Source organism: Microtus pennsylvanicus, chromosome 16, assembly GCF_037038515.1.
Source record: "Microtus pennsylvanicus isolate mMicPen1 chromosome 16, mMicPen1.hap1, whole genome shotgun sequence".
Classification (NCBI taxonomy): Eukaryota; Metazoa; Chordata; class Mammalia; order Rodentia; family Cricetidae; genus Microtus; species Microtus pennsylvanicus.
In genome coordinates, this window is record NC_134594.1 from 7,319,378 (window position 1) to 7,391,112 (window position 71,735).

Below are 71,735 nucleotides of genomic sequence, written 5' to 3' on the forward strand. Positions count from 1 at the left end.
AATCAGTGAATAGACCTGAAACACTGCAGAAATAGAGAGGCAATTTACTGATGACATAATTAGAAACTACTTCCAGGCAGAGTAAATATTTAAAACATTACTCAGTGTTGGAGTATGATTCCTCAATAAATCCTATTTCAGGGGGAAGAGGCAACTGGATAGGGCTGCCTTTTTCTAGATCTTGCACTATTTTTTTTTTTTGCTACTTAAGTTTGTTTTTTACTTTTGTGCTTTTTGTTGGTGATTTTAAAACGATCACCAAAGGTAGTGTTAAAATGCCATCTCATGTTCCTGAAGGGCAAAAATACAACCATGTGAGTTATGGAGAAAATATGTTAGGGCAGAAATTAATGTTCTATTGGTCAGGAGTTCAATGTTAAGGAGTCACTAACATATATTAACATGTCTTCTAAACAGAGACAGCTAAAACAAGTTTCCTGTTGATGAAACAGTATTAACAAAAACCTGTAGAAACCCCATACTTCTCTTACACATGGGGGTCAGGATTTGCTAATCCTGAATTCCAGACTTCATAAAATATAACCATGAAAAACAACTGTACACATGGTTTTCTAATTCCTCAAAGTCTTAAAAAAGAAAATTTATAAATGACATTTTTCTAGCCAGAAGCAATAAAAAACCAGAAAGAGGGAGAAAACACCAAAATCCACCACTACTGCATATTTCAATGTAATATATTAAAATTTATTACTTTCTGAGTAGTAGTCATTGAGATATTTAACATTCTCTAGAAGGCCTTATAATTTAAAAATTAAAGAATTCAATAGGAGGGAAAGGTAAAGCACCCTAGATAATAATACCTTAATTCTGAGAACATTCACATATGCACCATTCTTCCATCTGGACGCAGGCCCTTGCTGCTCCATCCTGCTTAGGCCAGTGTACACACTCCACAATACATCCCACATTACTCAAAAGCTTTGTGCTTCTACTTACAGCAGCATATGAAATCACTGTTTAAAACCACCACTCCATTGGCTATTGTAAACAATTCTCCATGCTTGGACACAAGGATATTTATATTTAGTTAGCCAACCAAGACTTCTGAAGGCTACAACAGAGGAAGCATTTTGATTTTTATATTTGTTTAAACTGTTCAACCTTGAGGCATACAATAAGCTGAAGTTTCTAGCTCATATTTAACTACAGTAAGACTATCCCCCCAAAGGTCATCAAATGTTTATAAACCCTGTAGAAACTCACACACATCAATGGGTGGACTCTACGTTATAGCATTCCTCACTATAATTTAGACTAGACACAAGACAAATGTTATCAAGAACTCGCACATAAATATTGAGTGCCTGGGTACCATAGGAGTAGAGGTTAACAAAGCAGCTTTATTGTTATAAAACATTCTAGCTCCATTTTCATAGCCCCCAACAGGTACCAATCTACTGAAACTAGTATGCCCAGAAGCTGTAGCTACCCTTTTCTTTATTGTAGAAGTGAAGCAGAAGGGCTCTGCAAAGGTAGATGAAAAATACCCAGGCACTGCAACCACTGCACAGTGCTTTGAGGAACCTCTTGAAGGACTACATTCACAATTCCATTCATACAGGGAAGACAGAGGAAATGATCAAGCCAATCAGTTCCTAAGATTCCAATATACAGAGTGCACTTTCTCACAATTAAAGGTCATCTTTAGTCAAAACACTCAGGGGGAAAACAGCCTAAAGAAAGATGAAGACCTCACATATTCCACCACTTACTAACTATAACAGTCACCGTGACTGAAGGAAAGTATTTAGTGCTCACTCTCAGTGTGTAAGATTGTAGCTCCAAGGAATGAATGCTTGTAAGTAAACAAATGTTTTAAAAGGTCTGTAACTAAAGTGTGTAAAAAAAAATGAAATGGCAGAACTAGTTTGAAGCAATTAGAGTCCAATGGTTTTCTATGTTTTCTTTTATATCCTTTATTTTTAATTGGTATTTTAGAACAGCAAATTGTCTTTCCCAGCAGTGCCTCCTGGTCTGGTAACACATAAATCAAAATGAACATTCAGGCGTACAAACAGCTACTTTAAGTCTGTCCTCATTTAAAATAAGGATCATTTTTACTCGCACTAAACGCATGGAGTGTTGGCACACGACTGAAGCTGCTGTGGAAAGAGCGGATGTCCTGTGGGTTACTGAAACCCTAAAAACAGACCTTCCATGGTTGTTGTCTTACAAATTTAAGTGTTGAGAAATGTCTAAATAATAAGTAACAATTAAAATAAAATGTTTTATTTGTAAATTATGTACAGAATACATTTTATGACAAAGAGATGGGAGGAAGGAAGAGCCCTCGTCTTCTAATCAGTGCTCTTCACTGTGTTGGAGATGACCACCTTTCTCTGGATTGAATGCACAATTCAGTTTGGATTTCCTAAGTTGGAAAAGGAGAATTTGTAGCAAAATTAAAAGTATTGCTGCACTGTTACTAGCTGGTTTGTTTCCCCAAAATGTTCTTGATCCCTGCTAACTCAAAATATTAAAAAGGAATTTTCTGGTATAATTTATGAAGAAAAACAAAAGCATAGCTACCAAGAACAATGAGTTTATGCATTTCATTGTAAAGAAACTGCAAAATGGCTATATATTATGCATAATTTGAAATGCTGCAGTTTCTTTAGTGATTTCCATTAGTCTAACAGTAAAAAGCCATACAACTATCAAAAATGCCCTTAATCTAAATGTCACTGTGGACAATATTTCTTTGATAACTATCAAAATGAGGCCTACTTACTGTAAAATTATCAGATGGATAAAATTAGTAATGGCTTTGGACTGTGCCAATAGTACCAACGCTCTACGAAACAAAAGGCTGACTCTAACTGAATGTCAAATACATTTCAGAAAATGGATTTAAAGAATGCTACAAATGCCATGTGTACATTATGATCACCAAACATAGAAAACCCAACTTGCTGCACTTATTCAGTCCCCAAATTCGTCAGATTATAATTTTTCATGTGCAGATTTGTGCATTTCTCCATCTTTGTCATCATCTTCTTCATCACAATCTCCATCTGTCTGCTGTTCCAGTTCCTCTTTCGTGATCATCTCAAAATCATTCCCGTTCCCACTACTGTGCTGGGACCGGTCATCCTCTCTCCTGTCACTGTCCGTGTCTGAGTGCCGCTCTCCGCCCGAACCTTCTGTTCCATGATTCCCTGGTGCTACTTTCCCGTCTTCATCTTCCTTTTTCTCACTGTCTGACTTTTCCTCACTGTCGGACTTCTGTTGCTTTTTGGTTTCTGATCTCTCCTCTTTCTTTAAGTCTGCTTTTGGTCCTTTGTATTCATGTGTGTACAGAGGCCTGAAGGAGTCAATGAAGCCCACATCAGCAGTCAGGTTTGGCAAGAACCAAAAGTGGTGCCTTCCTCCAGTTATCAGCCAAATGATGAGGAACAGAATACAGCGAGCTGTGGGGAGAAAAGTTTCTCCTGAATAAATTAAGCACCAAATCAACGACAGTAAAAATTTGTGAATAAGAAACTGGGACAATAATTAGCTTTATTTGCACATTTATGCACCATATAGATGAAAATTTAAAATCTGACTAGCTTAGCAGATGAGAATATTATATTCTGCTCTCAACTTAGGGAACAAATCTTGTAATGACACACTTAAAAAATTCTATTTTTTTTTTCAAATATGGATGCTGTTTCATGGACACACACTGAGGATTTATGCATTTTGTGATCTACTCCAGGAAACACAGTAGTCAGTTGAAGTTGAAGCATAGTGAGTGTAAAGAAAGAGTAAGAGTCATGAATAATCTGTTAAACCAACTGGTGAAAAGGAAAATGCCTTCCTTCCTAGTGCTTATGTATTTATCTTGATTAAAAAATTTAACTACATTCAACATACAATATGTTAGAAAAGCAAATATAATGCTGAACAAGTCCATATACAGAAATTTGTCTACAAGATAGCTTAGCCTTGGAAGAAGAATTTAGGCATTAGAAAATTTCTATCACTGAATTCTTGTTTTATTAATTAGGCCAATTATGTTTAAGCACCACCTCCCTCAATATTAAGAAAAAATTCTATATACCTAAAATATAAGCTAGGAATAGGGCGCAGGCATGGAATCCTAGCATTTGGAGGCCAGGTCTGGGATATACATCATGACTCTATCTCAAATCTACAAGAAACAACCAAAGAAACACAGCAAGACTGCTCAAACGCACGCTGTATGAACAAACTCTTTTTTTTTTGTTGTTGTTATTTTGGTTGGTACTTGGGCTTAAATCCAGGGCAGTTTAAAAAGTTTTATCGGCAAAGCAACATAAAACTTTATCTTCGTCGGGTGGTGGTGGCACATGCCTTTAATCCCAGCACTCGGGAGGCAGAGGCAGGTGGATCTCTGTGAGTTCGAGGCCAGCCTGGTCTACAAGAGCTAGTTCCAGGATAGGAACCAAAAAGCTACAGAGAAACCCTGTCTCGAAAATCCAACAAAACAAAACAAAACAAAACAAAAAACACAAAAAAAAAACCAAAAACAAACAACAACAACAACAAAAACAAAAAAACCCACAACTTTATCTTCAACCCTTTTAAATTGTCCAGAGCCTGTGATTTGCTATGTAATCCAAGATGGCCCTGATCTCCTGCCTCAGCCTTCCAAGTAGCTGGGATCACAGTGTTTTTTAATCATGCTTGGCTGAGATTATCAGGTGTATTATTATTAGACACTTCAATATTTCAAATGGTTTTCTATTATTTATCAATGATGTACAGATTAGTGATTTTTTTCTCTCTTTTTTTTCTTTTATTACCCCAAAAAGGCTTTCTCTCTGTAGCCTGGCTGTCCTGGAACTTGCTCTGTAGATCAAGCTGGCCTCAAACTCAGGCCTGCCTCTTGTCTTGAGTGTGAGGACGAAAGCTGTGTGCCACCATACCTGGCTTCTTTCTTTTTTTAAAAGGTCACAAAGATTATACAAATGTACTAGGGTAAACAGTTTTGTATTGTTCCATTCTCTTTAAAATTAAAAATAACTATTTCAAAGAAAGCTTACAAAATAGTTGATCCAGGTTTTTTCATTATTGTGCTTTGGAAAAATCAAAGGACAATGGTTTTTATATACGTCTTAATTTATAAGGCAGTATTTATAAATAATTTTTCTTATAAAGTAGTATTTTTATTTTCATGAGAATAAAAACATATCAAATAATATTGCAGATCAGAATTACTTATGACACAAAGAAGGTAAGTATATTTGAAGCTGTAATGACAGTGATGCACGCCTTTAGTCCCACTACTTGCGAGGCAGGGGCAGGCAGATCTCCGTGAACTTGAGACTGGCCTGGCCTACAGAGCGAGTGCTAGGACAGGCTCCACAGCTCCACTGAGAAACACTGTCTCGAAAAACCAAAGGGGGGGGGGGGAATAACGTGCAACTTTTAAAGAGGCAACACATTCTTTCCTTCAAATGCAACTGCGATGTTTTAGTTCATTCACAGAGTTACAAGACAGGTAAAATGTTTTATCAAATCAAAGAAAAAGCATTATAGAAAGGTTATAAATAAAACTGAACTTCTTATGACATGTAAACTACACACAGAAGAATTCTAACATTCCAGTTTTATATGGCAATAGATAAAAGAATGAACCACAGAAAAAGTAAAACATATACCATCCTACCATTTCTTGTAGTAAAAGCTCTACATTTTAGAAAAATGTCACAGTCTTACTTAAGTGGTGATTTAACCATGCAAACTGAAAAACACCAAAAGACTTTTGAACAATCAAAATCTATACCACTGGATTTGTTAAGTGGGCCATAGATTAAAACTATTTCAAATTCAGAGGGTGGAATTAGCTCAGTTGATGGAATGCTTGCCTAACAAGCAGGAAGAGCCCCTGGGTTTATTTCCCAGTACCACATAAAACCAGGCACGGTGATGCGTGCCCATAGTGGCAGCACCTGGGACGTAGAAACAGGGTAATACATTCAAGGTCACTCTCTGCTATAGAGCAATTTTGATGATAGCTTGGCCTCAAGATACAAGACCTTGTCTTAACATTTGTAATTACATGTATAACGGTTTGTTTCTAACTTTAACTTGCAAGCCTATCTGATCCAAACTACGTATTTATACATACAGGAACTTGGAAAAATATTTTCCAAATTCAAGAAACATTTTAAAGGTCAAAACAACCTAACATAAATTATAGTGACTATGGCTTAATTAAAATATAGCAACTAGAATAAATCTAGTCAGTAGAGCTAACCCTTTGCTGAAAAACTGCAAGGAATTTCTGTAAATTTCACTGGTTTGACAGTTAGGTCAAATAGTAAGACTGATTTATTGTATCTAAATGTGAGTTCAAAGTTTGTGGCTTTTCTCCTTGATATAGGCATCACACTGACACTAGTTACCTGTTTAATACGATTAGTTATTATTTCGTGGCCTACAATTGTGCTGTGCTTTCTGCAGAAGCAGCAAGCGATTTTTCTCAAGATGACTATGCTAGAAGAAGGAAAAAAAAATGAGTTAGGTGGGAAGGGACTCATTTAGTCAGGGAACACAGATGAAATGTGTGTGGGGGGAGGGTCCTGTCACCATGGTTGACAAAAATTAGTAGAGGAAACCCTGGGTTCATGTGGGTACCCTGGTGACCAGGGGAAAGTGTGAACAGAGAAAGCTGTTTAGGGCTATAGTAATGATGCTTCACAGAAATGAAAATGAACTATCTATAAGAAATATGCATCCAGTTTAGTGTTGCAGCTTTCAACAACAGGAACGACATCAATACTGTGGGTGATTTATTTTTCTATAAAAGAATACTACTCTCGGCTGGGAGAGGTGGCACATACTTTTAATTCTAGCACTTGGAAAGGCAGAGACAGGTAAATTTCTGTGAGTTTGAGGCTGGCCTGGTCTATATAGTGAGTTTAGGCCAGCCAGGGCTACATAATGAGATCCTGTCTTTTAAAAAAGGTATGAAAGATCTCAATAATTTTGAATTTAAAAAACCATTCACTTTTATTTCCTATTTGGTTTTTAGTAACTTAGTTCCTTAATTTGTCTAGAATTAATTTTGGTACCCATGTGAAAAGCTGTAATTGTCCCTAAAGTGGCAAACAAATTGTTCAGAACCACTTAACTGAATACATGAATTGAACTTAAATATTTAATACAAACTCCATTTACCTTACCTCAAATATCTACTAATAATTCAATCACTGCAAAAATAAATCTTCATTATAGCTAATTGAAGACATAACTACATGCAGATTAAACTATATAGTAATATATTTCAAAATAACTAAGAGTAAATTTCAAATGTCTCAGCATAAAAATGACAGCTAAACAAGGCAATGGATATTTTAACTTGATTTAATCATTCCCTAAATCCATACACACACATATATAAATATATATATATATATGAGTTGTACTTTACAGAATTATGTTCATTAATCAAATGCAGTATTAATAGAAGATTAAATTTTGAAAAGATAGAGCAGATCCCAGATCAGAGTCAATGCAATCATGTTTGAGCTCTGAGATCTGACCTAGAAAGGAGGGTCACACTTCTGGACTTAATCTGTGTTAATTTTGCTATTTGCTATTAAACTTCATTGGAGCTCCACTCCAGGTTAAAGTCTAAGAGCTCAACACCTACCTATAACCAAATCAGCATTATTAAACACTTACCAATAGCAAGGAGAAGAATGCTGGCCACAAAACAGCCTGCACCCACACTGAGGTAATAGACACCTACTCTCATTTCTGCTGGCCAGAGAGGGAAAAGGGTGGCTGCTATTACTGCAATAACTGGAATAAGAAATGACAAAGTTACATACAAAAAAGTTAAAAGTTTTAGAACAAATATCTTAATGGCTTGGTTACAATTAACAATGAACACATTCTTTTCTTAGGGGGAAAACTGAAGAATACTTGAAGCAAAAAAGTACCATTTGCATAAAAATGAATTATCAGCAATTTCACTTTATATTGTTCTTAAACTATGTTAATATGGACCAAAGTACATTACATTGATTATAAAAATTACTGCATATAAATTAAAACTATTGTCACTTTGAAGCTTTTTTAAATATTAAGAGTAAGGAAGCTTAAAAAAAAACAGCTAGACGGTGGGGTGGTGGTGCAAACCTTTAATCTCAGTCCTCAGGAGGCAGATGCAGGCAGATCTCTGTGAATTCGAGGTCAGCCTGGCCTACACAGCAAGTTCCAGAACAGCCAAGGCTATGTAGAGAGACCCTTTCTTGAAAAACAAAACAAAAACCCCACAACAACAAAACAATACCCGACTCTCAAAATTCTTAAGATTCTTTCCCAGGGGAATCAGATTCACAGACTATCAAAAAAAGGAGGGGGGTGGGCAGAGTGGCTAGGGACACTATATACAAGAACCTCTAGTTTTATTTATTTTTTTGAAATGGGAAAACTGTTAGGAAATGAGTAGCCTGGTTATTAGGTCTTGACCATTAAGAAGAGAATTCCAATTCTTGCTCTATCATGTGTAAGTAGGTAACCCTCTCAAAGCTATTTTACCTTGTATTTGGCAAGTATCTGTTCTTATGGGGCTGGAGAGATGGCTCAGGGGGTTAAGAGCATTGCCTGCTCTTCCAAAGGTCCTGAGTTCAATTCCCAGCAACCACATGATGGCTCACAACCATCTGTAAGGAGGTCTGGTGCCCTCTTCTGGCCTGCAGGCATACACGCAGACAGAATATTGTATACATAATAAATAAATATTTAAAAATATATCTGTTCCTATTAGAATGAGACATCAGAGGGAATTAATGACAAAGTGATTGCACATTGCAAGCAATCAACAGGACTATCTTTTAGAGTTTAATTAAGTTTCAGTTCTTACAGGAAATTCCTCTAAATGGGATCCCATAGCATTCTATTGACCAATCATATTTTAACTATCTGTTAAGTATCTGTTTTTGCTATTTAATTATTTTTTTCCAACCCAATCTTGCCCCTAAACTATAAAAAATATATGTACAAGTTTAACACCCATATAAAAACTGAGTTAAAGGCTATGGTAAAGATTAAATCATTCAGTTTTTGTTCCACCTTCCAGCGGTAAACACTACCAAGCTTATTTTCTATTTCCAGAGACTGCTTATGTACAATAAAAATTAGTTACAAATAACCTTTTCTAAAATAATGAACTTAGGTAATTCTCTCTTTGGTGGTTTTCTGTTTTCAATCTTTGAAAGCTTCATGAAACTCTATTACAGGACCATTATTTCATTCTTCTACCGAGAAACTTAAACTACTTTCAGTTTTACATGCTAAGAGACAATACTGCAAATATATTTGCACATGTATACTGCATGATTGGGATTACTAACAGAATGAGTTCTAGGCTGGGGAATGTAGCTCAACGGTGAAGTGCTGGCCTAGCATGTATAAAAAGCCCTGGGTTTGATGCCAGGCACTGCAACAAAACCAAAACCCAACAACACTGAAAAGCACAACAGTGAATTCCTTTCAATGTAACTGGTAGGCCAAAAGATACAGACATTTAAAATTTGAACGTTATTTGCTAGACTGAAGTATGTGGATTAAAATAGTAAACAAGGGCACACACTGTGCTTAACTGTGGGCACAAAATGGGTGAATACAGGATAAATTCCTGCAAGACGCACAGGGTCTTGAAAAGTATTGTCAAAGTGCCTGATATATATGCCATCGATTGTTGGAAGTGTGTGTTCTCCCTCCCTTCCCCTCCCCTCGTACTTTCACTGATACCTTTTGCAACCTTAGTCCTTGCTACTTCACTGTTAAAATTAAGTCTTATTCACAAAGACTGGCCCTGTTTCCTCCTATGTGTGGCTACAGCTGTCTCTATTTAACCAGGCTGCTCTACCATGTTAATCTCTTAAACATATTTGTTTTAGTTGTTGCAAACAATTTTAGTTTATTACTTATATTCTGATTTTATGTAAAGTATCTTCTTAAACAGTTCTTACTTTGTATTACATTTAGAAATATTTACCTTTGGGGTGCTTCACTTTGCCCTCTAAACTCTAGATTACACTGAAAAGCTACTTATATCCGCCTACTTACCAAGAATTAATCCCATGACAAATGTTTTAATGTGAACTGGGTCATAGATCCACACATAAACCTAGAAGAATCAAGAAACCTCAGTGCTTAAAAGTTCTACAGTCATATTGTAGTCAAGTTTACTCCACACTGTAGCTCCTCGAAGGCATCCCAACCTCCTAACACCCGAAGAACTTTTTCCTTTCAGATCAGAACTATACTCAATCATTAAAAGGCTCTTAGTTTGAGCTCTCAGTTTCTGTAAAGTACAGCATTCTTCCATTTCCGAGTTCTATTTTGAACAAACTTTTTATTGTTTTTATTCTGATCTATTTATATTTCCAACACTCGAGATTTCAAACCAACCTTTATTATACTGTTTACATATTCCCTGGGAATTAGATTCACAAACATTAGTTTTGCTACTACCATTAAATAAAACCCTAAACCGCTATATTTTAACATTAACATTAAATATTTAACATTTTCCAATTTTAAAAGTCCAGAGACATGGTGTTTCTTGAGTGTGTAGGTATGTGTGTAAACACTAACCTTTTCAAGATGACAAGCGTTCACCTTTTGTTCAGCCTGCTTCCTCCCGGACAGACCTATAATTCCTTCCTGGTACAATGGGCAATCGGCCAGTGGGTTCTGAAGACTTACATCAGGTGTCTACCGTCTCCTACCTAACTGGTAACCAGCAATGCTTACTACATTATACTGAATACAGAAAGATGTGTAGGTGCCTATGTCTTTAGCGGACTCTAAAATTCTTTACAGAGAATTGCACTGTATTTACTACACCATTCCCAGCATCTGTGAAGCATCTGGCACATGCTGATGTACTCGACACTTAACTCAGGATATCTAAGCTCTTCCCATTGCAGAATTTCAAACAGAGAGCCCTAGGAGCCACTGCTTTTTACATACTTGATAATCGGTATCAGTGAATTACGAAAGAATATGTCTTGAAATTCACATCAGTTTAGCTAAGACTATTTTTGTATTTTTGTAGTAGTCAAGTGACTACCGTAACAGCCTTCATGCAAGGCCATCACCACATAAATCTCACTACAAAACATAGAATGGAACTATGTCCTTGAAAAAAGCATTAGCAATGTTGAAAATTTCAGACCTCTTAGGAGCTGTGTCTGATGAAACACCGTTGAAGAGCCAGAAACAGCAGGTGATTCCCATGAACCATTCTGATGCTTCTCTCTATGATAATAGAAACTCTGCATTTTGACTGGGCAAATTAAACTCTCAGTATAAAAAGTGCATTTTTAAGACTTTATTTCAGGTAATCAGTAAATCCAAGTGTGCGTCCGTAAGATGGTTTGCTGAAAAGGAACAAAGGTGCCTCTCATTCCTTTTCTCTGTGGATGTAGTTTTAAGGTTAATGGTCATCATGGATCATGAAGCACCTTGGCCAGAAGATTTTAACACAGGGAAAAAGAAAGGAGGATCTCAGGCCCAACATGGAGCTCCATGCCTGTGCTGCTCACCCCTAGACTCCATTAATGAGAGAGAGACCAGCATCTGTTCTATACTAAGAGATCGTAATTTCAGGTTTCACATCACTCATAGCGAGTCAAATCTGATTCTAACTTCTTATAAAACTAGATCAGAAAAGTGAATTTTTTGGAAGTTACTTTCATGTACTTAAATTTAGTATTAGATTTTTCTAAATTATTTCTTTTCATAGTGATGGCATCAAATATATTTCTAAGATTTTCTATGAAAAACTGGTGTTCTATCATACACAAATCCAATATTCTAATCTCACCTCATTTCCATCCAGAAAAATTTGATCATCATGTGGCTCAAGTTTGAATTTTTTCTTAGTTTCCTTCTTTTTTGGAGTTCCTGGAGTTTCCTCCTATGAACAGACAGGTGAATAGAATAAACACTGTAACAGTAATGAAGAGAGAAATCTGACGATTTCAACACTAATAAAAACCCTTAAGATCAGTGTTTACAGACAGCCCTACAGTTACCTCAGGTGGCCATAAAAGCTTTATGATCATAGGCCAATTAAAGATCACATGTACAAATGATTTTTACTTTTTAAATTTGTGTATGGATGTTTTCCCTGCATTTTGTCTACAACATGTGCATGCAGAACTTTTAAGAGAGCCAGAAGACATCCCCGGAACTGGAGTTAACAGAGGTTATGACCCTCCACGTGGGTGTTGGAAACTGACTGTGGGTCCCCTGAAGAACGGCCTCTCCAGCCTCCACAATGATTTTTAAAGTTTTAATTTAACTTCAGGAAGCTTACCTTTTTAGACTCTTCCTTTTCACCATCTTTCTTTTTCTCTTTTTCCTTTTTTGTCTTTTCTTCTTTTATATTTTCTTTCTTGCTCTTTTTATCTTCTTCTTTCCCACTTTCAGATTTTCCTTTATCTTTTTCTTTTTTTATGTCTTTATCATACTTCATTTTCATTACTTTCAGGGCCCGATGAAAAAACTGTTTCTTTAAAAGCCTGTGGGAAAAGTGACAGTTCTAGTATTACAATTCCCATGAATTACAAAGACACAAACTTTTTAAAAAAGCAAAAATATCAAGACCCAAATAAAATGAGCAAAGGAAAATATGAACTGGCAACTTGTACCGGCACAGAATAAAGGCAATGCAGATATCAAAGAATATTTACCAGTTTATTGTTAAACTTACTGAACCAAAGTTCCAGCGTAGCACAGGTAGCGAGGAACAAAAGGGCCGAGCCGCCTCTCCGCGCACTCTTTATTGGCAGGGATTTGCCTGAGGCAAACCCCGCCCTCTAAAGGGAGCTGATTTAACCCCTTTAGCAACTCATAAAAGAAATTATCATCAGTAAGATTATGGAAAAAATACAGTGAAATAGAGCAAGCATACAAAAGAGTATGAGGAATTCCACAAAGGAAAAATCCAATCAGACTCTGAAAAGCTATCAAAACTGCCACTTGAGCTAACATAAGGGACGTTACTGCTTTGAGACTTACCCGCATAGTCTCTATGACAGTCTCAGTGACATTAATTAAGAGTCATTCTCTATGTTATGTCGCTAATAAAATAGTCAAAGGGAAAATAGTTTATTGAAGAAATGTCAACATGGGAATCTGTGTTCACGACTGCTTCGTACTACTCATATCTTCCCAGCTGTACTTCATCATTAAATCTACTGCTGTGATAAAGTATCTTAATTACATATACTAAGATGACATTCCTGCACGTTGACAAGGATTCTCACACCAAGAATCTAGTGGTGAGGGAGAATTGTCTATATTTTGTCAGTCATGTTTTAAATAAACGCTGATTGGCCAGGCAGGAAGTACAGGCAGGTCAACCAGACAGGAAGTAGAGGCAGGGTAATGAGAACAGGAAAATTCTGGGAAGTTGGAAGCCCATTCCTCACAGTCCTTCCCAGACCACGGAAGAAGCAACATGTGACCTACCCCGCTGAGAAAGGTACTGAGCCATGTGGCTAACATAGAATAAGGATAATGGGTTAATATAAGTTACAAGAGCTAATAAAAAGTCTGAGCTAATGGGCTAATCAGTTAGTAATCTTATGGAAACCTCTGTGATATTTTTTGGGGGGCTTGCCAGATGTGGGGTACCGGGCGGGACAGAAACCCCAACAAGCCAGCCATCATGTTACAGAATGGCGCCTAACATATTCCCAAATATTGTTTATAAATGTTCTTTTCCATTTAAAGGGGGATACAATATACATATAGATAATTTGCATTGGTATGGATTTTGCTTTAGTGATATAAATTTAAGGTTAATTTTGTTATATGTATATGTATTTCTGATCTTGATTAAGGTATTGTGATTGGGTAGTTCATTTAAAAAATGTAATATATAATTAGGAAATATAGGTTGTTAATGGATAATCATCGATAATAGGCAAGCTTGTGGTCATGTTGGTTAGATTTTCTAGATATATAGAGATATATTTCAATTAGATAGGCATTCTTCATATCTTTCAAAGACTACAGCAAATGGCATTTAAAATGTTTTAATAACTTAGGGTTTTTCATGACAATAAGACACGTCTGCTCCTGGCAGCACCAGCTACTTCAAGAGGAAGATGGGCATCAAAGAGGCTCCTTATGGAGTTGGTTAGCCATATTTGGGCAAGAAACTGCTTTTGCCTGGACTGTTACATAAACTGGACATGAAAAACCCGTAGAGAGAAGACTGCCGAACTTGCCTAAAGGTGAGATGATCCTTTGGGGTTCCTGATTCATGAAAGAGTCTATGAGATATTCTACAGAACACACAGAAAAAGTGACTAAACTGTCTTTAAATTTTCTGCTTCATGAAAAAGTCTGCTGGATACTATGGGCCTGTAGGCTGAAGATTGATGCCCCAACAGTACAACAAAAACTTTGGGTGACTGTCCAGGCAGCGAGATGTCTCTGTCATTTCTAGAGTTTTGGAAGCTGCTTACAATATACTTCCTGTTTACTTAGGTAATATTATATCCTCTGGAGTCTTTGATGGAGTTAAAGAATATAGTTATAGTTTTCCTTAATTATGATAAAAGATAAAATAGATATAAATATTGTAACTATAATTCTTGCTTGATAACTGTTTTGTTATATGTAATTTTACTATGTTAAAGCCTTCCTTGTTGTTTAAACAGAAAAAGGGAAAATGGTATAGGAGGTTCTTCTTTCTATGTGTTGATTTCATTGGTTGAATAAAGAAACTGCCTTGGCCTTTTGATAGGGGAGTACTTAGGTGGGCGAAATAGACAGAACAGAATGCTGGGAGGAAAAAGGCAGATGGTAAAGGCCATGCTTCTCCTGCCCAAGATGGACATTGGTTAGACTCATGCCGGTAAGCCACGACCTCGTGATAACACACAGATTAATAAAAATGGGTTAGTCAATAAGAGGCTAGAGCTAATGGGCCAGGCAGTGTTTAAATAAATATAGTTTCTGTGTAATTATTTCAGGCATAAGTTAGCCAGGTGGCTGGGACGACAAGCAGCCTACTGGCCTTGGGTGTAGCCAGTCGGTCGGCAGGATGCAGCCCGCTCTTTCTCCTACTACAAAGAATCTAAACACTGTGCAGTGTGAGGCAAACACCGCATTCCCAGGCCAGCCATTTCAAAGACTATTCCCACCATGTGGAATATCCTTCCTCCAAAAGGCATGAGCTCTGTTTTCACCTGGACTCCTTTCAAGGTTTCCCTGAATTACAACCTAACTGACTTAAAATACATATGCCCATTTTATCCCCTTTCTGCAGTGATATTTTGTTTGTAATCTAACAAATAAAGCTTGCCTGAATATCAGAATATAGAGCTAAGCCACTAGTTAGCCACACAGAGGCCAGGGAGTGGTGGCACACACCTTTAACCTCAGCACTCAGGAGACAGAGGCAGATGGATTTCTTTGAGTTCAAGGCCAGCCTTGTCTAGTGAGACTGAATCTGTCTGAAGAGAAACAGAGCTCACATGAAGGTGATCCTTTAATTCCAGCACTAGGGAGGTAGAGATAGGAGTGACAATGGCTGGGCTGAGACATGAATATAATGCAGGAGACAGGAGCTCAGATGCAGTCTGAGGATTCAGTCTGAGCTCACAGTTAGAGGATTCCCACAGACAGGACGGATAGCCCCTTCTATCTGAGCACTGATAGGGGTAACTCTAGCGGCTGGCCTCTCTGCTTAAAGATCTTTCAGCTTTTCCCCTGATAGCTGAGTCCAAGTTTTCATCATTAAGACCAATTAGAATTCATGTTATACCTTTCATTTCCTGCTATCTTATCAATAGCACTTATCTACTAATTTACTGGATTATTTATAAGTTTGCTTTTTCCTTAGACTTAAACTACAAAAAATTAGATCTCATTCAATTATCTAACGATTTCAGAAGCTTAGCTGATCCCATACTAAGCCAATCTTTTTGTTTTTATTTTTCTTCCTACCATTATTATCCTACCCAAGAACCATCTGGTTTTTCCCATTGTTAGTTATACACCATCTTTTTAAAGTTCATGCTCTGATTTCATAGTTCCTGATATTATTCTTCATTCTTGCCTTGGAAATATGGTATACAATGGCCACAGCACAATCTAGAAGCTGTATTATTAGCCAAGCATGTAACCACAGCCTAATAAAGGCACTTCCCAGCAAGCCCTCAGCCAACATTAGCTCAAATGGAGAGCAACTAAGAGCAATTCCACTAAAACCAGGACCAAGACAAGGCCGTGCGTTCTCTCAACACTTACTCGATATAGTACTTGAAGTTTCAGCTGAAGAAATAAAACAACTGAAGGAGACCAAGGGGATGAAAACAGGAAAGGAAAAAGTCAAAGGATCTTTATTTGCAGATGATTAACAGTATAAGTAAGTGATCCTAAAAAGTCCACCAGGGAACTCCTACTGCTGATAAGCACATTTAGCAAAGTGGTGGGTATAAAATTAACTCATAAGAATCAGCAATATTCAAATAACAAATGAACTGAGAAAGAGGTTGGGGAAACAACACCTTTCACAATAGTCATAAATAATACAAAGTATCTTGGGGTAACTCGAACCAAACAAATGAAAGACTTATACGATAAAAAAAATTTAAGATGATAAAAAAGATATCAGAAGATACAAAGTTCACCCATGCTCATGGATCAGTAGGATTAAATAGTAAAAATGGCCATCCTACCAAAGCAATCTACAGATTCAATGCAATCCTCATCAAAACTCTAACACAATTCTTCACAGATATTGAAAGGAAAATTTTCAGCTTCATACGGAAACACAAAAAACCAGGATAGGCAAAACAATCCTGACTAGTATAGAACTTCTGGAGGTCTCATCATCCCTGACCTCAGATTGTACTGTAAACTATAGGAATGAAAACAGCTTGGCATTGGCATAGAAACAGACATGTCTGTTAATAAACTCAAATCGAAGACCCAGACATAAATCCATACAGCTATGGACATCTAATTTTTGATATATAACTCAGAAATACACACTGGAAAAAAGAAAGCATCTTGAATAGATGGTTCTGGTCAAATTGGACGGTAGCACGTACAAGAACCCAAACAGACCCATACTTATCACCCTACGTAAAAATCAAGTCCAAATGGATCAAAGACTTCAACTGAAGGCCAGATACACTGAATCAGATAAAGTGGGATTAGCCTTGAACCCGCTGGCTCGGGAGACTACTTTCTGAACATAGCACTGGCACTAAAATCAACAATTAATAATGGGACCTCATGAAACTGAGAAGCTTCTGCACAGCAAAAGATAATGTCATCTGGACAAAGCAGCAAGCTTCAGAATGGAGAAAAGATTTTTTTAGCAACTATACATCCCACAGAGGGCTAATAACCAAATATATGAAGAACTCAAGAAACTAAACATCAAGAAAACAAATAACCCAGTTAAAAAAAATGGGGTACAGATCTACACAAATTTCTCAAAACAAGAAACCCAAATGGCTAAGAAGCACTTAAGGAGAAGTTCAACACCGTTAGTCACCAGGGAAATAAATGCAAATCAAAACTACTTGGAAATTTCATCTGACACCAAACATAATGGCCAAGATTAATGACACAATTGACAGTTCATGCTGGCAAGGGTGTGGAGCAAGGGAACACAGTTTCATTGCTGGTACGAATGCAGACTTGCACAGCCACTAAGGAAAGAAATCAGTGTGGCCATTCCTCAGGAAGATGGGAATCAATCTACCTCAAGATTCAGCTACAGCACTCTTGGACATAAACCTAAAGGAGGTTTCATTCCTCTACAGAGACACTTGCTCAATCATGTTTATTGCTGCTCTACAACCAGAAATTGTAAATAATCTTGATGTTCAGTGATGAATGAATGGAAAAAGAAAATGTGGTACATTTACACAATGGAATGTTACTCAGTCATTAAAAACACTGAGATCACCAGGGGATGGTGGCTCAGGCCTTTAATCCCAGCACTCGGGAGGCAGAAGCAGGAGGATCTCTTGTGAGTTTGGAGCCAGAGAACCACAGATAACAAAGGTTAATGTGGGTTAGGGGACCTGAGCGAAAAGAGAATCAAGCAGAGAAAGAGGCAAGTTAGCACCACACCAAGACCAGATTAGAGAAGAAATGTGGCAAACAAACAAGAGCAAAGAGAATATTTTTTTTGAATGGTAGCATTTTATTAATAGCAAATGAAGAAAGAGTGCGTATAATATGTAAACATCCCTTCAGAAACCCATAGCTATAATGATCATTTCTATCATAACACGTTATGTTCAGGCCATTGAAAAGTGAAATACTAAATTAATATCCTTTAAAATGTGTATGACTGGAGACTAAATTAGAAAAGTGCATTGGAGTCAGCTAGAAAGAAGCATCGGGGAATTCCAATCAGATTCAAATTACCAAGACATTGGTCAAATTATTTAACACTTTACCTGCGCAAAGGTTTATGTTGTACTTTAATATTTCTATGGCCTGAAATCTAAAACTCATATTTACCAAAAGTAAAAAAAGAATAAAAGAACACTGTGATCCTTCTACTCTTTCTAAAGTAATAGTTTTTACTGTCCAAGAATCTGCCCATCAATACTAGTTATTTATCAAATCTGGTATCACTATTTTTTTTCTAGAGGAAGTTTTATTATGAAGAAATTATAACCAGAATAAGGGAAATTTAAAGTAATTTAAAAATCCTTTACATCTCCTCAGTTATAAGATGAAAGCTTGTCTTAATGCTACAGTCTGAATTTGAGGTTTTGCATCGATAGAATCACAAACCCAATTTCATAGTCATCTTTTGTTTTGTATTGGTATTATATGCTAAGTACAATTGTTATTTATTGGCATTTTACTGACTATGCTACTCTATGGGTTTAAGAGTAAAGAAAATATTAAGATACTAGATTGTGAGTTGGTGATACAACGTCTCACTGAAATTAAAGACTTTATGCATAAAATATATACTAAAAAATACGCCATAGGGACTGGAGATGACAGAGCAGTTTAGAGTACTTGCTACTCTTGTAGAGGATTAGGGTTTAGTTCTAAGCAACTACATGTCAGCTGAAAACCATCTGTAACTCTAGTCCCAGAGGAATCTGATATCCTTTTCTAAATTCCACAGGTACCAGGTACACACAGAACATAATCACCCATACATGTAAAATAAGACAATATACCTAAAATGTTAGCACAGAATTTCTCAATCTGGCATTTCCCCTCAGACTTTACTTAGTTGCTTTAGAAATGAAACTGGACATGTCTTACTGTGGTTTACTCTACAGCCGAGCAGAAACCCATGAGAACTGGTCATAAGGAGGACTTTATGGTTATATCGGAGGTGGCTGATACCATCTTAGGTCCAGCCCTTTACTTTAGTGCAGAAGGAACACAAACAACTGGACATAAATAGAAGGAACTAGCAATTCAAAGAGAGTTCGTCTCTAGGTCATTCTCCCAAGTTCCAGATCTCTGTGTTTTTAAAGATTTTTTCTGTGCATGTCGAGTGTCCTGCACCGTGTAAGTGCACTGTACATGCACACGTGGTGTCCTCACAGGTCAGAAAAGGGAACCAGATCCTCTGGAACTGGAGTATCAGAGGATCATAATCTGTCACGTGGGTGCTGGGAAACAAACTGGGCTCCTGACCAAGAGCAGCAAGGTAACCCCAAAGCCATCTCTTCAGCTTCAGTATCTTTTAGAACTTTTCATATAACAATGTATTAAGGTTCCTAAATGGCCACAATATGTGAATTAATACTAGCTGCTCTCCTGATGAGATATTTAGGCTCACAGATTTAATATCCTTAGTAGTAATACTGGCAGGTGACACAGATTAACTTCTGCTCCAATAAATGCATCATGAACTTGCTGGAGGAGATACGCTGCAAGGGTGGAGAGTAAGGGACCTGAAGGCTCCATTTCGAGCTTTAGCCTGTACTGCTGTTTTCTGACCTCAGGTAGGCTTTTCACTTTGCTAGTTCCTGCAGCTCTTAACTTTTTAAAGTGCTCATGCACACTCGTGCATGCGTGTACACATACACACAACTTGAAGCAGAGAAGGAAGTTTGGATTTTGGAATTCTCATCATGATGTGGGAGTGTCATATATCAATCTGTTGATTTCATTGTTTAAGCAATAAAGAAACTGCTAGGCCCATTGGATAGGCCCACCCTTAGGTGGGTGGAGTAAACAGAACAGAAGGCCGGGAGGAAGAGGAAGTGAGGTCAGACTCCACAGCTCTGCTCTCCGGAGCAGATGCAAGAGAGACGCCATGCTACCTGCTCCAGGGAAGACGCACACCATGCCCCAGCTCCGACCCAGGATGGACTTAGGCTAGAATCTTCCCGGTAAGCGCACCTAGGGGCGCTACATAGATTATTAGAAATGGGCCAGAGCAGTGTTTAAAAGAATACAGTGTCCGTGTAATTATTTCGGGGCATAAGCTAGCCGAGCCGGGCAGGCGGCTGGGGATTTGGGGACGCAACCCTGCCGCTGCCCCTATTACTACATCATCAGATAATTCACTGCACGAGACAGTAAATACAAACTGCGTCACTGTTAGATCCGTCCTGCTCCCCAAATAAAACTCATTTCTGAAATACGCATCACTCATCTCCAGTCATTCAGTAACTAAGAAATTTAAGAAGTATTTGATAATTATTAACTTTAACAGTTTTTAAAGAGGGTTCTCAGATTGGTGTGGGACAATTGTCTATATTCTGTCAATTCTATTTTAAATAAACGCTGACTGACCAGTAGCCTGGTAGGAAGTATAGGCAGGACAACCAGACAGGAAGTACAGGCGGGTCAATGAGAACAGGAAAATTTTGGGAAGGAGGAAGCCCATTCCTTCTCAGTCCTGCCCAGACAGGGAAGAATGAAGATGTGACCTGCCACAATGAAAAAGGTACCGAGCCATGTAGTTAACAAATACTAGAATAATGGGCTAATATAAGAGTTAATAAGAAGCCTGAGCTAATGGGCCAATCAATTTATAACTAATACACTCTCCGTGTGATTTTTTTGGGCGTAAACGGCTGTGGGAACTGGGCAGGACAGAAACCCTAACAAGCAGGCCCTCATGTTACAAATAATCTTTCTTTCCTTTTTTTTTTTGTAAGAAAGATTTCAAGTAGTCCAGGTTGGCCTCCAACTCACTTTGTAGGCAAGAATATCCTTGAATTCCTGTATTTCTGCTCCCAGCTCTCCAATGGGGGATTATAAGCATGCACCACTACACCTTGGATGGTGGATACTTAAGGGTTATTAAGCACTGCTATCATTAAGTGCTGTATGCACCTCCCATGCAAACATATAATCTAAAATCTCAGATACTCAGATGTTAAACTTTGGTACCATAAAGCAAAATTTAGCTAATACAGATTAGTAAGTATACTCTTTAAATATTAAACAGAAAGAGGAAGGTAATTTGGTTTGCTTTTTTAGGTATAAATTCTTTACCACAAGTTTCTTTACGAATAAAATTAACTAAATGAAAAATGTGTGCGTCACCAAGGGGTGCACACTTCATCCTGAATCTTCCAGAAGAGCCTGCGAGGACAGTGCAGCTGTTTGATTATTAAAGGGAACACTGGAAACAGCAAGGAAGCCTGGCTTATTCCAGATAAAGTCACTAAAACCTAAGGATGACAGAGTTAATAGCCAACCCTGGAAAAGATCCAGGAAAAACCCTCTCTGACCATTTTCTATACAGAACTTGTTGAATGTAGACATGTTTAAGCTTTTTTCTTGATTTTTTCATTTAGAAGCCCTGGCAAATATGCAACAGCAAAAGAACATAACTACAAATTACATACATTTTAAAATATTGTCGGTCTAAGAACAAATATTTTTCCACCGATAAAATCCAGGTCACATATAAAGCTCATTATGGTTAGTAACAAAAGGAGTTGAGAGGCTTCAGCACTATGGAAACAGCTGACTATTAACTGTCATGCTTTATCGAGAAACATTACCTGTTGCAGTAGTCAACCACAGACTCCCTGGTTGTAAATAAAGCCTCCTCTCCTTTCTTGGCCTTTGTCCACTTTGAATCCAAGAGGCAATCCACTGCTTTCGAAGCTACAGAAGAAATTTTTTATTTAAAATTCAGTATACACAAATATGTCTAATGAAATCATTTTATAAACACAACATTCTGACAACAAAAATAAAACAGAATAGAATATTAAGTCTAATGACTACCATTAGTGTTTTTTATAAGGCCAACCCATGAAATATATTAATAAGCATCTCCACAGCAATGTTGACAAATAAATAAGATTACTCAAAGCAAAATAAATTAATGGGAAAATGTTTGTAACAAAGAAGGAATTCCTTCTGTATAAAGAAATTCAAGACAGGTGGTGATGGTGCACGCCGTTAATCCCAGCACTTGGGAGAGGCAGGCAGGTCTCTGTGAGTTTGAGGCCAGCGTGGGCTACAAGAGCTAGTTCCAGGACAGACTGCAAAGCTACAGAGAAACCCTGTCTTGAAAAACATAAAAACAAAACAAAACAAAAACAAAACAAAAAAGAAAAGAAAACCGCAAGTGTAACTGAGAACACAGAAAAATACAATCACTATTTATGAGGTATTGGGCTATATTATAGATGATATCACCTTATGAGGCTGAATGAATATATATGAACAAGGTACTAGCTAGTTCTATGAAATCATACTATCTGAACAAAAGGTAGTATTTCATACAAACACTGAAAATAAATCTTATTTTTTAAAATTTCCAACAAAACTAATTATTAAGCACTTTATCTTTTTTTCTTTTCAATCCTAAAGGAAAAACGAAGATTATCAACTGCCACATGCCCATCGCCCAGCTTTAATAATCACACATGCAAGCTCTTTCATAACTTTACATATCCTAATTCAGGGAACTTCATAGCATTCGTATAGTAGTGAGACTTTAGAGATGGAATCCTACCAATAAAATAATCAACTCGATGACCCATCATATTGGTGGACTTTGTTGGACAGTTGAATCGAAGATACTTGGCTATGGCCTTCTCTTCTTTTGACGGCTCACCAACTTCCTGCAACACAGGAATAATAATTTAGCGCGCTTATGTACTTGAGAAATTCAAGCTCTACAGAGTAATTTGCACATCTGTGGAGCAGATCTGATAACATTCAAAAGAAAAACTGAACACTCTTCACAACATTTTCTAAATACAAACCGCCCTATATGTTTGCCTCAATTACAGATCATTAGGCCATTTTTCCAGTATAGTAACTACTTTATATAGTTTTCTTCAATTTTGTATGGCTTCTTCTAATACTCACAAAGCAATAATGTAAAAGATAAGATGCTGCCAATCATTACAGCCTACATGGCACAGTAAGTAGAAGCAGGTGCCATAAATAAATGTTAAAACACAGTCAAAGATATGTCTTGATCAATGGGTGAGTTTGTAAAAATTCTCAAGGCAGTGACCAGAAGAACTGAAGTGCTGACGACTGGCTGAGTCCCTTCCTTTCCCCAGGACACAGATGATGTCTGGACTTTCTCTTCACAGTAAGACAGGCAAAAAGAGAAATGTAGAAAGGGATATTGCTATTAACGGTAGTGCAGTAACAGAGCAGTTTGGAGAAACTGCTGTATCCTTTCCTCTGTATCTATTCCCAAATATTTATACAAACTCAGCTACCACCATATAATTAATCATGGCAATAAAAATTAAAAGTTCAACCAATTCTATTTTATAACACCAACAACATCTACTAAATGTTTTTCCTTATTCATTGCACCTGCTGTTAACTTAAAAGCTACCATTTAACTGGTAACTTGTTACCAGGATGAACTTGATTTGAAATCAAAGGAAGGAAACCCGATTAAATAACTAGGTCTCAATAAATGCAAGGCATTCATTCAATCAAATACACACTTCCTGAGTGTTTATCCTATAATCTTGGGATGCTACACTATATATTAGGACAGCAGGATATCTGTGCTTTGTTACATAAATGCCCCGAACAGCACTTGCTGTTTTCGCAAAGGAATGATAATAAAAATGTTTTGGATATACAAAGTAGAAATGAAATCATCAGTGCACAGGGTCTTACAGAGAACTTGATTTTGAAAGACAAGCCCTGAGCACACTGAATGAACAGCATAAACAATGAAGCTGAAAATGAGCAAAGACTTGACTTTAATGAGACCAGTTATAAATGTACCAGGAAGCTAAATTTGTACAGAGAGAATAGAGAGTCCTTAAGGCAAGCTGAGAAATTTTACCTTTATACCATATGGAGCAGAAGGTCACAATGTTTTTCAACAGAACACAAATAGGAAAGTAACAAATATGATTTTTTATGATTGCAGGCAAAAGGAATAGGGGAAAAAATGAAAAGTAGTTAGGACACTGTGGTAACAGTCAAATAAATGTGACGTGATACTAGTCTAAGAATCAGAAGGAGATATACCTATTTGAAATATTTCAAATGTAGAGTACACAGGATTAATGGTAAAGGGTAAATGAAATGAGTAGATACTAAATATCAGATTTCTATGTTAATCAGTAAAACAGAAACACAAAGTTGGGTGGGTAGGGCGGTAGAAAGGGATCTGGGAGGACTGGGGTAAATATGCTCAAAGTATTTTTTAAGTTTTCAAAAACAGAAAATGCGTAAAAAAAAGGTGATTCTAGAGAACAATCAAGACTTTGGGCATTGTATACGAACCTTTAATTAGCACAGATAATTTGTGTTATTTTCCTGACTGGTTAAATATCAAGACATAAAAACCCAGGAAAGTTGATTATGTAATAGCAAGTCAGACACTGTTAAGTATCTGCAAAAATTCTTTAAATTTCACTTTAACAATGAAGTTAATCGACTTCCCCCCAACTCTGTATTTTCCTTGGTAAAGTCACTACTAAACAACAATGGACAGAAAGAATCAGAAAAAGTAACAACTGAAGAACTTTTTCAAGTGGAAACAGAATTCAATTGTCTACTAGCACTCTCCTCAACTATCAGTAACTCATAATAGCTACTGCAGACAGCTCTTCATGAAAATGTATCATTTGGAGCACCTGCTGGGGTTTCAGTATCAGAAAGACTGCCTTAAGACAGTAGTATCAGCAATTTGCATTATAGAAAATGCAAACAGGTTAATAGAAGATATTCTGAAAACTAAAGGGGATCTTAAATTATTTGCTTAAAGTCATAGAGCTCTGTAAGCTAACAAGAGTAGTACCCTCTCCAATTTGCTTCTTTTATAGTTCCTGTGGCAACAGGTTTGCTATATACTGCAAAATTCTTTATTAACCCTGTATGTTGTAGTGGGGAGAGGATGAAGTTTCAGACTGAGGACTGGATTTAGAGGTTCTTTCCTTTCCTTCAGAAGGTCCTAAGAAGTCAGACCTGGAGTCTGGCTGAACAGTTCCAAACATTTTTCTTCTCTTTCCTGAAATGAGGCGTATAAACCCATGGTAAGTCAGGATTTTACTGCCAGGGAAACAGATGGGCAGAACAAAAATGATTTACGGAGGTTGTACAAGTTCTAAGACACAAAAGTCATCTGAAGATTTCAGAGTTGAGCTAGTTTCTATAGACAAGCGGAATACTAGATGGAATGATTCTCTGAGCAGGAATAAGTGACACTAAATCTTTGCTAAAGTATTTTATATTTAGAATTGGGGGGACTGGAGAGAGAGCCCCGTGGTTAAGACACACACTAGCATTCTTCCCAGCACCTGTCCTGGGTGGCCACCTCTGCCTGTAACTCCAGTTCCAGATCTGATGCCCTTTTCTGTCCTCAGGTGCACAAAGGTGCACAGATATCCACAAAGATACACAGGCATATACAAAATTAAGCATATATATGTAAAATAGTTTGGGATTAAAGTATTTCAAAACTTATTTTTTAATCACTGATAAGATGTGAATTAGATGATTACTCTAAATCTAATTTTACTAACTTAAAAGGCAATCCTAGTCCAAGTCAAACAACCTCACTGGACATCAGTTCGTCAGAAAAATGAGGGTGAGATCAGTAAGCTCCAAGCCTACTACGGACTGAATGTATTCATTCTCTCTCTCTCTCTCTCTCTCTCTCTCTCTCTCTCTCTCTCTGTCTCTGTGTGTGTGTGTGTGTGAGAGAGAGAGAGAGAGCGCATGTGCAAGTAGAAGTCAGGACAGTTCTAGAGATCAGTTTTCTCTTGCCACCTTGTGGGATCAAACTCAAGCCATCAGGCACATGCCTCTGCCCCGAGCCATCTCATCTCCTGAGACTAAATTGAAGACAGAGAATTCCGAATAAGTTCTATCAGATCCTTTTCCATTTTTAAACCTCATGATACTCGAATTCTAAATCAATGCTTCTAGTGCCTTGTTTATCTATAAAGTCACTGTATTTCCTAAAAATAATTATTTTTTGTTGTGTTTTAAATATTTCATTAGTTTGGCTTGACATCACTTTCATTAGAGAATCTTAGTTGTTCAAATTCTGCAACACAATGTCAATTAACACATAAGCTCACTTCACAGTTTAAGTGACCTGATGTGAGTCCGAGAAAGAAATGTGAATACAGTTCCCGTGCTTCCAACTCTGCTGGGGAACCAGATTCCAAAGTTGTTCTGTCTTGAAAAAGGAATGAATTGGCTACAAATATAAACAAAACAAAACTCTCAACCTAAGTGTTTGTATCAAACATCCTTCCCCTCCCAACAAAGTCGCTGTAATTCAAAATCAATAGAATCTATTTAAAAATCATTTCTAAACAAAACCATCAAGTAACAACAGGAAACTCTACAGTTAGTGTACAAATGCTTTTTCCTGTAACAAACTCTGAATTTAGTCATTACACTCGATCTTTTAATCTCAAGTAATGTCAATATGAGAGCTTTTGATTCTTGACGAGAATAAAAGAACTGAGGAATGCCCTCCTTGGACAGCTGGAAGAGGCTGAAGCAATGTCTCAGTGGTTAGGCACATACTGCTTTTCCAGAAGACGTCAGCTTGGATGCTAGCACCCACTGTCAGGAGGCCTGTAACTCTAGCTCCACAGGAGCTGACACCCCTTTCTGGCCTCCACAGGCACCTGGACTCTAGTGCACATAACCACACATAAGCAAAAGATAAGCATTAAAAATTATTGGGCTGTTAACAATGGTACTGTCAGATCTCCCACAAACATTCTATACTGCCATACAGAAATTAATGTAGAGAATAAGAAAAAATTTTAATTTCATAATACCAAGCTGACTTTTAATAGAGTCTCAAACAAACTAAATAGCCATATTTCATATAATTTACAGCCTAATGGTTAATTTACCAAATAGGTGGCTGTTAATTATTTTTTTAAGTTTATTAAGGAGTGCTTAACAAAAATCAATATAACCTAACCCAATTTCTTTATTCTGGTGAAGGAGGGCAAGAAAGAGGTTATGTACCAAGCAGTTTTAAAAACTTTTAATAAGTCATTCATTTACTTAATGAAAGAGTTTTCTTAAGATAAACAATCCCTGCAAAAGCAGAAGTTGAAGTTAAAAAAACAAAACTTCCAAGCCCTTGCTAACTAGTGGAGCTGGAGTACAAACAAGTCCATGATGTCTGAGTGGCCCCCACCTTAGAGGGCTATAAAGACTCTTCACCTACTTTCCTGCTTAACATTCCTGTTCATAACTGAAATATGAGCAGCTATTTAAAAAAGCACATTATTACCTTTATGACAACATTGAAGAGCAGATGAAACTGTAAAATAATGTGTATTAAGGAGCAAAAAAGTACAAATTTGTACTGCCAGAGGTAAATATAGGCAGTACAGGAGGTACAACTTCAACAACTTCAATACAAATTGTAATACAGAGCCGGGCGATGGTGGCGCACGCCTTTAATCCCAGCACTCGGGAGGCAAAGGCAGGCAGATCTCTGTGAGTTCGAGACCAGCCTGGTCTACCGAGCTAGCTCCAGGACAGGCTCCAAAGCCACAGAGAAACCCTGTCTCAAAAAACCAAAAAAAAAAAAAAAAAAAAGTAATACAATAACTATCCATGTTAGACCATAATACTAAATTTCAAAAGCCTAGGGATAGCATCATCAGAAACTGCTGTTGTCTTGACACTTTGGTGTAAAGACCTACGTGAAGTTGGAATATGTCTCTAATTCCCTTCTGTACCCTGTTCAAAATTACTGTTACGGCAGCCAAATTCCAAACTTACTGAGTGTTAGTATCTTTGCCACAGTATTTAAAAAGGTTTCAACTTTAACTTACATAGTTCAAAAAACCTGAAGGCCAATTAATCAAGAAAACTTTACAAGGAGACATAAAATGAAAAAAGAAAAAGCCATCTTGAGCGAGGAGCAGAAAGACAAGATGAGACAACTTGTGACTGGGTTATTAACAATGTAGCACACGCCACCAACTTATTACGCCTTTGGGTTTCTGGGTGAGATCGTGAGCACTCGTCACATCGATATTTAACCCTTATGGATGTTCAACAAAGAACGAACAACTGGGAGAGCACTGCGGGAAGAGATGCACAGATGACATCCATCCGTGCGGGTGAGGGGGATGGTATGCAGGGAGGAGGCTGACGAGCTGGCATAGGAAAGGTGCCACCAGCTCATCGCAGCACCGACCTGGCTGGGTTTGTTTACATCGCGTCGCCTGGAAGAAAGCCGGCGAGCGTCCAGTAGGCTGTGCGGTTAAAAGAACTCCAGAGAGGGAGGGGAGGGCCGACGCCACCTAACATCTGCACGGGGAGCCCGCAGGCCGGGCCGGGGGCAGGTGACCCGGAGCACAAAGCAGCGGCTCGGTCCAAGGGTCCGCCCTCCGCCGCCTCCCACCCCAGCCACCGTGGCCTTAATTTCGACAGTGCCAGGAAGAACGGGGAAGGGACAGGAGGCCCGGAGCCCCGCGTCCGCGCTCCAGAGGAGGCCGGCCTCGCCGCGCAGTCCCAGGCCCGCCGCCGCAGGAACGCGGGGGCGGCCGCGGGGTTCCGAGCGCCGCTCCTCCTCCCTCCCTTCCTTCCCCGCCGCCCCGCAGACCCTGCGGACGAGCGGCCGGCAGCAGGGCCCCGTCGCAAGCCCGTCACGGCGCCGCGACCCCGCGGAGACATCCTGCCGCTGCCCGCCCACTCGGACGTCTTCCCCGCTCCCTCTGCCTTCCGCCGCGCCCAGGCCCCCGACCCACGGCTCTGCCAAGCTACCTGGATCCGCTTCTTGTGTCGCCTGCGTTCCGCCATGTTGGCCGCTCCGCCCGGTTCCTTCTGACGTGGAGCCTGGACGGGGAGGAGGCGGCGTAAATCTCGCGAGAGCGCGGCGGCTCGCGGCCCGTTACGTAACCCGCCGCGGGCTCCGGGCTGCGGGAGGCTCTCTGATGGCTGCGGGCTCCGTGCTCGCCCGGGACGGCGGAGGCGGTCGCGGACTGGGTCCGGGGACGGCAGGCTGCGACGAGCTCCGGCTCTCAGCCCTGACGGGGCGTCCGAGTCACCCGGCAGGTTCCCGGACCCCAGCCCTCGGAGGCCGTTCCGGGGAGGACACTGGACCGCGGGGTCGCACGGCGTCCCCTGTGGCGCTTCCTGCCCCAGCGAGCCCCGTCGAGCCTTTCTCAGTTCCACGTAGAAGATGAAAGACAACCGCAGAGTCAGCTAGAAGCGCATTTAGCGATGCGTGGTTGGGGACCTCAGTCACCAGCGCTTTCTCAGTGGGAGGGGTTGGTTACACCGCTGCCTTCCCAAAGCTTGGGATGTGTTCCACTCCCCCAGGTCCCTGCTCAGAAGTCATCTTCAGAATCCAGAAGGCAGGAAGAGCCCAGGGCAGTTAAGATGGAAAGAGCAAGGCAGCGTTGGGATGCAGGAGACTGCAGGCCACTTCATTCTGGCGTTTGTTTACTACGTGACTTGTTATTTTAGAGCCTTCTAGACCAGAGAGAAGTGCTCAAATTGATAAGCGCTTAGATACAAATTCCCGTGACACTGGGGAATTTCAGACCGTTGTAGCTGTAGAAAGTTGGGGACTACAGACAAGCAAAAGACAAAGTTGAATTCTACCACTCAGGTCTGTTGACCATTTTAATTTTCTGTAGTCATTTATTCCCACTTTATATGTACACCTGGTGCGTGCATGTTGACTTTCTCCATTTTCTCTGGAACAGCTTTCTTCAGTGAACACCCCACAGTCCTGGCTCTCTGACATCCTGAGTGAGGCTTCCTTTCACAGCCCTATGTCGGGGCTCATGGGGCCTTCCTGAAGAGGATCTGACTCTGCCACCCATTGCCTGACCTCAGCAGCTTTTGAAAACCTTGTTAAAAGTCCTCCCTGCCCACAGGTAGCTGAGTCCTCTCTATCAATCATTAACCAAGAAAATACCCCTATAAGACTTGCCTGCGGGCTAATCTGATAGAGGCATTTTCTCATTTGAAGATAGCTCTTCCCAAATGACCCTAGCTTGTATCAAGTTGACAAAAAAACTAACCAGTACACACCACACCCATTATCTGTCTTAATAACCTCAGGTTTGCCCATATAGGCAAAAGCCGATAGGCAGTGTGCAATGGCATCTTTTGCTCGTTCTCCCGAATGCTAGGATGTTACTCCTGAGAAGGTGTCTACTGATACACGGACAAACTTAAGTTTCCCTGCGGCGGGCAGGTATGTAACATCCATCTGTCCAATGGGCCCCCCCTTTACACTGTGGGCACTTTCCTGGTCTTGCGGTAGCTCCCTGAGGGAGCTGTGGACATTTTATGTTTAGGGCACCACAGTTAAAGTAGGTTTTATCCCCAGTTGTCCGTGGTCCTCGCCCTGGCAGCGGCAATCACCTGGTCCTGAATTAAGTGCCCATCAATATCCCAGAAGATCTGAATGTATTCATTTAAGTTTTTTACCTTTTGTGTCCTCAAGGCTTCCTTACAGTATTTATTTGCATTCTCAAATGCCAGTTGCTTAACTATTGGGCATAGTTGTGGACACATCGCCAAACCATTTCCCGGCCAACTGCAATAGCCTATCCACATAGTCCTGAAATGGTGCTGAAGGCCCTTGTCAAACTTTGGACAGCTGATCCCCCACAGCCCTGTTTGGCAGGGCTTTCCAAGCTTTGGTAGCCGCAGCGGCCATTTGGAGATATATGACAGGATCGAGCACAATTTGATCGGCCAAGTCAGCATAAGCTCCTGCTCCAGTTAGCATGTTATATTGCGCTGTGCCAGTCCCGCTTGAGCATTTAAGCTGTCCCTTTTATCTCAACTTTCTGTGTTTACAGGTGTTGAGCCACCACACTCGGCTCGGGGCTCTTGAGTACGTCAGCCTTTGTTGCCCAGCTTATGCATGTAATGTGGAACATGGATCTGCGCCTGTGGAGCTTGGGAGGGGAAACCCAACTTTCCGTGATCTCACACACAATTTTTACAGTTTCCTTAGTGATTTTGTAGAGCACTGAGGACTATAAAAAGATTGCTGTTATTTAAATTTTTTGAAGGTTAATATTTTACTTAGAAGAAAGGTAACCCTGAATACGTAGCGTAAGTACAAATAGCAAATAACTCCACGGAAAAGCACCTGGATGCAGGAAACTGAAAGGCAAGTATTAGGAAAGCTGAAGAAATGTTTCTAAAAATACTGTCTGTGCTATTACTTCACAGGAGAGAGGGCAAAGAGCAAAAGTCAAAGCTAGCACTCTGAAATTTTAGATTGAGCAAAAAGTACTTTTTCTGCTAGTAAGAAGCACACAGGATTGTGAGCTGATGAAGAAATAAACCCCTTTCCTCTTCATCACTGGAAACTCACACACACACACGCACACACACTCAGGCATATATGCATGCACACACACACACGCACACACATACACACATACACACCCACCCAAACACACACACACTCAGGCATATACGCATGCACACACACCCACACCCCACACGCGTATGCATGCACACACACACGTACACACATACACACCCACACCCACACACACTCAGGCATATATGCATGCACACACAAACACACGCACAAACACACGCACACACACTCAGGCATATACGCATTCACATACACCCACAACCCAAACGCATATGCATGCACACACACACACATACACACCCACCCGCACACAGGCACATGCACATATGCACGCACGCACACCCTTCCACACACGTGCGCACAAATTTGCACCTGAGTCCCACTCCACCCCATGCCCAGCCCAGACACCTCCCCAACCCCCCCCCCCCCGCCATGCCTTCACCATCCTTCATCTTGCTCCATTAGGAAATTTGGTTTGCTGGTAGGGCTGCATTTTCAGTACTCCAAGATGTACTATAATTTTAGCTTTTACCAATGCCACTGTCAAATGCCAGGTTTCAAAAGAGCATCAATGTTAGATAAGCTTTGTCGATGCACACAGGATTCCGAGGGAAGGGAATGTTTGTTTATTTGTCATTAAACTTCCTGATATGACCTTCATAATGTTGCACTGAGCCTGATTGGCAGCATTTCCAGGAGTTCACAATTTCACAGCTAAGGTTCTGGTCAAGGTCACAGAGTTATTTATTAACTTAATATAAAAGACGCTTTAAAAAGATTATAAAAAGCAATCTGACCCCGCTACAGACAATAACAATAAGACACACACAGGGGTTAAGGCCAGCACTAAGTCAACAGGGAGATCAGGAGGGTGCACTATTGTCATCTGTGACACATCTGATGATTAGCATGTTCTCGTGAGTAAGGCAGCTTGTGAGGAACAAGAAGGAGGGCATGGCTGAGGTCGCTGAGGGCAGCTGATGGAGGCGGCGGCACCATGCGCTCCTGGCTCCCCCAGTCGTCCTCTTCTCCACAGAGCAGCAGCAGAGTTTTCGAGGTCTCCAGATGTGTCACCCTGGAACCAGACACAGTTAGTTCGATGACTCACAAACACCACAGGAAATAAGAGATCAGGAGCTATCTGGGCCTCCCCCCAAGCTCCTCTTTCTAACCCTTTCTTTATCTCATCTAGTGACCAAATGTGCCTGACAGCTCTCTGCACCTGCCGAAATATACTTTTTTGTACCTTCACATGCAACAGACACCATGGGGGTTGGGATCTAGCAAGCCTATCCATAAAATTCATAGTATATTATACCGCTCTTTGTCCATCAACATTAACCCTTCTGTTCCCTTGCTCATCATACACCCCCGTGTATGGCAAGGATTCTTTTGCTGTAGTCTTATACATTCCCATACTGTGCTTCCCTATCCCAGAGCTGTTCCTGAAGAGATAATCCTTGTCTTGTAGATATAAAGAATATCATTATCATAAAAGAGATCGTGCAAAGCCCATATCCTGCATAGCCAGCTAATCGAGAAACCCATCTATGCCTCAAAGGCGGCCTATACCGGGCCGTCTGCCATGGACCTCCAGGAAGCCTGGTCCCATAGGACACGCAGCTCCCATCCAGCATAATGGCGTATGTCATGTCACACAGACGACACTGGAGTCGGTGTGGCAATCCCCCAATCATTCCTGAGACCTGAGACCAGGTCCTGAGACCTCCTCCCAGTGTCAAGCACCTACCTGGCTTGTTGTTAATCGCTCTCCTCTGAAGTTTCTGAGAGCAGTCTCATAAGGAGCTCGTGCACCCGTATGAGGACGTCCGAGTACGGCAGATGGATTATCAGGTAGGTCTTTACCTTCTTCAGCGCAGACATGCCGGGTGTCGTGGCAAAGTCCCCGGGGAAGACGCTCGTCCACGTGTCCAGGAGGGTGCAAATGGTGCTGGTGGAAAGGGACAGACAGGGCACCCAGTGGCCTGGACTTTCCTTTGCCACCCTGCCCAAGACTCCGTGCATGTGAGACTGCAAAGGAGAGGCTATCCAGCCCTTAGCCATACAATGAGCAGGGCTGAGAGGTCCATGGGAGCAGGGAACTCCATATGCCCCATGATCAGGCTCTAATGGAGCACAGCTGAGCGAGCCTTCACGCCATGGACTGAGATGAGGGTAGTAGAGTCTCAGAGGGCCACCGGAGGTCACAGGCTTTCCCCATATCCCCACTTGGCAAGGACCGTGCCCATGCAGTTCTTTTCACCCTCCAGTCAATGCTTAGACCTCAGTATGGTGTATGGTGGTAGAAACGTGGAGCGTGAGCCCCAAGCATCGGCCATCCCTCACCCTTGGTACCCAAGGGAGCCCACCCTGCAGAGCCAAGGCCTTTCTTTCTCATGTTGTAAAGCTCACTTACTTCTTGAGCTGCTCATCCTCCTGGCAGCCGGGGCGGAAGCATGCATACCTGGAGGAGATCAGGAAGGATGTTACCCGTGGGGTCCCAGTTCCCTACCTAAAAGACATCTGGGGAGCCTGCTGACTCCTGGAGCAGAATCAAAGTCTCAGGTTATTAGTTCACCTGCATTCTGTAGGTGCTTCAAATATGTTTGTGCAGTATGTCTACCCGGACAGCTCAGTGGACACAGGTTCCCTCGGATTATCCTCCTGGGGTCTCCACTCAAGACCCATCTCTATCGGGTGCTCCAATATGAATTCTAGAACCTCCTTTACAATGGGAGAAGCGCTTTGACCAATGCTTCAGGAAAACTGGCCAAGGATAGAGAGCTTCCTGAAGGTGCAGAGGACACCCACACTCATTAGGGTCACAGCAGTCCCTAGGGCCCAACCTGGAGGTAGTAATGTCTGACTACATGGTGCTGGCTTCTGACAAGACTCTAGCAACTAGGTAGGCTCAGAGAAAAGCAGAGGCTTCCCATAAACGACAAGAGGATGTGAGGCCTCTGAGCTCGGAAGTGGGCACTCACCGCCTGAAGATGACATCCAGCACCTGCTCGATGGTGGTATGAGCAGGGTAGGTGCTCAGGAAAGCGATGAGATGCTCGCGGTCCCCGTTCTGAAGGGAAGTGATCAGGTCTTCCACCACTTCCTCCAGATCCCCGAAGTCTAAGATCTTAGGGTCCCCTGGGACTGAGTCCTTCTGGTCCTCCAGCTGGTCCTGCGGGGCGGAGTCTACTGGGTCCCCAGGGAAGGACTCAGTGAGGTCCCCGGGGGCAGGGTCCACCGGGTCCCCGGGTATGGACTCCGGCTGGTCTTGGTCTTGTGGGGCCGAACGCATCGTATCCCCAGTGTCAGAGCCCATCGGTTCGCCAGGAGCGGCCTCAGGCTGGTCCTCCGGAGTGGAGTCCACTGGGTCCCTGCATATGGATTCCGTCAGGTCCTCCTGGTCCTCAGGGGTGGAGTGCATCAGGTCTCCAAGGACAGACTCGGTCGGGTCCCCAGGGACGCAGTCTTGCTGGTCCAGCTGGTCGTCTGGGCTGGGACCCATCTGGTCTCCAAGGACCGAATTAGTCGGGTCCCCGGGGACGCAGTCTTGCTGGTCCAGCTGGTCCTCTGGGGTGGGACCCTTTGGGTCTCCCAGGAACGAATTAGTCGGGTTCCTGGGGACGCAGTCTTGCTGGTCCAGCTGGTCCTCTGGGGTGGGACCCTTTGGGTCTCCCAGGACCGAATTAGTCGGGTCCCTGGGGACGCAGTCTTGCTGGTCCAGATGGTCCGCTGGGCTGGGACCCTTTGGGTCTCCAAGGACCGAATTAGTCGGGTCCCCGGGGACGCAGTCTTGCTGGTCCAGCTGGTCCTCTGGGCTGGGACCCTTTGGGTCTCCAAGGACCGAATTAGTCGGGTCCCCGGGGACGCAGTCTTGCTGGTCCAGCTGGTCCTCTGGGGTTGGACCCTTTGGGTCTCCCAGGAACGAATTAGTCGGGTTCCTGGGGACGCAGTCTTGCTGGTCCATCTGGTCATCTGGGCTGGGACCCATCTGGTCTCCAAGGACCGAATTAGTCGGGTCCCCGGGGACGCAGTCTTGCCGGTCCAGCTGGTCCTCTGGGGTGGGACCCTTTGGGTCTCCCAGGAACGAATTAGTCGGGTTCCCGGGGACGCAGTCTTGCTGGTCCAGCTGGTCCTCTGGGGTGGGACCCTTTGGGTCTCCCAGGACCGAATTAGTCGGGTCCCCGGGGACGCAGTCTTGCTGGTCCAGATGGTCCTTTTGGCTGGGACCCATCTGGTCTCCAAGGACCGAATTAGTCGGGTCCCCGGAGACGCAGTCTTGCTGGTCCAGCTGGTCCTCAGGAATGGAGCCCATAGGGTCCCCAAGTACAGAACCAGTCGCGGGCCCCGGGATCGAGTCTGGCTGGTCCCCTGTGGTGGCGCCCATTGGGTCCCTGGGGCCAGACCCCGGCTGGTCTTCCCATGCTGAGCCCTTTGGATCCCCGGGGACAGAATCATTTGGGTTCCCGGGTACAGAGTCCTGTTTGTCCTCCGTGCCGGAGCCCATCTGGTCCCCAGGAAGGGAGCCCATCGGGTCTCTGGGGAGGGACTCCAGCTGTGTCTCAGGGGAGGAGACCATTGGGTCCCTGGAGAGGCACTCCTTCTGGTCCCTGGGGGCGGACTCAGTAAGGTCCCCGGGGGCTGACTCCTTCTGGTCCCCAGGGCAGCGGTTCTTCTGGTCTTCTGCCACCTGAGGAGAGATCAGGGTGGGTGGTTCAAACTGGCACAGGACTGCAATTCACGATTGGTTATTATCATTCCACGCTCTCCTGACCCCTTCACTCTGCCAAACACCAAGAGTGAAATTTGGGAAAACCGAGATTTCAGAGTGGTTACCTGGCCTACCTTGGTCTGGCTCTCGCTGCCCCTTCTCATTTGGCCGAATGGCCAGAGGTGCTGGCGCCAAGTTCGAACCAGGCGGCTCCAGGCACCTCCTACGCCATGCCTTCTTTTCTTCTTTCTTTCATTACTCACGCAGCAGCAACTCCACCAGCTACAGCAACTCATGACTAATCGTCACTCTTGTCTCAAGACAAGTGAGCCTTCTGGGCTGTCTGTAAGCAGTTGGCTGCCTGGTTGCAGGTTTCTGCATTGTGATGTCACAGTTAAGAAAGTGAGGTCACTCCTGGGGTCCCCATGCCTGAGTCTCCTCACACAGGGCTTTCCTAGAAGTCTCTTAGCCCCCCTCCCTCCTTCCACGTGCACTACTTGACACAGATACAAAGGTCCTTCCTATTTCACTGCTCCTAGGGATGTCTGGGTACAGGCAGCACCTCGGCTTTACAATCTGAGCTCCTATTGTTGACCTGCATCTTGGGAAAGCACAAACTCCCAGGCTTGTTTGTGTATGTTTCATGGGTCATAGCTCTGGCCACAAATGTAACCCACTGCTGGGGTGCCAGGATACACAAGTGCAGCTTTGGGGTACCATGAAATGGAGGTGACAGTGGGAGTGGGGTTCAGGTTAGCCAACAAGTGATGGCTGCCACAACTGCAATTAAGATGGAAAGAGCAGGCAGAGTTGGGATACAGGAGACTGCAGGCCACTTCAAGTCTGGCATTATTTACTAGGTGACTTGTTAGTTTAGAGCCTTCTAGACCAGAGAGAAGTGCTCAAATTGATAAGCGCTTAGATACAGGTTCCCGTGACGCTGGGGAATTTCAGACCGTTGTAGCTGTAGAAAGTTGGGGACTGCAGACAAGATAAAGACAATATAGTTGAATTCTACCACTCAGGTCTGTTGACCATTTTAATTTTCTGTAGTCGTTTATTCCCACTTTAGATGTACACCTGATGCATGCATGTTGACTTTACCCATTTTCTCTGGCCCCAAGCATCATGCAATATGGTGGTCTGCTTTTTCACTTTTATACCCTAAGCCCATTATTTCAAAATCCTCCAAGTCTCTATTTCATATGTCCAATATAATGATTGATATGTAATTACGGTGAATTGTAGCAGCTTGACGCCTGGTCCTTTTGTAAAGTAAGATAGTTAAAGGTCTCTTTTATTTCTTAACCATTCGATGCTACTCTGAAGGCCGTCATTTCTTTTCCTTCCCACTGTGATCTGTAATTTGGGTATGTGCTGTCAGGGAGCAGGAGAATTAAGTACTTCTCACCAATTAGCCCACAATTTAGAACATAAAATATGTTTTGATTTGTCTAGTCCTTCCTACCCAATGATGATTCTGTCCTGTACTGTTTTATATGGAAGGCACTGGACTGTTTCTATAGGTCAGTTGATCTGTAAATGAAAACACTATTTCATTTAGTAGAGATTGAGTGCTTACCAAATGCAGAGGGTTAGGTCAGTACTATATGCGGCAAGGAACGGAAACTCCTTTGTGGGCTTGTGTTGGTCAGGGTTCTGTAGAGAAATATATATTTAAACATATATTTTATATGTTAAATATAACATACATGTATGTTATATTTAATCATATGTTATATTTAACATATAAAATATATATTCAAAGGGAAATATGCCATCAGGTTGCATATTACTATTTGGGTTTTCAACAATGACTATCTCACTCTGAAGACAATGAGAGTCCTGATAATGCCTCAGTCCATGAGGCTGGGTAGCTAAGCACTCCGGTCTAGTGCTGAAAACCTGGAGGATTCCTAGAGCTGTCTTGGTGTTTGGTACATGTTAGGATCTGGAGGCATTTGCACTCTAATAACAATGAAGGAATGCAGCAGCAGCAGCAGCAGCAGCAGCAGCAGCAGCAGCAGCAGCAGCAGCAGCAGCAGAACTTCCCCGTGGTACTGAAGGAAAGCAGGCAAAAGCAAGAGCTTCCTTCTACCTCCTTTTGTGAGGCTGCCAGAAAAATCCACCACTAACACTTAGGGTGGGTCTTCTCCTTTCAGATATCCCAATGAAGAAAATCCGTTATAGATGTGTCCAGTGGCTTGCCTTTCAGTTGACTCCAGATTCAGCCAAGTACAGTACCAAAACTAACCATTACGAGCTTCATCTTAAACTATGGCTTTATTACCTTCAGAAGAGATTTAATTTATTAGCTTCATGTTCTCCTTGTTGTGCACACTAGAGCACAATTGGTTTTTCTTTTTCTCTCCCATCTAGAATATTTCATTTCTCAAATCCAATATCTTCTTTCAGCTAGCATTTATTTGGTATTGACTATTGATTGTTCACATATTCTCCATCTTAGCCTTATGATACAGTATGTCTTTAACCCGCCCTTCCCCCTTTTTTTCTAACCAAATCTCTGTTCCCAGACCCTTGCAGACAACAGTGTACTGTCTTTGAAAAGTGATACTTGTGTTTTTGTTGCAGTGGTAGCCAGTACACCCCCTCCCAAGACAGGGTTTCCCTGTAGCTTTGGAGCCTGTCCTGGAACTAGCTCTTGTAGACCAGGCTGGCCTCGAACTCATGAGATCCACCTGCCTCTGCCTCCCAAGTGCTGGGATTAAAGGCGTGCGCCACCACCGCCCGTCTTGTAGTCAGCTTTTTAAAAAGCATTAAAAGGGTCAGTTTACATGAGATAAGGAAGCATACAAGAATTCTGTTGATAGGGCAAAAATTAGACGACAGAAGTTTGAACACTGAATATTCATTTTCAGTAGGAGTCTGAAGAAGGGGCTCCTCGCCTACCTACCTATTACCTGTCTGCCCTTATGAAACACCCTATGTTGTTTGGTTTTAAAATTTCTCCACGTTAGGCAGATATCGCGTGAGATGAAGAGGGGTATGGAAATGGCATAGAGGCCCCGGTCCCAGACCTTTCTGCCTTTCCCGCTTCCTCGTCCAACGAGACAGATACACTGGGTTTTGTGTGCCAAGATGGCCCTGTAATTTCAGACTGGTAATCCTTGGTTCAAACATCCAAAATGCTTCAAAACCTTAAACATTCTGAATATTGAAATGATGCTACAAGTAGAAAAGAGCATCTCTGACTTTAATGAGTTGCAGGAAAAATGCAGGCCACTAAAAATACTGTATAACATTAATTTCTAGTTATATATATCACATGTATTTGAAACCAGTACAACTCATGTATATACAAAGCTTCGGTTTCCCCATAAAAATCTGACTTTTGATGCAATTATGATCATGAGGATTTGGGATAAAGAATAGTCAACCTGTAGAAATTTCCTCCTCCTTAATCATTTTTGATTTTCCTGTTTGCATGTTCTGAAGAATTTCAGCTATACTTTGAGCACAATGTTGAAATCCTGCATGGATATGTATTTCCAGCTTTCTTCTGGATGTCTGTCTGCCCCGGGTATTGAACTAGAAATCTCCATGCCCCAGCAGCACCTTTTCCCTTCATCATATATCTGTAATTTTGGTCACTACATCATCCACCCAGTCACGCTAGAAACCTTGAAAGTATGCCAGCCAGGCCCTACTGTTAGTCATTCGCCAGTCTAGTGATTGTGCAACTGAGATGTTTGGAATTCTTCCCTCCCTTATCACTGTCTTCATCAGGTCTTGGTTACTCAGTGAACAATTACTGTGACAGCCTCCCAGTGGTCCTTAACTCCTCTCTGCGCACCGTACCTCCTTTTCCACTCTTTTTTTTTTTTTCCGAGACAGGGTTTCTCTGTGGCTTTGGAGCCTGTCCTGGAACTAGCTCTTGTAGACCAGGCTGGTCTCGAACTCACAGAGATCCGCCTGCCTCTGCCTCCCGAGTGCTGGGATTAAAGGCGTGCGCCACCACTGCCCGGCTTTTCCACTCTTGTTAACCACCCCCATTGCTGCGTATTGTGCACAGAAACTCGTATAATGGCCAATATTTGTGCACATAACCTAAGAGTTGCAGTTCTGGGCCCCCTTTTCTACTCATGACTCGCATCCAGTGGCTCAGTATGTGTTACACCATCAATGATGGGAGTGCAGACTTCACCTGAGCCATGTCTTGTCCTGACCCTGCAGCCTCATTCCTGTCCAACTGCTCGTTCTCTTCCAGATGAGTAGCACTAGCTTTCTTAGATATTTTTTTCCTAAAGCAAAACTGTAAGAGGCTTTACTGAGACTTTTTTTTTCTTTTTAGAAAAAGAGATGTATCAGACAACAAAGAGGACCCTAACAGAGACATACATGGATTCACTTAGGAAGGACAAAAGGACAAGCTGTTCTGAGTGTGGGGGCAGGGGAAGGGTAAAAGAAGAGAGCGGAGAAAGGAAGTTTGCCAGTATTTTATTGTTTTTCATCGATGTTTTTGAGGGAGAATAGTCTATAATTCTCTTTCCTTGTTGCTTCTTTGTTTGGTTTGGGTATCAGGGTAACTTTGGCCTCATAAAAAGAATTTGACAATATTACATTCATTTTTATTGTACAAAACAATATGATGAGTATTGGTATTAGCTCTTCTTTGAAATTCTGATAGACTTTTGTTCTGAAACCATCTGTCCTGGGCTTTTTTTGTGTGGGAGACTTTTAATGACTGTATCTATTTCCTTAAGGGTCTTAGATTTGTTTGTATCATTTGTACAGTCTTGATTTAATTTTGGTATGTGGTACCTATCAAGAAAGTTGTCCATTTCTTTTATATTTTACAATTTCATGGAGTACAAGTTTTTGAAGTTGACCTAATGATTCTCTGGGTTTCCTTACCGTCTGTTGTTATGTCCTCCTTTTCGTTTCTGACTTTGTTAATTTGGATATTCTTTCTCTGCTTTTTGGTTAGTTTGGATAAGGGCTTGTCTAGGTTGTTGATTTTCTTGAAGAACCAACTCTTTGTTTTGTTTTGTTGATTTTAATATCTTTAAAAATTTGTTGATATTTTCATTTACGTATAGGATTCTATTGATTTTTAGGTTTTTATTCTATGTTAGTCAAGGTTAGTAAAAAAAGAGAAACCAGCACAGGTATTTAACATGAAAGAGATGAAATTAAAGGAACTGGATGCTTTCAAAACCGTGTAGAGGTTGGAGGAGCAGCTTGGGCCTGCTTGGATGGCTGCCAGACGCTCTGGGAAGAGTCTGGACAGGGGAGTGAGTGAGTTCAAGACAGCAGTGCTGGCTTCAGGAAACTTCCCGAGAAGCTGTGATCCAGCTACCAGGAAGCCCAGATTGGAAATTTGCCTCTCACACTTTTGAGGTTGCTCTTTAGCCCACAAAGATAAGAAAATGGGCCGCAGGCAGATAAATACTCAGGCCCTATGACCTTGTTAGCCAGCGGTGGTAGGTAGATATCCTCCTCATAGTGTGGATTGTGTCCTGATGTCTCCACTGCATCTCATCAGATCTGGAAGTTTAAAGGCAGCCTGAGAAATGAAGCGAGGCTTTCCGCCTTCTGCCATGTGCCAGTTCCTCTATTCCCAATGTCACAATTTCTTCCTTAGAGTGACCGTCCCCATCTACCTTTCTTCTCCCCTAGGGATGCACTGGCATCATAGAGCACACGTGCATCCTCTTGCCATATACACGCTCATGACCATGCATTTCTGGTACTTTTCTTTCCACTTCCTACTTGTCATCTGGCTCAGCTAAATGAGTGTTGGTGGGAGAATAAAAAACAAAAATGTCCTCTGGCACTTTAGTCAATGTTTTTCTTAGAAGACAGAAATAATTCTTTGGGGATGCTTTCATTATTGCCGAAGGCTCTGCGGTCTGTGTAACTTAGAGAGAACTTTTTAAAGAGGTTCCCCAAGGTTTGACTAAAAAAACATTTCACTGTGTAAAACCCTTGGTTTTACAACTGGTCTAGAAACCAGTTGATTTTGCTTGACTTCCCAAAGTGCAAACTTACCCGAGTACAGAGCTCTGTGGAGATTGTCCCCCCAACTCAGCTAGCTTCCTACCCAGAAACTTAAGAGGAGAGGCAAGTTTTGGAAATCGTAAATCACAAAACCTTCTCTGAAAACAAAGACCAACTGATCCTTATAGGTTAGTAGATTGTAGACCTTGTTTTCTAAGCAAACCAAACATCTACAATAGTAAGAGGAGGCAGATGGGAGATGATCAACTGGAACAGATTCCTTAGGAGTTGTAGGAACCAAGAAAAACAGGACATCTAGACCTGAACACCATGTGGCGAGTAACACTCTCACCTTCTGTTATTCCCAAGATCCCCCCAAAAACCAACTCCATGGAACCAGATTCCAATCTGGCATAAGAGGGTTTTTAATATTTAATCTCGAGTTTGGACCACACCTCCAGCATGCCAATACAGTGGGTGAGAAAGTGCAGCTCTGAGCCTGGGAGGGGAGAACTTTTAAAGGGGAAACGTCATAATCAGGGGAGTTCATATCCTGTGGCTTGGGATTGGGTAAGGAGGACATAGGGTAAGGTAATTTCTGAAACCATTGGTCAGTCTTGGGGCACAAAAACCTAACAAAAAACCATTAATAACTGACAAGGTATCTTCAAGGACAGAATGCCACCTAGGAACATCTGGACCTCATTAAATTTTATGGCCCTGTTCCCTAGTTCCTTAACTGGCCATTTTCAGGCCAAATTCTTCTATGTTCAAATTCTTCTATGGCAGCACATTACTGGAGTTGAGATCGGCCCCCACTCATTATATGGCTTAAGATGAAGCCCCTTCTTTAAAATAGAGTTTGCAAAGTCAGGTCCTCACACGTTCATTGTCGTTACATGATTTTCTGACTTCTGCACTATTGCTGATGTTCTGTCAGGAGTAAAGAGGAAGAAGGCAGAATGCAGGGGGTGGGTTTTGTCTAGTTACCTAAATAATTTGCTGCAGGCTGTTATAGTTAGCAATTAGTAATCTACCCTCAAATTAAGTTATTCATGTATTTCCCTTCAGGGTCTATTTAGGAAACTGCTAAAATACAGAATGATTTTTATTCTTTTTTTAAGAATTTATTTTTATGTGTATGGGTGTTTTGCCTGCCTGCATGCCTTTGTACCACGAGTGTGCCTGGAACCTGTGAAGGCCAGAAGAGGGCTTTGGAGTCTCTGAAACTGGAGTTACAGATGGTTGTGAGCCACCATGTGGGTCTTGATTCTTGCACTGGGGCCGTGGTCCTGTTCCTTCCAGTTATCCACGAGGCCTACAGCGCTAGTCGCAAGAAAGATCTTTACTTAATTTTCTGCTCCTTCCCCTCTTTGCTGCAGCTCTCCTCCCAGGCTGGTCCTGTCCATTCTCTTCCTTATTTCTCCCCTCTCTAGCCGGCAAGACCGTCTGTGCCTTCACACCATTTTTTCTTGTCTTCATGAAGCAGGTAGTTGGTGTTTCCGTGTTTCAGGTCCTCAGTCTGTCGAAGTTGCTTGCGGCTTGCTGCCTATCTTCAGCCTCTTGCTGCCTCTTCTGACGATGCTGAAATTAGGTGCACACAGACTTATGACCCTATAATGAAAGTGACGGTCTGACTGTCAATCTCTTTTAGTTCTGAGAGCTTTGAGGACATCACTCGAGCTACTTGAAGATAGATGTCTGCATCTTTCAGTTATGTGATTCAATCAACTGTTTGCTATCTACACCTGAGTTTGACTTTCTACCAGCAGTCTGAGGCAGGTTCCAGCAGTATCCAAGTAACACATACTTGCATGGGTGTTGGGAGGGTCACGAGAAACAGTCAATATGGCAGCCTTCTCAGACCTAGGTCTGAAAGGAAGTGGAGAGACCCCTGGGCTGGAGCTGTGAGCTTTTGAAGGATGAAGAAATTACTACTCCATTCTCTTTCTTCCTTCTGCTTTGATCTTTTGTTGGTTCCCACAGTATTTCAGTTAGATATTTATTGCTGTGAAGAGACACCATTGAAGGGAGGAGGGAAATGCGAATAAAGGAATCCCACACTAGCTTCAAACAGGGTATAAGGGGTTCTTTATTAAAGGGGAACTCACAAATCACAACGGGGAGCAGGAATGGAAACCAGCATCCAGGGGTGACCAGCAGGAAGGGAGAGAATGGGCAGATCCAAGGACTTTTTGGTACCCAAACCCACTCCCAACCTGGTTCAGCCTCTCAAAGGCCATTGGCTAAAGGAGGTTCCCCATCCCCTCCCCCTTTGGTCTAAATAAGAGAGTTCCAAACCCAATGCAATACTATATACAATAAGAACAGATACCAAGTATAAAATTATAATTACTACCAGCATAAACAATATTAAGCAAGAAACACATGCTAAATGTTTCAATAATTATTTTATCCTAAGAAGTCTTAGTCTTGTATTAGAAATAGCTTGGCTAAGTCATGAGAGGAAAGTAACTGTGACTATCTACTCTTTAACCCTTTTGAGGGCCTGAGAAGGGACACAATATTAACTGAGTAGTCAGGAAGTGCAATCAAGCAGCTTCCAAAATGTGTAGTAGATGACAGAGACAACTGGCTACTTGGGCAATTCCCCAAAGTCTCATTTGCAACGTTAGAGCAACCAGCTTTGGCTAAGCTCTAGAGTAATTGACAGGCCATTTTCAGAGGCAGGAAAAATTTCAAAACCATCTTACCCTGTCTTGGCAAGATCTGGCAATCTTTTTTCTTGTATCCTGCTTGTCCAGTCCAGACACTGTGCATTTTGTCAGTGGTCGAGGCATGGGCAGTTCCTTTCCCAAAGGCCAGTTTGGCCAAGAAGAAAACAAGCTCCAAGTGGAGTGTCTTTGGTGCCCAACATTCTCTGGGAAATAGATCATTGTTGCCAGGAGCAATTATGACTCCAAGCACTTAATTGAAGCACTGATTTATAGTTCAGAGGTTCAGTCCATTATCATCATGGCGGGAGCATAGCAGCAGCAGGCAGACGTGGTATTGCAGCTGAGAGTCCTATGTAGCCAAGACTGTTTGTTTCCCAGCTGCCCAGACCCAAATAATCACACAGAAACTATATTATTTATAACACTGCTTGGCCAATGGCTTATGTGTATTCCTAGCTAGCTCTTACATATTAAATTAACCCATTTCTATTATTCTGTGTATCACCACAAGGTTGTGGCTTACCAGGTAAAGTTCCAGCATCTGCCTCCTTCAGCAGCTACATGGCATCTCTTTGAATTCCCCTTCTCTCTCTCTCTCTCTCTCTCCCCATCTCTGTTCTGATTTCCTGCCTGGCTTTAATCTGCTAAGTCATTAGCCCAAAAAGCTTTATTCATCAACCAATAAATGCAACACATATACAGAAAGACATCCCACACCAACTCCCCTTTTATATCTAAATAAAAAAGGTTTTAACTTTAACATAGTGAAATTACATATACAAAACAGTTATCAAGCAACAATTATAGTTACAATATTTAGTTCATTTATACTTGACAAATTAAAAAAATACTCTATTATCTGTCCTATCTTTGTGAGTCTAAAGTTTTATATCTGATTTATCTTTTATCACAACTAAGGAAAACTATAACAATCTGTCTTCAACTCTTCAAAAACCCCAGAAGGATATAATATTACCTAAGTAAAAAGAAAGTGCATTATAAATAACTTCCAAAGTTCTAGATCTGACAGAGAGACATCTTGCTCCCTAGACAGTCACCCAAAGTTTTTCTGTAATGTTGGGGTATCCATCTTCAGCCTGTAGGCCCAGAGTATCCAGCAGACTTTTCCATGAAGCAGGAAAGTTGAAGATTTGTTCTGCCTTGTAATGGCAAAGTTCATCAGTTGCTTTCCTCTGTGTCCTGCAGAATGTCTGGCAGTTTCTTCTGTGAAGCAGGAACCCTGAAGGACCATCTCATCTTTTAGAAAGTTTAACAGTCACTTTTCTGTGGGTCCTGAATGTCCAGTTCATACAGCATACCATTAAACAGTACAGGCAAGAGCAGTGTCTTGCCCAAATGGCTAGCCTTGTCACATTGAAGGCAAATTCCATAATGAGTTTCTTCAATGCCCATCAACTTCTCTAAAGTAATTGGTGCTGCCAGAAACACACATATCTCACTGTAAAGAAAAGTCTAAGTTTTAAAAACATTTTAAATGCCATATTCCATAGGTCTTTGACGTGTTGAAGACTATCTAACTGAAATACATCTCTGTATATCTAGAAAATATAACTAACTACAAGCTTGACTATTATTGATGACTATCTATTAATATAACTTGACTACAAGCTTGACTATTATAGATGACTATTAATCTATATAATTTTTATTTATATATTACATTTTAAAATGAGCTGCATGAACACAATACCTTAAACAAGAGCAAAAATACATATACACAGTGTAACAAAATCAATGTAAAATTTGTATCAATAAGCCAGGTGGTTTTGGCACACACCTTTAATTCCAGCACTCAGGAGACAGAGGCAGGCAGATCTCTGTGAGTTTGAAGCCAACCTAGTCTACAAGAGCTAGTTCCAGGACAGGATCCAAAGCTACAGAGAAACCCTGTCTCAAAAAACCAAAAAAAAAAAAAAGTATCAATAGACCGAGATCCACACCAAAGCAAAATATTCATTTCCATGTCATATCTCCTTTTAAATGAAAACAAACATTTATAAACAATCATTTTGGAAATCTGGGCATACTTTTCTCCAAACTGCTTCATGCTGTTTGTTAGGCAAAGTGTTTTTAGGGTTCACAGAGGCATTTACTTGGGGATCTTGTTCCATCAAACCACATTAGCCTGGAAGGAATCCACAGTTTCTCATCTTCTGCAGAAACAAAAGCAGAACCTTTTTCCCAAAGTAACATATCCTTAGGGTCAAATTTTGAAGTCAAGATACCTTTATGTTGGTTTAACTTAGCAGCCCCAAATGAAATGTCTCTCTGCATTCAAAAAAATTTTTTAAAAAAACATAATAATATACATAATTTAGAATCTGTGTATATTCTCTCTTTCTGTGGCTTATTTTTCTTTACTCTTTTAATCTATGACTTTCTGTACTCTTTTATATTACTTTTACTGTCTCTTTAAGAAGACTTTGTTTTACTCTTTAAAAGTATTTCTTTTTATAACTGTCTATATTCTCTTTCTTTTCTCTCCCAAGCCTATGCACATTTTTAAAACACACTATGATTTGTTCATAGGTTTATTTCTATCTGAATCTGTCTTTACTGCATATCTGTAATCATTTCCTAACAGGAGCACCTTTTTTTTTTTAATGCTAAGTGGACAATGTGGTTACGACCCACTCCACAGCCCTGCCTGTTTTTTCTGTCCAATCCAACATGGTGGAGGTATGTATGTATATTCACTGCTTCTGCAAGCCACGCTCACCACCCCAGTGCCAGGGACGCAGCAGGTCTATATTGTCATTAAGCAACTAGTATCAGCTACTCTTCTCCCAAACTCCATTTAAGTGCAGGACCTCCCAAAAGAGTCAGAGCGGTTTGTACTACCAGCATGAACCAATGAGCCATTTCTTAAAGAAGCCTCACAGTTTTTACTGCTAATGCTAAGTCAGGAAACTTTTTTTTTTTAAAGGAGCCACTCCTCTGCTCGCTGCCAGCAAACACAGCCTGTCTGAAAAAAAAATGCAGATACCAAGAAGCTCCAAGTGACTCCCATTTTTGTGGACTTAGAAGTTCTTTCTTTAAAAGTTTTTAGGCTTCATGCAGATGTACATTGCCGAACAGTGGGCGTCATTTTGTAACCAGAGACTGACTGCTTATATCCCAGCTGCTCAGACCCGAATAACCATACAGAAACTGTATTAATTACAACACTGCTTGGCCAATGTTTTATGTGTATTCTTAGCTAGCTCTTCCATCTTGAATCAACCCATTTCTATTATTCTGTGTATCGCTACAGGGCTGTGACTTACCTGGTAAAGTTCAGGTGTCTGTCTCCTTTTGCAGCTACATGTCATCTTTTTGACATCACCCTGCCCCCTCTGTTTTGATTTCCTGCCTGTCTTTACTTTGCTATGTCATTGGTCCAGACACCTTTATTCATCAACCAATAAACACAACACATATACAGAAGGACATCCCACATCAGTCCTACATCTTGACCCAGAGGCAACAGGAAGTCAACTGACAGTTACACTGAGTGAAACTTGAGAAAAGAGACCTCAAAGCTCATTTCCATGATGACACACTTCCTCTAACAAGACCACGCCCACTCCAACAAGGCCACACCTACTCCAACAAGGCCACACCTACTCCAACAAGGCCACACCTACTCCAACAAGGCCACACCTGATAGCAGTGCCACCTTCTTTCAGAGCAATCTTCTTTCAAACAACCACACATGTCTGAACCTGAGTGGAATTCAGGGAAGAGAGGCTGTTTGAAGTAGTCTAGTGAAATCAGCCTTATGGGCAGTAACCGTGACGGACAGAGGACCTGGAGAGCCATGGGCATACACACAACTGCTTTAGACCCTACTCCATTGTTTTCCAAAGGGCTGAGGGATGTGAGACATGGTTTATAAAGAAATGACTTTTATGATCATTATAACATAGAGAGATCACCTTGCCTTATTCAATCTTTCAGTTTCACTTATTGAGTATTTAGGTTTTTAGATACTTTAAAGAAGTATAAAGAATTTAAAGTCTGTCACTGCTCTCGGTGGGTAGCAACTCAAAGGATGAGAGTTGACAGCACAAATTAAAAATACTGTTTTTAAAGTTACTATGTTTTATAGCATCTACCCAGACTCAGTTCTCTTTCATGTGTTAATGTTTGTGAATTTTTAAATAAAATTTGTATTATCCTAATTTAAAAAAATAACCCCTCAATTAATGATTTACGGTGCTCGTAACTAATACCTCCTGAGAAGTAGCCCAATTGAACTAGTAATTTGGGAAAGTTCTCAGGATTGGGGACAGAGTAGGTTGGGGGATAGAATGCTAGCCTAACATATATGAGGTCGTGGGCTTGATCCTGAATACTGTTAAAAAGGAAAAAGACAACACAAAACAACAACAACAACACAAAGATATGTTTTCTGAAGAGCAGGGAAGTATTTTGAATAGTAAGTGGTGTTTTGAATACTTTTGCGAATGCCATTTTACTAAAGAATTGGTGGAAATAAAATCTAGCAATGTTTGTATCTTATACCTTTAGTACAAGAAAAGTCAACAGACCTAGAATAATGACTCTTTTTATACTCTTTAAGGACTGAAAATGCTGTATCTTAGTCCTGTTTAGAACCATGCTTCAGAACCACTGCTGGGCCTCTCATATCTGTGTAAAATAATAAATAAATGTTTACTGATTCATTCTGTTCCCTGTGCTTTGGATATTTATCAATTTTCCTGCTCAATTAAATAAGTGGTTTTGTGAAAAACCCAGGCAGCCGACTTGACCACCAAGGGATTTCCAAGTATTAAAGGACCCGAAACCATTGTTACACTGTGGTGGTGGCTTCAGTGTCAGGACCCTGAACCAATGTTAGACTGTGGCAGCAGCTTCAGTGCAACTGTGAAAGGAAAAAGAAGTGTGTAGAAGCCCAGCGATTTCAGAAGGAACGCAGAGAGCTGCCTGAGATTGCTAAGCATATGTAGTAGTAGGAGCGGCGGGCTGAGTCCCCGCACCCGGCCGCCTGAACGGCTAGCTTTACCCAAAATAATTACACGGAAACTGTATTCTTTTAAACACTGCCTGACCCATTAGTTTCAGTTTCTTATTGGCTAGCTTTTACATATTGATCTAACCCATTTCTATTAATCTGTGTAGCCCACAAGCTGGCTTACCAGGAATGATCTTAACCTGCGTCTGTCTGGAGTGGGAGAACCATGGCGACTCCTTGACTCAGCTTCTTTCTCCCAGCATTCCATTCCGTTTACTCCGCCTACCTAAGGGTTGGCCTATCAAATGGGTCTAGGCAGTTTCTTTATTAATAAGAAATCACTCCCACATCAATCATATTTTATTCCCTATTGCACAGTTGAGACGAGGCTGAGGGAACGAATGAAGAAAGAATTTGTGCCTATCTGATATTCTCTTCCTTAAATTTGAGTTAGCTGCACACACGCACACACACACGCACACACAGACTATTCCTACCTACAGTACGTGCCCTGACACACGCTCTGAGAAGGTAGCATGCACTTGCCCCCTTTCACGCTCCTCCTGCCACACTCATCCTGCTTCCCGAAGTCTCTGCTGCGCAGATGAATTGTAGGCCAACTATTCTAATGGTTTCCCAGCTATTTTTGAAAGTGTTGGCGAGAGACTTTCAACACTGCATGTGTTAAAAAGGACATATTTAAATAGTTACTACAGAATATTTAGTTTAATTTTATTAAAACATTTTCAAGTGCTCACAATGGAGGGTCTTAAGGATGCTAATGAAGTATTCTGCCACTAAGCTACATCCCATCCCCAGGCCAACTAGCCTAATTTGATAGCTGTTTTGGGGAAAGGTATCAATAATGTTTCCCCCAGATAATTTGAAAACAAATAGAAATGTATACATTGTAGCTTGTCTTCCTACTTTCCCACCAATCTATACTGATCTAAACTGAGACTATAATAATAATTTGTTTTAAGCAGTGAAAAGATGTTTGAATCTCTTGTCTTATTATGTTTGATGAGAATATCTTCATAACACTAAGAATAAAATAATCATTTAATTAAATTTAACAATCAGCTTAGTACACTTAAAAATTCCAACTATCAAAATAAAAATCACTGGAGAATAGGCCAAAGATTCCAAATGTATTAGAGAGATAATTTTTAAAAAGTGTGCTCACCGTTACAAGCATGTTAAAAATGACACCCAGCAATGTTCACACGCATCATCTCCTTTACAGGTGAAATCAGCTTCTCACAGTCACACAATGACACCTCACGGCTGTTAGCAGACACATCAGAGACCTTTGGCTTTGTGTGGACTTGTGGAAAGAGGGATTCGTCTTGCAGAGAAAAGGCAGGACAAGGACAGTGAATGACCTCAACTCTCTGTAAACAAAACTTCCTTACATTTGTAGTGAAATGCCTGTGTGCAGACTGAGAAACCTACTGCTGGAAGTGATGGGGTGCGCTTGTAACCCCAGAACGCCACGTTAGGGAGAAGGAGTGCAGGTTTGGAACCAGACTAGTCTACATTGCAAGACCTTGTCTTATTTCTTCTCTGTAGTTCTAATGCTTTTAGGAGGATTTATTCAATTCCTCTGAACAAAATATTCCAGAAGTAGTAACATCTTGTTTATCAAATAATTCTTCCTGTGATTGGTTTTCCAACAAAGGAGGTTCTCCATTGTTGTGATTTATCTTTGACTTTATACTTATTGAGAGTGGAGTGTGCTCAAGGGCAACACAGCATTATAGGAGGATTTGCACCTGTGTCCTAGGAACAGCGAGACAGCTCAGCAGGTGAAGAACCAGCAAAGCTGACTCCAAGATTCACACGGTAGGAGGAAGACGGGTGATTCCTGCAAGCTGCCCTCTGACTTTCACTCAGGGTGATGAGCACACAAATGGACAGACGGACAAAAATGTCATACATTATCTACATTGAAAATTCTGTATGGTAATTGTGGGGGTTTAAATAAGAATGGCCGCCACAGGCCGCTGTCTTTGAATGCTTAGTCATGAGGGAGTAGCACGATTTGAAAAGGATTAGGAAGCATGACCTTGTTGGAAATAGCATTGAGGATAGGCTGTGAGTTTCAAAAGCTCAAGCCAGGATCCAGATGTAGAACTCTCAACAGCACCATGTCTGCTGCCATGGTCCCTGCCGTCATGATAATGGACCAGATTTCTGAAACTGCAAGCCAGTCCCCAATAAAATGCTTGCCTTTGTAAGAGTTGCCTTGGTCGTGGTATCTCTTCACAGCAATAAAATAGTGAAAAATGCAATGACGTAAATGAAATTTTCAGCCTCCAAAAACATCCCTATAAGATACCGCCAGAGTGGGACCTTGGTGGGTCTCATGGCCAGTAAGGAACACAAACAAGAAACAGGATTACCATGCAGAGAGAGCTTGGGGAGTATGGAGTCTTATTTAGGAAGAGGGTATTGGGAGAGTAGTGGGGAGGAAGGGAGGGATATGAGAGAAGGGGAGAGGGGGAGGAGGAGTGTTGCAATTTATAATAAAAGAGTCCCACACTACTTTCCTTGGTAAGCCACAGCCTTGTGGTGATACACAGAATAATAGAAGTGGGTTAATTTAAGATGTAAGGGTTAGTTAATAAGAAGCCTGAGCTAATAGGTCAAACAGTGTTGTAATTAATATAGTTTCTGCATCATTATTCCAGTTGGGACAGCCAGGAAACGAATGAGCAGTCTGTCGAGAGAGAGAGAGAGAGAGAGAGAGAGAGAGAGAGAGAGAGAGAGAGAGAGAGAGAGAGAGAGAAAGACTGGAGAGGGCCAAGATGAACTTGCCTTGGTGGGAAGAAAGAACAGCAGTGGGTGGGGCTTGTCTTCCTAAAGGGACCTCCACACCTGCATATTGATGAAGTAGTCATAGGTCCCTGGGCTGGCTAAGTGACAGGGCAGACCAGCATAATCCTAACAATCCCAGTCACTGAAGTAGCCCTTTTGTTAAATAGCACCCAGTAGGGGCTGGAGAGATGGCTCAGGGGTTAAGAGCACTGGCTGCTTTTGTAGAGGATGGGAGACTGGTTCCCAGAACCCACATGATGGTTGACAACCTTTCATAAGTCCAGTGTCCTCTTCTGACCTCCGAGGGCACCAGACATGCTTGTGTGCACACAAGTCCATGCGGGCAAAACACTCCTCCACATAAAATAAAATAAACAATTGTAATTTTTAAAATATAAAGTAGATTCTAACTAGAAAGAGAGCAGGGAGCTTCTTGGGCAGATTTATTTCAGTCTCCTTTTTGATCAAGAGTTGTCAGAGTCAGGCAGACTTCTGTTACCATCTCTGATTCCTTTTTTAAATGCAAGGATCTAAAATTAAGCTGAATGCTTTTGGTGTAGATGTGGCTGGCGCATCTGAGTGTCTTCCTCTGAGCAACACTGACACACATCCGCTCGAATCAGGCAGTCCCAGCCTGACAGATTCTCTAGCAGGAATAAGAAATTTATGATGTGGATTGAAGCGGCGATCCCTTTACCACACCAGAGAATCAATGAGGTGTTAGCTTTTACCTCTTTCCCCAGCATCTGCTATGCCACAGTGCTCATTTCATGGAACTTCTGGAGCCTGGGACTCCTAGCAGGTAACATGTCCAGATAGTTCTCTACACTGAGGGTTAGATGAGTTAAAAAGGGAAAGAGACTGAGGTTCTGCAAGTTACATTAATCAAAATCCCAATGCTTGCCATCCCCCAGATTATTGTCATCTTAAGAAAAATTAATAAAATTCTGAAATTTGTGGATATTTTCTTTGTTCTCATTGACCCTCAGCAAAGGGATCAAGAGATTAAGCTGGAAATTCACAGGTTTGGTGATAGGAAAGGGCTTTTAGAATTAATTTTAAAATTAACTCACAAAGGCTTCGGTCTGATAATGAAATTTTCAAACATGGACTATTTTCGTTGCTCTTTCGTCCTCTGTCCCCATCCCTCGGCCCTCGGATGCCCTCCCACTCCAGTAACCCCCTTGCCACTCGCACGTCACACATGAGACACGTCCACGGTCTGAGACTGAAGCCCTCAATGTCTCTGTTGGCCTTCTCCTTTCTAGTGTCAAAGTCTAAAGCCACACTGATGTCAACATGTACACAGAAATGTCATAATATAGTTTTATATAAAAATAATTGTCGTTGGGGAAAAACAAAAGGCAGCAGAACCCAAGTAAATCAGCAAGGTCTCTGCGGAAAGGATTTTGGACTCCACCGTCCAGATCAAAAGTGGATTCAGTAGTGTGCTCTGTGTGTCAGCGGGTGAGATCTGTGTGTTTAGATTCTCCATGGCTGTGAAATGACTCCAAACACAATGGTTGAAAAAAAGCATGTTTGCTGTAGCCGTTCTGTGGTCAGGAACCTGCAGAGGCGTGGCTGAGAGCCTGGACCAGGGTCTTTTGAGCGGGCTTCAGGCTGTGGGCCAAGACTTATACCACGTTCATGTGCCTGAATGGCATGGGGCTGTTGGCAGCTTCCGAGTGTCCACTGTCAAGGTTAGTCACGAGGCTCTAGACCCAGGGCTGCTTGGAGATGCAAACTGGCATAGAAAGCAGACAGAAGGCACGGGAGTGATCCCTGTGAGACCTTCTGGATGTGCTCCCCTAGGAAGGCCTCGTTGGCCCAGCCTCACTCTAAGGGCAAGGGTTACACAGGGCAAGCACACTAGACAATGGGGTTGTGGGCTTCCTGAAAGAATTCCTGCGAGGGTTAGTTCACTTGAGCTGTGAATTTTAAAACCAGACACTTGTTCTCATGCTCTACAATTCAGAACAGTGAAATAAGACGTTTTCCTATGCCTGAAGCTAAGTCCCCTCTCTAATGGAATTGCTGTCTTTTTCCTCTGGGTTTCTTTAGTCTTTCTGTCAAATGTTAAATGGAAGATTGGGACTCCACATGGAGCAGACACAGTCTCTTCAACAATCACCCCCTCTTACTAGTTCCAGCCTGCTGCATACAGATGATTCCTCCTCACCCCTCCAACAAATCCTGACTTCACCCTCATAGGGCCTACCCCAGGCTAGACGCTGCCCGTCTTGAGATAACGTGGGTGTCTGTGGTCAGCTTCTCTTCAGCCTCCTCAGATTGGAGCCTGTGTCTCCACCAGGGTTGAGCATAGGAGGAGGGAGGAGAAGGAGTTGCTCTTGAGTTTCTTCTCTCAGCTGCTGCAGGGTATTCCTAACAGAGGTGTCAAAGACTGTAGCTTGCAAGATGTTTAGCATTTTCTTCTAAGGACAATTCTCCAGAACCTTGGTGCTTGCTTGCTTCATCTTGGCAGGAAAGAAGCCTGTTGGGTGAAATCCTCCCAAGACAATGCTAGGAGCATGGGCTTCCTCTCCATGTCCTCCACTTGGCCACAGGAAGCTGTCACACATCGCTGGTAACATCTGCAACTCTAGAAAACTGGGAGTGACTTATTTGTCTCTGAGTATTTTTAATTTCTCCAACTGTCTTGCTCAGTTCTTGTAGGAATCATTATATCCGGGGAAGAAGGAACGCTCAGCACATCACTCTAGGAGTCAATATCCACAAGAGGGGATGCGTCTGCTGGATGATCAAGTGTTCGCCTTGCATGGGTGGGGAGTGGAGGAATTTTCTTACAGAACGTACTTCCCACATGCTGAGATACCTTTGAAGACAAAATAATTATAGTAATTAAGTCTGAATTCTTTTGATAACTAACCATGGGGGGTGGGGGAGGAAGGCGGAGGTAATTTCACACACAGGACATCTATATAGATGGAGGAGGTCACGCTTCTGGTATGTGGTAGGCCTTGTTTGGTTTTTAGAGTCATGGGATATTTACAGCTGTAAACTGGGTGTCTACTGGCTCCAAATTTCCGTTTCTTCTCTGGTCCTGCTGTGGTTTCTCTGCTTCTTCCCTTGCATGCCCAGCTCAGACCCATCCTCTAGGATTCCTTCCTGGCAGCAGGGTGGTTCTTTACTCTTGTTCATGTCCAAGATCATGGGGCTTGCCCTCAATTTCCCTCTTGGGTACCTAGACCTTATTATCTTAGTCAATGGCAAACTTTTGCTTGTTTGTCCTCTGAATCCCCAGAGCCTTCCAACTCTGCTACTTTGGTTCCCAGTGACAAGAACTTCATACTGTCTCCTTTGATTGACAACTGCTACTGATGGGGTCTTCTCCAGTTGGCAGATGGTAGCTGGGATCTAACACTCTGCTGGGTTTCAGGGAGGAAAAGATACCACTTGGGGACCCAGAAAGGAACAACAGCAAATCAAAGTCCAGCAGAACTGACCCATAAACTGTCTGTAAGTATGTCAAGAGAGATACTGTTCTTGTTAAAGGAAAAGAAATCTCTGGAAAATAGTTCCACACTGTTATCCCTGTCAGTTCTTAGTTCCGATGAAAAGGATCCGGTTATGGTAGATGTTGTGTTGATACTGGGCGAGCAGGGTAAACTTTCTGTCTTATTTTTACAACTTCACTACCTCTAAAATTATTCTAAAATGAAAAGTTAAAAGAAACAAGCAAACAAAAAGCCCACAACAGAATCCTGGCAAAGACGTTAGGTGTGGAGGTGTTCACAGCAGAAGCCCTTTCTTTCTTTTTATTTTGAGGCTGGACTTAAACTCATTTCCTTTTTGCCTCAGTGTCCTAAATCCTGGAATAACAGCTGGGTGCTTTCGTGCTCTGCTGAATAGCTTCCAGCCCGGAGAGATGGCTGGGGGCTTAGGGCACTCGTTGCTCTCCTAGAGAACCCGAGTTCAAATCTCAGACCTACAAGGCAACTCACAAGTGTCTGTAACTCCAGTTCCAGGAGATCTGGTGCTCCGTTCTGGTTCCCATGGGCACTAGGCACATACAGGGTGCCACGTGTAGAAATAGAACCTATTTACATAGAATTAAAAATAAAGAACTTCCATATCCTAAAAATTGTAGGCAAGCAAAAATGATAGTGGCAGGATATTCTTTCTTTTAAAAGTGTGTGGGGGTTGTGTATATATGTGTATGTGTTTATCATGTGTGTGTTTATGTGTACATGTTTATCATGTGTGGATTTATGTGTACATGTTTATCATGTGTGTGTGTTTATGCGTACATGTTCGTGTGTGTGTATGTGTACATGTTTGTGTGTGTGTATGTGTACATGTTCGGGTGTGTGTGTTTATGCGTACATGTTCGTGTGTGTGTATGTGTACATGTTTGTGTGTGTGTATGTGTACATGTTCGGGTGTGTGTGTTTATGTGCACATGTTTGTGTGTGTATGTGTACATGTTCGTGTGTGTATGTGTACATGTTCGTGTGTGTGTATGTGTACATGTTCGTGTGTGTGTATGTGTACATGTTCGGGTGTGTTTATGTGTACATGTTTGTGTGTATGTGTACATGTTCATGTGTGTGTGTTTATGTGCACATGTTCATGTATATGAGGGTGTGTGTGTGGAGGCCAGAGGTCCGTGCTGTCTTCCTCTATTGCTTCCTGCCTTATATTTCACTGAAAGCCTCTCACTGAAGCTGTGGTGGGTTTGGTAAGTCCAGGTGGCAAGTGTGCTTCTGGGGCCTCTGCCTTCTGCCACCCTAGTGTTGAAGGAGCTGCGGGCTGGCGTTCCTGCCACCCGGCTCCTGGCTGCCTGGCTAGCTTATGCCCCAAAATAATAACACACAAACTGTATTCATTTAAACACTGCCTGGCCCATTTCTATTAATGTGTGTAGCACCGAGGTGCGCTTACCGGGAAGATTCTAGCCTACGTCCATCCTGGGTTGGAACTTCATCGCGTCTGCCCCAGAGAGCAGAGCTATGGTGTCTGAGCTCACTTCCTCTTCCTCCCAGCATTCTGTTCTGTTTACTCCACCCACCTAAAGGTTGGCCTATCAAATGGGCCAAGGTAGTTTCTTTATTAGCCAATGACCTTCCTCCATCACCCTAGGATTGCAAGTACATGCCCCTGTGCCCAGTGATTTTGTTTTCTGCCACACTAAGGTTACAGGTACATGCCACCCTGTCCAGTGATTTTGTTTTCTGCCACACTAGGGTTACAGGTACATGCCCCTGTGCCCAGTGATTTTGTTTTCTGCCACCCTAGGATTACAGGTACATGCCACCGTGCCCAGTGATTTTGTTTTCTGCCACACTAGGGTTACAGGTACATGCCACCCTGTCCAGTGATTTTGTTTTCTGCCACACTAGGGTTACAGGTACATGCCACCGTGCCCAGTGATTTTGTTTTCTGCCACACTAGGGTTACAGGTACATGCCACCATGCCCAGTGTTTTGGTTTTCCCACGAGTGCTGAGGACCTAAACTCAGTTCTTCAAGCTCATGTAGCAACATTTTACCAACCAAGCCATCTCTCCAGCCCTGAAAGGACATTCTGAAGTTCTAGTTTCTGATGTAAATATTTCTGGCAAACACAGGCAGGCTTGCATAAATTTAGCTGCACACCAATTGCTGGCTTTTTGTTTCATTTGAGACAGTCCACTCTTTAAAAAAGAAATTGATCTGTTAGAAAAGCCTGTATGCTCTGAGCTCACAAAAGAGTAAAGATTCCTTCTCTCCTGAAACATGCATTCTAAAGGGGACAGAAGGAAATAACAATTAAAACTGCATATGACCGATAGATCTGTTTATGATCGGGGTATAAGTGTATGAGAAAAAACGAGCAGAGAGAGACATCAGCAGGCTGGGAGGGTGGGGTGCGTCTTTAAATAAGGTGAGGAACTGGGCGATGGTGGCGCATGCCTTTAATCCCAGCACTCGGGAGGCAGAGGCAGGCAGATCTCTGTGAGTTCGAGACCAGCCTGGTCTACAGAGCTAGTTCCAGGACAGGCTCCAAAGCCACAGAGAAACCCTGTCTCGAAAAACCAAAAAAAAAAAAAGGTGAGGAAACCTGGTGAGGAGATGCAATTGAACAAAGATGAAGGTAAGAACTAAGCTTGCTAGCTCTAGACTGTAGTCCAGCACCAGGAAGGCTGAGGCAGGAGATTTTCTGTGACTTTGATTCTGGCCTGGGATATAGAGTGAGACCCTGTCTCAGAACAAAGCAGAATCAAAATCTAACAACAACAAAATAAATAAGAAAGCAAAAGCAAACAAGCAAAACCTTCCAAAAGATGAGGGGACCAAGAATGAGGATACTAGGCAGGGACTTTCCAGAGCTGACGAGTGCCCTAGCAGAGAATATGTCTGAAGGGGTTCAAGGAGCCCCAGCAGCAAGAGAGCAGGTGCCTGGAGGTGCTACTGGCAGTGGGGGAAGCAAGAGCTGCTCTGCTGAACGGAGTGTGAATGCCAGACTTTCCCCTGGACTCGGAAGAACCTGGGGAGCTACCACAGGTTTGCAGCGGAAGAGTGGCGTGGTTTGCCTTAGGTATAAAGAGTCACCTTTCATGGCACGTGAGTAACTCTGGTTTGGGAAGAGCAGAAGCAGGGAGAAGAAGCAGAGGAATCTGCTTGTGAAGTCATCACCGACAGCTGATGGTGCTGGAGTTGGCCCAGCCAGCTCTCAAGTGCCAATTATTACCTTTTTATTCTTTTTTAGGAAGTTTGCAAACTAGTTGTTAAAAACATGCCATCGTTAAAACTTAAATAAGCCTAAAATTAAGTAAATTATATGACAAATGGAAGTAATAAATATTTAGATCTCATTGCTGCTGTGGAATAATCCTCCTGTGCTCTGTAAAGATTTGCCACTCCAATTGCTGTAATAAAACACTGATTGGGCAGTAACCAGGCAGGAAGTATAGGCAGGATGGCCAAACTAAGGATGATGGGAAGGAGAAGGGCGGAGTCAGGAGTCACCAGCCAGACAGAGAGGTGAGCAGGAGATGAATGCACCATGCTAATAAAGGCAGCAACAAGTGACAGAGTGTAAATAAGGCATGTGGGTTAACTTAAAAGTAAGAGCTAGTTGGTAATAAGCCTGAGTTTATTAGTCCAGCTTTTATAATTTATTAACTTAATTTATAATTTATTAATTTAAGTCTCCAAGTCAATTATTTGGGAAGCAACTGCCGGGTATTTGGAAACAGGTGGGCAGGAGAAAAACATCCGTTTGCACATTGCTACTTGCTTTAAACCTTATCTATCTATAATTACTGTTTATTGCTATCTATGTTCTTAGGGATATTTACACCTGAGATACACCATGCCTGTTACTTATGGTGTACTCAGAAATGAGGTGTTGCAATGTGTCTCTTCCCAGTTCTGTATCCACTGACATTGATGAATTTGTCAATCTGTAGGGGTCGCTGACACTATGAAAGCTACAGGTCAGGCCTGCTTCTCTTCATAACGAGACAGACCTGCCAACCACATACACAGCCGCGTACCTACCGCCTCCCCGCCATACCAGCACACAGCCGCGTACCGCCTCCCCGCCATACCAGCACACAGCCGAGTACCGCCTCCCCGCCATACCAGCACACAGCCGCGTACCTACCGCCTCCCCGCCACCCTTCCACATTCAGCTCGCCTCACTTCCATCACATCCTCCGTTACAGAGGGGGAAAGGCCAAAGAGGAGATTAAATAAGTATTCTACGTATTGATATGACAACACCGTAATGTGACCCATTTCCCTTGTGCTTTTGTCATCGCTGTTACTAAACTGTGTGCAGTCGCCATACCTGTGAACTAAACTGTGTGCAGTCGCCATACCTGTGAACTAAACTGCGTGCAGTCGCCATACCTGTGAACTAAACTGCGTGCAGTCGCCATACCTGTGTACTAAACTGCGTGCAGTCGCCATACCTGTGAACTAAACTGCGTGCAGTCGCCATACCTGTGTACTAAACTGCGTGCAGTCGCCATACCTGTGTACTAAACTGCGTGCAGTCGCCATACCTGTGAACTAAACTGCGTGCAGTCGCCATACCTGTGAACTAAACTGCGTGCAGTCGCCATACCTGTGAACTAAACTGCGTGCAGTCGCCATACCTGTGAACTAAACTGCGTGCAGTCGCCATACCTGTGAACTAAACTGCGTGCAGTCGCCATACCTGTGTACTAAACTGCGTGCAGTCGCCATACCTGTGAACTAAACTGCGTGCAGTCGCCATACCTGTGAACTAAACTGCGTGCAGTCGCCATACCTGTGAACTAAACTGCGTGCAGTCGCCATACCTGTGTACTAAACTGCGTGCAGTCGCCATACCTGTGTACTAAACTGCGTGCAGTCGCCATACCTGTGTACTAAACTGCGTGCAGTCGCCATACCTGTGAACTAAACTGCGTGCAGTCGCCATACCTGTGAACTAAACTGCGTGCAGTCGCCATACCTGTGAACTAAACTGCGTGCAGTCGCCATACCTGTGACTGAATTTTTAGTGCTGGTCCTAGTTTGAGCCCCATGGTGCCTCGAAGATGCTGCTCGGTGAGAAGGGGCAGTGTTTCTCCATCAATGGCGTGATCCTTAAATACCTGAAGAAACCCAAAAATACGCGTCCTTTCGCTTGCATGACAGTCTACTGACTGAGTTGTCTCCTCAGCCCCTTTGGTCTTTTTGTAGGACAAAGTACATATTTCTGTTATTTAGGCACTGTAGTAAATATTTCTCATTCTTCCTGGATATTTAGCCAGTCACCTTCTCATGAGAGGAAATTAAGGATAGAAAATTAAGCTAAATAGTTGCTTCCCAGAGCTTCTCCAGTACCTGTGTCTACTAGTCATAGACATCTTCCAATGAGAAACAGTGTCAGAAAATGGGGGTTTTAGTAGGAATTTTCCCCTTCCAGGGGAAAAAGGAAGTTTGACAAAACTCATTGTACATTAAATAGTTTCAAGTTTTCATAATTTCGCAAAATTACGAAGTTACCTGGGCATAGTCTGAGCACCCCGGCAGGCTTCTGATGAAGTCATGGACGTCATCTACGGTCCACTTCTGAATATCAGCCGAGGAACAGGCTTCGCTGAGTGCACCCAGTGCCTGTGCTCCTGTAACGTGAGAAAAAGTCGTAGGTGGTGTGAAGCTTCCGTTCAGGAGGAGACCCTTAGAACACAGGATTGCTGTTCGCTGTACGAACTCACTAACATCTGTCTCCACAGGTGTTCCGTTTATATGGGACGATTTTGAACTTCCTAAAGATGTTCAGACACATTGACAGGAGGTTTATTGCCCTCTCTTAAGGTCTCTTCAGTGATGTCACTCTAGGTGAACAGACAAGGGGCTGATTTGCTCTGTGGTCTCTGAGGTGCTGACAGAAAGGCCCCGTGAGCTTCGTCTTCCATATTAATGCCGCAGTACCATGTTATGTGGTCTCCTGTGCCCATCAGGGTCTGAACCCAAATGGAGAACTTCACGGTGAAGTGGTCGGTGTGGTGGCTGTCAAGTTGACACAACCTAAGATCAGCTAAGGGAGTCTCAATGGAAGCATTGCCTAGATCAGATGGTGTGTGTGTGGGGGGGGGGGTGATGTTCCCTGGGGGAATTGTCTTGATTGTTCCTTGTTGTAGGAGCGCTCAGCCCACTGTGGGCATTACCACCGCCAAGACAGGTGGTGTTGAACCAAATAAGAAAAGCTATCTCTTATTGTGAACTTCTCTGCTAGACTGCACACAGTATTCGTCATGGTGCCTGCCACATTTCTTCTCGGGGAAGTGAATTCCCCCCTTGGAGGCAATGCTGCATGGAATAGCAAGCAGGCCACCTTCAAGTTCCTCTCTTGAGTTCTTACTGTGACTTTTCTGGGTGGTGGCCTGTGACCAAAAACTGTAACCTGAATAGATTCCTTCCTAAAATCACTTTTGGTCACACTGTTTTATCACGGCAACAGACAGGAAGACAGAGCCCTCAGAGACATGCCCACCTCTGTGTTTTCATTTTCTTTCCAAACAAGTTCTAGAGAGCTATCCAATGTATCTGTACTGCTATGCTACTTTCAAAACGGATAGTTCATGCTTTTGTCAGTTTTTCTACACTTGGATACAGGAAAGATAGAATTTGTACTTTAAAACAAAAGCCCTTGGGGGGCTGGAGAGACGGCTCAGTGGTTAGGAGCACTGACTGCTCTTCCAGAGGACCAGGGTTCAAATCCCAGCACCCACATAGCAGCTCAGTGCTGCTGCAACTCCAGTTCCAGGGGATCTGACACCTTCAGAGACAAACATGCAGGCAGAATATGAGTGAAAAATATGAAGAAAAATAAATAAATATTAAAAAATACATAAATTAAAAAACATAAAAAAATAAATAAAAAGCAAAGCAAAACCCCCAAGTCCACAACAAAATAGACCTCTAGTTCATGTTAAAGAAATTCACAATTAAATTTTGTTTTGTTTTGTTTTTCGAGACATGGTTTCTTTGTAACTTTGGAGCCTGTTCTGGAACTAGCTCTTGTAGACCAGGCTCGCTTTGAACTCAGAGAGATCTACCTGCCTCTGCCTCCCAAGTGCTGGGATTAAAGGCATTAGCCACCACCAGCTGGCTAAAATAAAATTTTAATTAAAAATCTCTGTAGTTTCTTATATTTATTTTCTTAATCTTTGTAAAGTGGTTATTATACAGCAATATCAAGACTAGTGTTTCTAATATGACTTATGAGAAGTGACCAAATAAAATGACTTCAAGACGTCATTTAAAACAGGGTTAAGAAAATAGAGGCGGAAGGGCCTGGAGAGATGGCTCAGCGGTTAAGAGCACTGGCTGCTCTTCCAGCAGGCCTGGGTTTGGACCCCAGACAGCTCACAACCTCCTCTAGCTCTAGTTCCAGAGGATTCAATGCTCTTTTCCCAGTCTCTGCAAGCACTGCACATGCATGGTGCCCTATACACACGCAGGCAAAAGACTCACGCACATGAAATAAAAATAAATACCTCTTTAAAAAAAAAACGAATGTGAGAGAGATAGACAGAGGGTTTGAAAATGAAAATGAAGGCCAAAATATGACGCATGACTGTCACAGTTTCCTCCGCAATGGGAAGACCCGGTCACCTGGAGCTGCTGAGGACCTGCCCTGGATCCCAGACACCTACCTGGCAGAGGCAATATGGAAATCGGCAGATCAAGCCCATTCTTTTCATCACGGCCTCCGCAGACCTGCTCCGAGGGCTTTTCCTCCCCACCATCCCGAGCCTTGGCTTCTGGAGAAGAGGGTTTTGTCTGACTTGGCTGCGGCTCTATGCAGGTGTTGGCGAGGCCCCAAGTTGGCTTCTCATCAGTTTCCCTTGACTTCTGGATGTTGTCTACTTCAATTTCCGGGTCTTTGCTATCCTCTTCCTCTTCGCAGGGAACCACAGGCATCTGGCCTGAGTCTTTTTCTTCTGCTTGATTTTTGAAACTCTCAGTGTCGCTCTTTAGAGGTTTCTGATAAACTGAGCCTCTCCTGAGTCGGTATTTCTGGCCCCAGCATTCTGTAAAGTGTGGTCTATTTCCCAGTAGAATAGGGTTTTCCTGAAGGTGTCTAGAAGTGCTTCTGTGTAAATGCAGATCACTGGCAGGCAGTGTGCCCCTGCCTTGGAAGCCTGCAGGGCCACCCAGGCAACTCAAGCCATAAAAGAGGGGTACCCCTAGGCCAGCCAGTCCCTTGGGATTAACTCTTTCCATTCTCCTTTGCTGGTGAAGAGAATACATTTCCATTTCTGCCCTAAAAGCAAAACGATATGGTTTACATGTCTCCAGACAATGGTTAGAAATCGAATTTTTAAAAGTAATTTGTTAATTATTCATTTATTACTTATCTGGAGGGTGGAGAGGTGGGTACATGCATGCCATTGTGTGTGTGTGGAGGTCGGAGGATAGTGGTGATGGGGTTGGACCTCTCCTCCCATTATGTGTATGCTGGGGATCAAACTCAGATTGGCAGGCTTCGCAGCAAGCCAGACATGTAATCTTAGGAGGCCCTTGCTTTCCCTAAGCTAGTCCCTATGTGTATAGCGTTTGTCTGAAGCCTGTTTGATGGAGGCAGGAGGCCTGAAATTGGAGTGTTCGGGCGACTGTTATAGTGCAAGCTTGAAGCTCTGCTGTGGGCCTTACCTGTCATGCACAGAGCCTTAGCGGGTAGTAGTTTCTTGTCAGACACTAAACTTCATAGGGTGTCTAGTTCCTCAGCGTACTGATAGTTAGTGGAACTCAAGCAGTTAGTGCTTGTCTTGGGTCTAGATCACTGCACACGGATGGGCAGGCAAGGAAGGGAGGCCTGCTTCGGCTCACTTCACTTTGCCCATTGGCCTGTGACCACCGGGACCTTCCTCTCTCCCTGAGGCCGAATTCTGTTAATTATGGGTGCACTTTATTTGCTGCTGGCCATGACAGATGAAGACCTTGTTAGGTTGACATGAGATGTCCTGGGTTCTGATGACATCATCTGAAGGGGAGTTCACTCCTGTCTCCAGGCAGAACGGAAACCATTTAAGACAGAAATGCCCATGGGGATTCAGAGGAATCACATCCAGGATTTTGTTTTGTGGGTCAATGGAAAGCTACTGAATATGCAGATCCATCCACTCTTAGCTCTGCTGTGCGGAGTGGGCTCGGGTAGGTATGTGCGTGTGTTCTGTGTGGTGTGTGCCTGAGCACGTGTGCACATGCATGCAGAGACTGTAGGAGGACCTTGGGTGTCCCCCTGTCCTGTGTCCTCCCATCTGACTATCCTGTTCGAGGGAGGTCTTTTACTCAGATGGCAGATCAGCAGGCTTTGGCTAGGCTGACGGGACAGCAAACCCCAGAAATCCTCTGTCACTGATCCCTGCCTCTAGCCCTGGGATTAAAAACACGTGTGGTCTCACCCAGCTTTGGACGCGGATGCCGAGGATCTGACCTCAAGTCCTCCTGTTTGCGCAGGAAGCATCCTCACTAAACTTTTTAATCCCCAGACCCCACCGTCTGCTTTTTAACCTTCTGTTTATTATTAAAAGCTTGAATAATTTATTCTATAATGCACCCGAAGTGCTTTCTGTAAATGATCAGCACATGTGTGTATAAAGGGCATGTGTTCCTCATCACACCCTATGTACTTCTATTGTATTTATATGTGTTGATAATTTATTAATTTTAATTCATTTATTTTAATTTACTTAAGACAGCTCAGATGAACAAACAGTCATGGGACTGAATAGAAGACAAATCAAACAATGTTCTTCAGTTACCTGGCAGTATGATGTCTCTCAAACATCTCGTTCCTTGTGGCCACTGCCTTTGTGGGTTCAGGTGGTAAAATGCCCCAGCCTTAAGGGAAGCAGGGAGGGAGGGAGGGAGAGAACACCCCATCCCACAAACAAATTAGAAGTATGCACCTGAAAATAGTAAAATAATTCAAAACAGGATCTGCGGTTACCCTTAGCTGGAATGGAATGTGGAAAATGGTATAGAATCTTCTACTGTTTGGCTGGAACCCAATAGACACCACCAGGCCAATAGCGGATAACGCTTCAGCTTTTTCCTTGAACTGTCAGTCTCATGACTGGTGGCATTTTCCTGTCAAACTTCAAATGGGAGGATGGCTTACACCTCCTTGATGTGTCTTTTCTTGTCCTGTTTAATGATACATATTTCTAAGGTCCAACGTGATGCTTTGATAGATGCTTACATTTGGTTACATATTGGTTAGATCAAGATAATAACATATTCATCATCTCCTAGCTTTATTATTTTTATGGTGTAGACTTTTTGAGATCCACCAGCAATTTTTAACTATGTAACACATTATTATAAATTCTGACTATACTGTATCAAGCATCTCCAGAATGAAATCCGAATAAAAGCTAAATTCTCCCTATGACTTATGAGACCATATGCACAAGCACCATCTAGAAAGCAAGTGCACAAACTGCGAAGGCTTAGTTGCTGCCCAGGTCTCCAGATTGGAGCATCAACAGCCGCTTAAACAGCCCACAGTCGTTCACGGGGCTCCACAGACTGGACCACACACTCATCTCTCGTACCTGGGTAGAAGTGACCCGACAGCCGGTTTAGCACATTTGCATTGGGAACAAGAGAGGATCCAGACTGGGAAGGAACACAAAACTGACTTGGTCCAGCTGGAGCCACACTGGTAGACAAGACATCTCTAGGAGGGAAAACAGACATGAGCAGACTATGGCTGGAATTATACAAAGTTTCTATTACTTAGTGTGGTGATATAAGTTCGTTGTTAAGTTAATAGAATTCAGAATCATCTAGAAAATTGAAGTACACTTCTTGACAGGCTCACTAGGGGATTTCAAGAGGGTTATTGAGGGCAGGATCTCGTGGGAATCTGATGAAATCAAAGGAGAAAGTGGGCAGAAGGCAAGTGTCCTCCCTTTGGGGGCCCAGCATGATGTGGATTATTCTGCTGTGTCATGCCTTCCCTGCTGTGATAGACAGAATCCTCTAGAAGTATAGCCAAAATCAGATGTAGTGGTCACAGCCACACAAAAGTAACCAATTCACTGGTCCTGGGGTTTGTAAGAGCTGCTTGGGGCTCTAATGTGTGAATGCCCCAAACTCTTGTGGTCACAGAGAAGCATGGTGAGGAAGAGTAGGAGAAAGAAGCACAGCAAGAAGATAGCTCAGGGCTGTCTTGGGAAGAGACCCACTCCAGTCAATGCCGTGGTTGGAGGACTCACAACAGGCACTATGCTCTGAGCACACAGTCTGTTTATATTTAATGGTTCCTTGGTGGCATTGGCCATCTAGGATGAATGTTTGGCCCTCAGGAGGCAACATGTTTATTGTTCACGTTCCATGAACAAGGACAGATACTGGGTTTTATTTTATCTTCAGAATGCCAAAATATTACAAAGAAGGGACTCTAGAATATTGTCAGAATGTATAACCAAAATGCTGAAGATTTCCATGCTATTGAAATAAGGATTAGGTGACAAGCAATCCGGGTGTTATAGACTTAGGGTGGAGCTGCCTTAATCTGATAGGATTGGTTCTCTTAAGGAGAGGAGCGGGACTCTGGAGGACACCCCGCATGTGCACACAGAAGGCGCCATGTGAGGACATGGTGAGGAGGCAGCATCCTTGGCCAGGAAGTAGGACTCACCAGAAACTGACTGGGCAGGAATGTGATTTTAAACTTGTAATTTCCAGAATTGGAGACCTAAGTGTCTTTTATTTTTTTCTTTACTTAAAAAAATTATGTGCATAGATGTTTTGTCTGATGTAAGTAGGTACCGTGTGTGTAGTGTCAGGAAGGCCAGAACAGGGCATTGCATCCCCTGGGGCTGGAGTTGCAGGCCAGTGTGAGCTGCCAGATGAGTTCTGGGAACTGAACCCTGTCCTCTGGAAAGAGCAGCCAGTGCTTATGACTGCTGAGCCTTGTCTCCAGCCCTGAACATCTGTTCTTTACACCATGTTGTCCTTGTGTTTTATGGTGGTAGTCTCAGAAGACTGATCGAGCAGATTTTACACTTGATATTGCCTGTCACAGTCCAAGTAAATGTGTTATCGGTTAGTGGGTCCAACCCACTTCAAAGGGAAAGTAGAGTCTTACATTTTGAAGGGAAGACCAGCAGAGAGCTGTGAGTCGTGGCACAGTCCACTGAGCTAACCCCAATGTTGTTTTGTCTAATCTAGCATCTAATGCTAATGCTAGCATTGTTCCAAACTCTGACGACAATTCATTTACTCTTCTGATTCTCTATTATATTGGAGAGAAATACCTGTCCACAATTGGAGGCCCAAATGGTGCAGGAATCAGTGGGATCCTCTGATGTCCTGATGCTGCCAATAAAGGGTTCACAGACATCATGGGGCTGTGACTCTCGTGACTCTGATGGAATTCTAAAAAGAATCAGGTGCATTAACCAGTGCCTACTGAAAATTATTTTTCTCTCTCTCTCCCTCCCTCCCTTCCTCCCTCCCTCTCTCTTTCTCTCTCTTTTTCTCTGTGCCCCTCCAGGCAAAGGTGTAGTGGCTTCTCCCCAAGAATTGCCCCCATTGTGCTTTGGGAACCTGGGGGCTGGCCTGTAATCCGAGGGACTTCCTGTCTAGGCTTTCCCAGAACCGGGGTTACAATCGCACACCTGCTTTTGTTTTGCCTTTATGTGGGTTCTTGTCATTGAACTCTGGTCCCCATGCCTGCACTTTGTGAATTCCTTGAGTTTTTCTTAAACATAAGGATAACCTCTTCACAGTGCCTAAGAAGATGAACTGCACCAAACTTCAACTCTACAAAACCCCCCCAAAGGAAGTCACTGATAATTTCTGTAGAACCTGTTTTATAACTGTGTCCTGGAGTTTGTTACAGTCCACAGGGCAATGCCACACCACATCACAAACAATAATAATATGGAACCAGCCCTGTAAGATTCCAGGGATACAGTTTCTTCTTTCAAGTTATTTACATCCTTCCTATTTCCAGAGTGGAAGTGTACAAGCCCTCCCAGATGTTCGGTCTTTGGGAAAATATTCCTATACAGCTGATAAGATTCAAACAGAAAAGGAGGAGAGAGGTCCTCTTAATGACTGAAAAGACATCTGATTAGGGCAGGTGTGGGCTGATTGCCTGAGATGGTTTAATCAGAACGAAGGAACACGTTATATTCGTGTGTATATAAACACGTGTCTGCATATGCTACCTTCAGTAGCCTCTGGCCAGAGATGGACTGTTGTGAAAGGGGGCCTGGCTGCCTTATACTCTCTTAAGCGTTAGCATTCTTGGGATTATTTTAAATATTAAACAGTACTAGTTAAACAGGTCATTCATTTAAGTTTTTTCTTTCTTTCTCAATCATCATCTTAAACATCTGAGATCAAAGGAGAAAATGGGGGGATTTTCCCAGCATGCTTGAGGCACTGGGCTTAATTTTCATCATGGCAAGAAAAAAGAAAAGTTGTAAATGCTCTGATTTTCATGGAGAGATTCTTATTTCTTTTTCATTTTTTTCATTTTGTGTATCATTTGGTTGGATTTTTAAAATAGTAACAATTTATTTGTATGGTGTGTGAAAACTGAAAACGTAATAGCATTTAACTATGCTATTGTTTCTTTAATTTCTTTTTCTGATAGAAATCTGACCAGCTGGGAAATTCAAGTACCCGGGTTACCCAGCCCTGGCTTTGGCTGCTTGTGTTTTTCTGTGGTTGTTGAAAATATATTCTTCTCTCATACAATACATCTCAACCACATTTTCCCCTCCTTCCACTCCTCCCAGCTGCACCCAGCTCTCCTCTCCCTCCCCTTCATTTCCCTAATTTTAAAGTTCTTTTTGATTGGTTATTTCTACTGTATTTCTGTAATTAGCTCCCTAAAGTTTTCTGCTGGTGTCCACATGTGCACTGGAGTACGCATGTGCCCACACTCACACACACGTCAGATACACATAATAATAATAACACACACAAGAAAACAAACATGATCTTCTCTCAGGATGCTCCTCACGCCATGTGACTGCCTCAGCTTGTTAATTATATATGCATATTTGGTTGTGTAGAGCAATCTTCTGCGCACAAGAAATGGAGTGGAGAACGCAGAGCTTCCACTCACTCTCCTCCCTGAACACAAGCGCAGCTGCCCTTCCATCACCATCCTGTTGGAGATGTGTATCTGCACCAATCAATGAACTGACAGAGTCCGTGCTTTACATCGTCTTTGGCTCTTGGTTTGTATTCTATGAGTTTTGGCAAAAGTATAATGACATGTAACTATAGCTATGGTATCTCACAGAATACTTGCACTGCCCCAAATCAAACACAGCGAGAACACTTTCGAGGGAAAGTTCTGAGGGTGACCAGAACTTCACTTTATCCCCCAGGTAGACGATGGAAAGTCCAAATCTACATTGTTCCCAAACCACCACTTTGGGGGTTGCTAAGCTCTATGGTCAATCCATAAACTTTTTAATGTTAAGCTTTATATTTTGGGGGTAACCTGTTTTATTTTGCACATATCTTAACAGGTTGTGAGCAGGTAGCTCAGCTACAGTGGCTGAAGGGCTCTTGAGTAACGTCTCAGAGCAGGTGGTATTCTTCAGAGGAGAGCGTGTCTGGCAATCCCCAAGCAGAGCATGCCATGCTGAGGTCTGCAGTTGGGCGGATTTCCCTGACCCAGGCCCTAATCCTGGATGGCCAGCACATTAGCGGGATGAAGATGCCTTAATCTCTTCCTTCAGACTCTTACCCTCCACAAACCCCTCCCAAGGCACACAGACGACTTAGCTAGTGCTAATTCTGTCTGAATTCATCAGGCAGCAGTAGTAAGACTTGCACTTTGGAAAATGGACCCTTGCAAATCAGCGGACTTTTACTGAATGTTTTTGTCCAGTGCACAGTTGCCAAGCTCAGTTTGATTGTATTTGTTTTCTACTGGCTGAGCTGTAATTGTCATTGTTCATTAAACTCTGAGGTTTGAGCTGCCACATTCTGGATCTGAGTGTGTGTGTATGCGTGTGTGTGTGTGTGTGTGTGTGTGTGTGTGTATGCGTGTTTGAGATGTTGGATATTGTCTTCTAGATTGTTCTTCAGCTTATTCTTTGAGATAAAGTATTTCACTGAAGCCAACATGGCTATCAATGAGCTTCCGGGATCCTTCTGTCTTTGCTACTAGTGTGGGATTACAGGCATGTACTGCTAGTGCTGGAATTACAGGCATGTACCACTTCACGGTTTCGTACATGAGCCCCAGGGGTCTAACCTGAGGTCCTCCAGCTTCAGCAGCAATACATCTCTGACGGCCACCTCTCAAGCCCCTAGAAAGTTATTTCCCGCT

General features: G+C 42.3%; 3 protein-coding genes across 3 annotated transcripts; all 3 read right to left on the minus strand.

Moving 5' to 3' along the window:
• Window positions 1-683: 683 nt before the first annotated feature.
• On the minus strand, window positions 684-29,304 carry Sec62 (SEC62 preprotein translocation factor). Its single transcript, XM_075951002.1, has 8 exons — window positions 29,194-29,304; window positions 22,964-23,072; window positions 21,999-22,104; window positions 12,332-12,536; window positions 11,837-11,929; window positions 10,072-10,132; window positions 7,678-7,797; window positions 684-3,431 (listed from the first exon to the last, which is right to left on the minus strand). Exons 1-8 carry the CDS (start codon window positions 29,227-29,229, stop codon window positions 2,965-2,967), a joined length of 1,197 nt encoding a protein of 398 aa, XP_075807117.1. The 5' UTR covers window positions 29,230-29,304; the 3' UTR covers window positions 684-2,964.
• Window positions 29,305-32,716: 3,412 nt separating this feature from the next.
• On the minus strand, window positions 32,717-35,113 carry LOC142836604 (ral guanine nucleotide dissociation stimulator-like). The gene is made up of 4 exons (XM_075951003.1): window positions 34,771-35,113; window positions 34,203-34,250; window positions 33,537-33,737; window positions 32,717-32,861 (listed from the first exon to the last, which is right to left on the minus strand). The coding sequence occupies exons 1-3, from the start codon at window positions 35,103-35,105 to the stop codon at window positions 33,548-33,550; spliced, it is 573 nt and encodes a 190-aa protein (XP_075807118.1). The 5' UTR covers window positions 35,106-35,113; the 3' UTR covers window positions 32,717-32,861; window positions 33,537-33,547.
• A 20,537-nt stretch (window positions 35,114-55,650) lies between these two features.
• Samd7 (sterile alpha motif domain containing 7) lies at window positions 55,651-68,777 on the minus strand. Its single transcript, XM_075950920.1, has 7 exons — window positions 68,689-68,777; window positions 66,979-67,103; window positions 66,184-66,262; window positions 64,072-64,682; window positions 61,916-62,034; window positions 61,411-61,521; window positions 55,651-55,767 (listed from the first exon to the last, which is right to left on the minus strand). Exons 1-7 carry the CDS (start codon window positions 68,775-68,777, stop codon window positions 55,651-55,653), a joined length of 1,251 nt encoding a protein of 416 aa, XP_075807035.1.
• Between the last annotated feature and the right edge of the window lie 2,958 nt (window positions 68,778-71,735).

Excerpts from the sequence above, each read along its gene's own strand:
- Samd7 (XM_075950920.1), bottom strand. The coding sequence starts at position 68,777 with ATGATGTCTGTGAACCCTTTATTGGCAGCATCAGGACATCAGAGGATC. Across the intron at positions 66,263-66,978 it reads GTCGGGTCACTTCTACCCAG|GCTGGGGCATTTTACCACCT; the intron begins GTACGAGAGATG and ends GCTTCCCTTAAG. Across the intron at positions 55,768-61,410 it reads CACTAAAAATTCAGTCACAG|GTATCTCAGCATGTGGGAAG; the intron begins GTATGGCGACTG and ends TTGTCTTCAAAG.
- LOC142836604 (XM_075951003.1), bottom strand. The coding sequence starts at position 35,105 with ATGGGCTCTGACACTGGGGATACGATGCGTTCGGCCCCACAAGACCAA. Across the intron at positions 34,251-34,770 it reads CTGGATGTCATCTTCAGGCG|GTATGCATGCTTCCGCCCCG; the intron begins GTGAGTGCCCAC and ends GATCTCCTCCAG. Across the intron at positions 33,738-34,202 it reads GAGGATGAGCAGCTCAAGAA|CACCATTTGCACCCTCCTGG; the intron begins GTAAGTGAGCTT and ends CCTTTCCACCAG.
- Sec62 (XM_075951002.1), bottom strand. The coding sequence starts at position 29,229 with ATGGCGGAACGCAGGCGACACAAGAAGCGGATCCAG. Across the intron at positions 10,133-11,836 it reads TTTTTCTGGATGGAAATGAG|GTTTATGTGTGGATCTATGA; the intron begins GTGAGATTAGAA and ends TGATTCTTCTAG. Across the intron at positions 3,432-7,677 it reads CATTCTTCTCCTTGCTATTG|CTCGCTGTATTCTGTTCCTC; the intron begins GTAAGTGTTTAA and ends TTCTCCCCACAG.